Below are 62,544 nucleotides of genomic sequence, written 5' to 3' on the forward strand. Positions count from 1 at the left end.
AGGCGGCGCACACACACGGCATATAAGCGGCGCCAGGCGAAGGAAGGAAGCAGTCCAGCGGAGTGCACAGCACGGTCATAACTTCTCCGTTTTGACCCCCAGGAAACGAAGCTGGGATAATCTGCAACTACATCGTCATCGCAGCCAAAGCAAGGCAGTGCATGGGCCGACAACAGGCCACTATCAAGAACGACGTCACTTCGTCGCCGCCCAACAACATCTACCAGGCGGCGCACACACACGGCATATAAGCGGCGCCAGGCGAAGGAAGGAAGCAGTCCAGCGGAGTGCACAGCACGGTCATAACTTCTCCGTTTTGGCCCCCAGGAAACGAAGCTGGGATAATCTGCAACTACATCGTCATCGCAGCCAAAGCAAGGCAGTGCATGGGCCGACAACAGGCCACTATCAAGAACGACGTCACTTCGTCGCCGCCCAACAACATCTACCAGGCGGCGCACACACACGGCATATAAGCGGCGCCAGGCGAAGGAAGGAAGCAGTCCAGCGGAGTGCACAGCACGGTCATAACTTCTCCGTTTTGACCCCCAGGAAACGAAGCTGGGATAATCTGCAACTACATCGTCATCGCAGCCACAGCAAGGCAGTGCATGGGCCGACAACAGGCCACTATCAAGAACGACGTCACTTCGTCGCCGCCCAACAACATCTACCAGGCGGCGCACACACACGGCATATAAGCGGCGCCAGGCGAAGGAAGGAAGCAGTCCAGCGGAGTGCACAGCACGGTCATAACTTCTCCGTTTTGACCCCCAGGAAACGAAGCTGGGATAATCTGCAACTACATCGTCATCGCAGCCACAGCAAGGCAGTGCATGGGCCGACAACAGGCCACTATCAAGAACGACGTCACTTCGTCGCCGCCCAACAACATCTACCAGGCGGCGCACACACACGGCATATAAGCGGCGCCAGGCGAAGGAAGGAAGCAGTCCAGCGGAGTGCACAGCACGGTCATAACTTCTCCGTTTTGACCCCCAGGAAACGAAGCTGGGATAATCTGCAACTACATCGTCATCGCAGCCAAAGCAAGGCAGTGCATGGGCCGACAACAGGCCACTATCAAGAACGACGTCACTTCGTCGCCGCCCAACAACATCCACCAGGCGGCGCACACACACGGCATATAAGCGGCGCCAGGCGAAGGAAGGAAGCAGTCCAGCGGAGTGCACAGCACGGTCATAACTTCTCCGTTTTGACCCCCAGGAAACGAAGCTGGGATAATCTGCAACTACATCGTCATCGCAGCCAAAGCAAGGCAGTGCATGGGCCGACAACAGGCCACTATCAAGAACGACATCACTTCGTCGCCGCCCAACAACATCCACCAGGCGGCGCACACACACGGCATATAAGCGGCGCCAGGCGAAGGAAGGAAGCAGTCCAGCGGAGTGCACAGCACGGTCATAACTTCTCCGTTTTGACCCCCAGGAAACGAAGCTGGGATAATCTGCAACTACATCGTCATCGCAGCCAAAGCAAGGCAGTGCATGGGCCGACAACAGGCCACTATCAAGAACGACGTCACTTCGTCGCCGCCCAACAAAATCTACCAGGCGGCGCACACACACGGCATATAAGCGGCGCCAGGCGAAGGAAGGAAGCAGTCCAGCGGAGTGCACAGCACGGTCATAACTTCTCCGTTTTGACCCCCAGGAAACGAAGCTGGGATAATCTGCAACTACATCGTCATCGCAGCCAAAGCAAGGCAGTGCATGGGCCGACAACAGGCCACTATCAAGAACGACGTCAATTCGTCGCCGCCCTTCAACATCTACCAGGCGGCGCACACACACGGCATATAAGCGGCGCCAGGCGAAGGAAGGAAGCAGTCCAGCGGAGTGCACAGCACGGTCATAACTTCTCCGTTTTGACCCCCAGGAAACGAAGCTGGGATAATCTGCAACTACATCGTCATCGCAGCCACAGCAAGGCAGTGCATGGGCCGACAACAGGCCACTATCAAGAACGACGTCACTTCGTCGCCGCCCAACAACATCTACCAGGCGGCGCACACACACGGCATATAAGCGGCGCCAGGCGAAGGAAGGAAGCAGTCCAGCGGAGTGCACAGCACGGTCATAACTTCTCCGTTTTGACCCCAGGAAACGAAGCTGGGATAATCTGCAACTACATCGTCATCGCAGCCAAAGCAAGGCAGTGCATGGGCCGACAACAGGCCACTATCAAGAACGACGTCACTTCGTCGCCGCCCAACAACATCTACCAGGCGGCGCACACACACGGCATATAAGCGGCGCCAGGCGAAGGAAGGAAGCAGTCCAGCGGAGTGCACAGCACGGTCATAACTTCTCCGTTTGGACCCCCAGGAAACGAAGCTGGGATAATCTGCAACTACATCGTCATCGCAGCCAAAGCAAGGCAGTGCATGGGCCGACAACAGGCCACTATCAAGAACGACGTCACTTCGTCGCCGCCCAACAACATCTACCAGGCGGCGCACACACACGGCATATAAGCGGCGCCAGGCGAAGGAAGGAAGCAGTCCAGCGGAGTGCACAGCACGGTCATAACTTCTCCGTTTTGACCCCCAGGAAACGAAGCTGGGATAATCTGCAACTACATCGTCATCGCAGCCACAGCAAGGCAGTGCATGGGCCGACAACAGGCCACTATCAAGAACGACGTCACTTCGTCGCCGCCCAACAACATCTACCAGGCGGCGCACACACACGGCATATAAGCGGCGCCAGGCGAAGGAAGGAAGCAGTCCAGCGGAGTGCACAGCACGGTCATAACTTCTCCGTTTTGACCCCCAGGAAACGAAGCTGGGATAGTCTGCAACTACATCGTCATCGCAGCCACAGCAAGGCAGTGCATGGGCCGACAACAGGCCACTATCAAGAACGACGTCACTTCGTCGCCGCCCAACAACATCTACCAGGCGGCGCACACACACGGCATATAAGCGGCGCCAGGCGAAGGAAGGAAGCAGTCCAGCGGAGTGCACAGCACGGTCATAACTTCTCCGTTTTGACCCCCAGGAAACGAAGCTGGGATAATCTGCAACTACATCGTCATCGCAGCCAAAGCAAGGCAGTGCATGGGCCGACAACAGGCCACTATCAAGAACGACGTCACTTCGTCGCCGCCCAACAACATCTACCAGGCGGCGCACACACACGGCATATAAGCGGCGCCAGGCGAAGGAAGGAAGCAGTCCAGCGGAGTGCACAGCACGGTCATAACTTCTCCGTTTTGACCCCCAGGAAACGAAGCTGGGATAATCTGCAACTACATCGTCATCGCAGCCACAGCAAGGCAGTGCATGGGCCGACAACAGGCCACTATCAAGAACGACGTCACTTCGTCGCCGCCCAACAACATCCACCAGGCGGCGCACACACACGGCATATAAGCGGCGCCAGGCGAAGGAAGGAAGCAGTCCAGCGGAGTGCACAGCACGGTCATAACTTCTCCGTTTTGACCCCCAGGAAACGAAGCTGGGATAATCTGCAACTACATCGACATCGCAGCCACAGCAAGGCAGTGCATGGGCCGACAACAGGCCACTATCAAGAACGACGTCACTTCGTCGCCGCCCAACAACATCTACCAGGCGGCGCACACACACGGCATATAAGCGGCGCCAGGCGAAGGAAGGAAGCAGTCCAGCGGAGTGCACAGCACGGTCATAACTTCTCCGTTTTGACCCCCAGGAAACGAAGCTGGGATAATCTGCAACTACATCGTCATCGCAGCCAAAGCAAGGCAGTGCATGGGCCGACAACAGGCCACTATCAAGAACGACGTCACTTCGTCGCCGCCCAACAACATCCACCAGGCGGCGCACACACACGGCATATAAGCGGCGCCAGGCGAAGGAAGGAAGCAGTCCAGCGGAGTGCACAGCACGGTCATAACTTCTCCGTTTTGACCCCCAGGAAACGAAGCTGGGATAATCTGCAACTACATCGTCATCGCAGCCACAGCAAGGCAGTGCATGGGCCGACAACAGGTTACTATCAAGAACGACGTCACTTCGTCGCCGCCCAACAACATCTACCAGGCGGCGCACACACACGGCATATAAGCGGCGCCAGGCGAAGGAAGGAAGCAGTCCAGCGGAGTGCACAGCACGGTCATAACTTCTCCGTTTTGACCCCCAGGAAACGAAGCTGGGATAATCTGCAACTACATCGTCATCGCAGCCACAGCAAGGCAGTGCATGGGCCGACAACAGGCCACTATCAAGAACGACGTCACTTCGTCGCCGCCCAACAACATCTACCAGGCGGCGCACACACACGGCATATAAGCGGCGCCAGGCGAAGGAAGGAAGCAGTCCAGCGGAGTGCACAGCACGGTCATAACTTCTCCGTTTTGACCCCCAGGAAACGAAGCTGCAACTACATCGTCATCGCAGCCAAAGCAAGGCAGTGCATGGGCCGACAACAGGCCACTATCAAGAACGACGTCACTTCGTCGCCGCCCAACAACATCTACCAGGCGGCGCACACACACGGCATATAAGCGGCGCCAGGCGAAGGAAGGACGCAGTCCAGCGGAGTGCACAGCACGGTCATAACTTCTCCGTTTTGACCCCCAGGTGGGTGCAGGCATTTGCCTAGCAGTTTGTTGTACTTGTTACTCCGCTGGACTGCCTTCCCTTTGCACTGTCGTTATGTACAACGCGGGAGAGTCAAACGAATGTTTGGCATGCTTAAAATCAATCGCAGCAGACAGCCAAGCGCTAAAATGCTCAGAGTGTGGGAACACCTACCACATCGGGAAGTGCGCAGGCATCACAAAAGCAAAGTTAAAAGCCATGGAACCAGAGGGACTCCCGTCTTGGAACTGTGCCACCTGTAGAGTGCATTCTCAACGGCAAGCTCCCCAAAAAGATAGCCAGGAAACAGCAATGGCAAGCAAAACTGACGAACAAAAACACACAGCTATGATGGAGCAGATATTGAAAACAAACCAGAAGCTAGGGGAAGTCCTATCTAGAATCGAGAAAATCGAACAGAACCTAAACATCCAGTCTCTTAAGCATGACACCACGATTGAAAAGCTTGATAAACAAGAAAAAACTACTCAAGCGATAGAAACCTCGATGACCATGCTTTCCAAGCAATATGATGACCTTATAAAAAAAGTAGACTCATTAACACGTGTCACGACCCAACTAAAAAAAAGGACGAATGAGATCGAACAGCTCGGGTATGAAAGGGATGCAAGGATTAAAGATCTTGAACGGGCAGTGGAAAACGCGGAACAATACTCCAGAAGAAAGAACATAGAAATTCATGGAATTACAGAGCACGATCGCGAAGACCTGACAGCAGTCATGAAGAACCTGGCAACAAAACTGAACTTATCAGTGCCTCAGCCCGATAAGATTGAGTCTATGCACAGACTTAAAGCGAAGGATGGTAAGATACCTCCTATCATTGTACGCTTCAAGGACAGATCGGAACGAGACAAATGGGCCTCCAAACGTACAGCCTTGAAGGACGAACAGGTGTACATCAACGAGAACTTGACCAGGCTACAGCGGTGGTTGTTTTGGAATACAAAGGATTGTGCGAGGGAGATGAGTTATAAATACGTCTAGATGAAGAACGGAAAAATTTTTGTGAGAAAGAGGGACGGAGCGGCTGCAATTCGAATTGATGACGAAAGTGACCTGAACAAAATTCAATAATGTCTTTCGATACATTTGAAGAATGGGATAATCATATCAAAGAAGTTCTAACTGAAGAGGGAAAAAGGAAAGAAGACCAGATCCTACATATCGTTCAAATAAATGTTAGAAGCCTTAAGAAGCACAGCGATGAATTGAATGTTTACATAGCACATGCACTGGTTGATATCGATGTGCTTATACTTACCGAAATAAATGTTGAGATAAACGAACCGCTACACTTCCCCATACATGGGTACCATGAAATGTCTGTACGGCGCGAAGGGAGGAAAGGAGGGGGGATACTGATATACGTTAAAAATGGCTGGCTTTTCGACCGTATTGAGGTATCTTTGCAGCATGCCGAATCTCTTGTGATGAATATACATAAAGCCGCTATATCGTTCACTATATGTGCCATCTATAGACCACCCAGTGGAAATCTACATTTATTCTATGAAGAATTTGATAAACTGATAAACAGATTTAACAACAACGATTATATAGTTATAGCAGGCGACTTAAACATTGACGTTTCGAGTCAAGATAAATACGGAGTCTCGGATTACCTGAACATATTGTCCAGTTACGGGCTAGAAAATGTGATCAATGGTTACACTAGAGAAGAGCACCTCGCAGATAAAATCACAAGAAGCAGCATTGATCATATAATAGCCCGAACAAGCAATTTATTCTTTATAGGTGGCATAATTAAACAGAAAGTAGCAGATCATTACTTCGTTGCTCTACGGATATTTGAGGAAAACTCTACACAACAGATGCAAGAAATTCAATACAAACAAATTATTGACAACAGAAAAGTAGATTACAGTATAAAGAAGTACAACTGGAACTCTCTTTTACATCTTGAACATATAGCCCTTTATGAAGCGGTGGTCGAGAAACTTGGGAGCATATACGAAAGTTCAAAAAAGACGATCAAATTAAGAAAAAGAAATTGTAGCAACCGGTGGATTGATAATGAAATAGTTGAGTTAACTTTTGAGAAAAATAAATTATGGAACAGATGTAGGCAAAATCCGCAAGATAAATCACTTAAGGAAGAGTATAGGCGAATAAGGAACAGGGTAACAGCAAAAATAAGGTTATCCAAAAAGAAATTCCGTACAGCACAGCTCAAACAGTGCGGGAAGAACATCAGGGAAACGTGGAATACTGTTAATCAAATCATAGGCAAACCCCCCAAAGATAACGCGGACGAATCTCTAAAGAAAAATTTTGCAACAACCAATTTCGATACACTAAGTGATAACTTCAATCGCGCTTTTGTTAAGCAGGTGCAATACCTACGTAAGCACGCAAACAAATCTACCACAAAACCCTAATTTACGGAGCCGTACACAAAACTCCGCGTACATGCCGCAAATAACAGAAGTAGATCTACAACATATAGTTAGCAATATAGTAACGTCAAAACCGCCCGGATACGACCAAATAAGGCCCAGAGATCTGCGCGTTCATTTTAACAGTCTACAAAATGTTCATTTGGCGATATTAAACGGAATTTTTGAAACAGGAGATATACCTAATAAGATGAAGGTGTCGATAGTGCGGCCAATTTATAAAAAAGGGAACAAAAAAGATGTTTCCAATTACAGGCCCATAGCTTTATTGTCAGTCATTCATCAGATAATGGAAAGATTTATTTTAAAAACTATGACCTCGTTCTGCGACAAATTCTCGATAATAAGTAACTGTCAGTATGGGTTCCGGAAAAATAAAAATACGTCACTTCTACTCGAAGACGTAGCGGATTTTATTAATGAGAAGATAGACAATAATAAAATTGTACTTGCCTTATTTTTAGACTTAACTAAAGCGTTCGATACAATAGATCATGATATTCTACTAGATAAACTAGAAAGTCTGGGATTCTGACGACCGTTCCTTAGATTTTTCAAAAATTACTTTACCAGCCGAACACAGAAAGTAAGAATTAGCAATAGTATAAGTGACACCATCAACCTCACCTGCGGTGTACCCCAGGGATTGGTATTAGGCCCAATGCTACTTAATATATACATGAATGACTTTGCTTCTTTGCCTTTAATATCAAATATATATCAATATGCAGACGATACCGCTTTAGTTCTAGCAAACGAAAATTATAGTTCTCCGGCGTGCGCTTTACAAGAAGACATCAAACAAATAATGAACTGGTTTGTAGAAAACTACATTTTTGTAAATGAAAACAAGACAACTTTAATGTGCTTCAGAACCCATCAAAAGCGTATTCACCTCACCAAACCTATATTTTTACATTCTGCGGAATGCACGAATTGTTGCTGTCCACCACTACCATACGCAACAGCAACTAAATACCTAGGAATTTACTTTGACGAACATTTATCCTGGAATTTGCATACAGATAACCTAATAAAGCAGTTGAGGATGATTTCATCTTACTTATACAGACTTCGTAGTCACGCGGACGTCACATTAAGGAAAACAGTTTACCAAATGTTAGGTGAATCAAAATTGAGGTATGGAATAACAATCTACGCATTCTGTTCGAACACCAAAAAGCAAAAAATTGATAACATGATAAAGAGAATGGTAAAGAACGTCACTTATGGAACCCGGCTCGAGCACATCCCATTCGAAGAACAGCTTATCGAACTTAATCTTCTGGCGATGGGTAATCTGAGGAACTATACAATCATCACGTCAAACTAAAGTCAACCAGACAAAAACAGCTTAGGAGGACCGAGAAATATGATATTCCTAGAGTATATACGAATTATGGAACACGATCAAGAAATTATTATGTCCCGAATCTCTTTAACCAACTTCCTGGCAATTTGCAGGAAATGCAATCGTTACGTACTGTGAAAAAAGAAATATTGAAATGGTGTCAAAGCAGTTCGATTTGATTTTGGAAGTGGGCCCTTGGATTTTATTCATAATCTCGCCTTGTCACTCATGTCAAACAATTTTGTCGCTTCTTTTTTTTTTATCTTTTTTTTACTGATTCATGGCCGCTGCTTGTGTTGGTTTTTGTAAAGTGACTTTGCTGTTGAACATTTAGTTTAGAATATTTTCTTGTTGCTTTTGCGTTTCATTATCGGAATTCACGAGCAACGTCCACGGTATCTTTTTTACATGTGTATATATTTTTCATTATTTTTTGTTTTTCGCTCGGATAGACATTTTCCGTGTTCAGCGTTACTTGTCGTTTTTGGTTACTGCTGCATGCGGTGTTTCTTCTTTTTACGCGGGATGAATGTAACGGATATGATTGCACGACGCAAAGTTCAATCCGCGAAGTGTTCTTGATTATTGAGCCACAGTACGACACCCCACGGGTTCTTAAAATTTAGTTTTTGTTTTATTCTTGTTGTTTCTTTTTTTTTTCGTTTGGGGGGGGGGGGGAAGGAGACTTGTAGAGTTGGACTGCCCGTTCTCACACACAAGCACACATGTGCTTAAGTGAGACGATTCTGGAAACTGTATTTTTGAAAGAAACCTGGAATAAACTATTCTATTCTATTCTATTCAACACTGGTGAAATGAACTCGGCATTTCTGTGCAACCCAGCAACAGAACTGTGCCTTCAAGGAGACTGTGATCACTGCCCAAAAGGCCAGTTTCTTACACTCCAGGAACTTGATATCCCGGAGAATGAAGAGATTGTGCTTGCAACATGGGAGTCTGGCGACCTTGTGAAAAAAACTTTGGAACCTGAGACTTTCCTAAAAGTCATCCAAGTGACGGTTGGAAGTTGGGTACTTCACAACCATATCCGGCAAACGCAAGGTAAAGCGATCTACGATGAAAAACAGTGCATGCAACGCGGGAGCATTGTCTTTCATTTTGACTTTGCTGAAAACTGGACCATCGTGCTTCCTGACGAAGTGCAAGCATATCACTGGAAAAAAAAAAACAAGTTTCGATATTTACATGTGTAGTGACGACAAGAAAATCTAGAAGCAGCTTTGCCATCATCAGTGAGGACCTGTGTCACGACGCCGTTCACGCTTGCTTGGCTCTAGAAAAAGTGAAGGAGTGGGTTGAAGACAACGTTGCGGTATTCTCGTACGTGCCAAACGTAAGTGACGGCGCCGCCAGTCATTTCAAGAATCGTTACCAGCTTCACCAATTTGCAAAGGACGATTGCCCACAAGCCCAGTGGTTATTTTCTGCATCTGCACATGGGAAAAATGCATGTGACGGAGTTGGCGGACTCGTGAAGCACCAGGCCACGCTGAACAACCTGAGAGAACGTTCAGTAAGCGCAATTCAGACGGCCAGGACAATGGTGAGCGTTCTATCAAAGAAACTGAAAGGCGTGCATCTTGTATATCTGGACGAAAATGAGGTTGTTCGGTATCGTGAACAAAAAAAAGAAGAGTGGCTGACGGTGCGCGCCTTCCCTGGCATTCAGTCTTGGCACGCGTGGCGGCTCAGCAAGTCATCAACAGAAGGGACCTGTGACGTATATGTAGCACGGACAGTCGGATCTGCTTGGAAGCAACTTTATTAAATGGGTACAGCGAGGAAAACCTTAGCGTAAAGTGCCGAATTTGATTTCCCAAGGACTGCTCATTTTGAATGCAGGGACATCTTATTTATCACATTTTTCTTCACGGGGTATTTAACCTACTGTTTTTGTTGGTGGTTACTAATAATTTTTATCTGATCACTATAAAAAAAATCCCAAAATGTTATCCTCGAGCAGGATAAAATATATCGGCTTGCCACGATTCATTCATACACCGAGAGCATCGAAGCTGCTCCAGTTAGGCACTATGGCATCCGTCACCTGAAATTGTTTGTAATCGTAAATACACAGCCAACCTAAATATCTTACTATTATATCTTTGTTTTTGTGTGTGGAAGTAAAGTTATTTATTTTACTCTAGATGTAAAATATACCGGAAGGTACAACTTCACACTGCATCATCTTTTCTCAAATCATTAGTCTCTAATATGATACCACTTTGTACGCTTATGTAAAATGCTGTATATAGTTTCTCCTCCTTTTTACTGTGTGACCGATCGCTCTTTTTATCAATGACCTCATCTGAATAAATGTATATAAAAGATTTGTGCAAGTTTCATGAAACTGGAACTCAGAGTCACTTCTTGTATAGGACACTGCTAAGTGTAGGCTTTGAAAAAGGACCCTACTTTGGGGAGTTGTTTCTTCTTTCACAGTGCAATGATGCAACATGTTTTTAATAGAAATGAATGCCGAAATAGAGTATAACAGGGTACCCAAATTTTAAAAAAATCGAAGGTGGTGTTTTCTTTTTTTATTCGCATTGGAATTTTTCTTTGATTTTTTCCCATGTTTGCCTAAATATATTGTAACTATTGTGTCACTCAGATACCTTATTTATTTTTTCAATAATAGCCATATATTAGTAAAATAATGTCTGCAAGTTATGTAATAATGATTAAATTATTTCATGAGATACAGATTTCCAAAGTTTGCCATTTGTCGTTCGAGCAGGCATGTTTGGCAATTTTTAGAAAACTAAATAAATTTTTAATAAATATTATTACTTTATATTACAAGCAAGTTGTACCCATAGTTTTTTTGTAAAAAGTTTTAAAATTCTCCTAATTTTATTGTTTTAATTATTCACTTTCAAACTTGCCCCCTCCATCAGCGCGCGTTATTGCAACTGTCCACCTCTCCCTGCCTTACGATTTTTCTTGTCTCCAAATTTTTTTTCTGGTCAAAACTAAGTGTGGATTCGTTTATACCAGGCACTAGACAATGTCATATAAAAACATCAGTTGATTTAAAATGTCGACCAGCCACCCTTTGATCGATCTTATCTGAAATCACCCAGCTACAAAATATGCGGTTGTCGATGCTTGCTAGTTCCGGCAATAATGAATTGCATAGAGCCCTTCGCCATAGCCGTTATTTAACGAATATTAAAACAAATATTCTCTGGTGTGCTGAAAGGGAGGGGAACTGGCGCGTGCTGAATAATACCTCTGGAGCAAGCCGCCAAGTTCCGCGTTAAAGTGAGAAATATTTTGTCCGTAAAGGTGTATTCAAACGAGGGAGAAATCCCGGGGATTTCTCCCCGGCACGCGCGCATCACGAGAAGAAAACGCGAGGCCTTTGCACATCGCAAAGCCTGACGTTTTCGTCGTGGTATGCGCTTGCCGTGGAGAAATCCCTGGGATTTCTCCGTCGTGTGAATACTCCTTAAAGTACAAAACATTTTTTCTTATTAGTATGTGAGTCGAATTCAGGGCTTTATTTGAAGCGTTACCATTGGCATCATTTTCTTTGTTTGACTACTGACTTTATCATTTAAACCCTTTGTCGGACAGTGGTAAAGCAAGTACCTTGTTTTTCGGTTAATAAGTCGCACCCATGTATAAGTCGAACCTATACAGGTTGTTTGATGTCAATTCATACGGATCCACAAAAAAAGAATGCGAAAGGGTCACTCAGGCGGTCAGTGCATATGAGTTATACGGTCAGGGTTGCGTAATATAGTCGGCTAATCGTCATCATAGGCCAGATATTTAAGTAAAATTGGTTAATTATGTTTGAATTTATCGAATATAAATATATAGCTCGAATTAGAAACTTGCTGAGCATCATCAAAACCACAATAAATTTATAAATGTAAAGATTTACTGCGAGAAGGAGAACCACAGGGGTGCTCTAAAGTTACCACCCGTGCTACAGGCGCAAGGCTGGCGGAGCGAAAAGCAAATGATGTATGACCCACGCTTAGTTAATGATATTTAACTGTCTTTGATGAATCTCGGAAACAAGTAATTCTGACCTTAGTTCCAAATTTAGTGAACAAAAAGTGAATTACTAAAGATTCATAAAAACCAGCTTGCATCGAACATGAATACTTTTACTAAATTAGCCATTTACAGATGACGCCATATTGTCTTCCTTGCGATTCGCATTTTTGCCGGAACAATTTGGTTACCGACCCGTGAACGGTGAAACCACCTGTGAAATGCTATTTTAGCAATTTTGACTCTGGTGGATGTTTTAAATTTCGCAATTACATAAAAATACATACTTGTGATAGTCTTCTTTTCTAGGCAGTGATGAGCGTAAGATAACGCTTTCTCTTAGGGTTCATTGCTCGAAGTCGAAAACAAAGCTGGAGAAACACAGGAAACAGTTGCAGCCTTCCGCATTACACTCTTATAAAAACAATTAACATACGTGGAGTTCAAACACCTTTTACATTTTTGTTTTGTTCTAAGACTTTAAAAATTAGGAATTTTATTCGAGTCCCAGCTTTTTTTAATCTGTAATTAAAAGTAGTTTTTTATTTACACCTTACTGCACAGGATGCAAATGTTTCATCCACGCTACTGATGGCGAAGCCTTATTCTTTTTGTCTATTTTACTCAGACTATTGCTAATGATATCATAGTAATATTCTATCAGGAATCAGCTGCAAATAATGTAAGATAAAGAGAATGAGCACAGCCTTACAGCCTCGTACAATATTTTCCAGAAGTAACTATTTCCCTTTTTAGAAACTTCAACTGACATTTTGTGGGTCTCCGACATGTTTTAGAAGTATAATTTCTGATATTACCTCTTTAAAAAGTAAAAACAAATTGCATATTGTTTAATCAGCACACGCGTCACGCGTCTAGAACCATAGAAGGGAATCACTTGGTATTACACAAATACAAAGACATCACTATCTACTGGTGATTTATATATCAAGAGCTGCTAATGTGGAAATAAGAGGGGAGCTGAAAGTCGCGATGTTGAGGGGAGCGTGTGATTAAAAATTAAGTCCTTTTTATAGCGTTTAGCTCATATATTACCGACGATGGTGAAAAAAAAAAGCCCAGCGTGCTCAAGCTAATGGTCCTGTTGAGGCGCCCCGTTATTTCTTAAACACGCAATCTTTGCGTTGGTAATAGCCGCACAGTTTGTCATAGCTTGTAAAAAAGTATATATAGGGGGTTTTGCTGCATGAACAGTAAACGGCAGAACCAGTTTATCAAGGTGCGCTATAATCCGGGTGCGGTACGGGGCTCGGGGACTCCGAAGCGCGTTATTATTGCTTAGCAGCAAGTGAGACAGCTGTATTAGCAGATAGAAACATGGAAGAACAATATTGCGAAGCAAGTAATGTGAAGATGATAATTCACGCCCTGACTTTCTTAAGCTGTCGACGACTATAGAATAAAGCATCCGATTGTAAGAACTGTACGCAACCTGGGGATTTCAAACGTTTCGCCGAGGTTGCCCTTCCGACAATCATCAGTGGCCATCTTCACCACCAGGAGGCCAAGGGCGACTGGCGACGCGAGCGGCGCTTCGCCACTGATAAAGGGTCGCCGCAGCGTGTGCGCAGGGGCTGTTGGGATCGCGGCGCAGGCGATAGCGGTCATTAAATGTTTACGTGTTGTTGAACCGGTGTGCTGTGTCATTCCCCGAGACGGCTTGCAGCAAGGGAAATCCCACAGAACAGATAGGTTATATTCCAGTGTCACACTCACCGATGCACTCACTTGTGGATTGTCATGGTTCCATGGGTGTTCGACTGGGTGATTTATAGTTAAACAGAAATTATTTTACATGCCACAAATTTTAATAACCGTATCCAGATTTGTAAAAATCCCTGCAATTAATCACGTGCGATTGGCCAACGCATGCTTGTTGTCATTCGATATTAAAGTAGCCCCTTTTAAATGCATTGGTACAAATGAAAGTTTCAACAATATAAATATAACACCATTTGAGCCTCGTTTTGTGATATTTCAATTAAAGAGAGGGAATTAGAAATATTTCTTATAAATAGGAGATGGCCGCTTAATAAAGATTAATAAACGTCTTTGAAGTATATTTATTTAAGAGAGGACTCCTGAAGGCGCATTTAGAAAATACATACCGAACTTTTTTAGATACGATGTCTTTCAAGTTGTGCATAAGTGCAGATTGGGGCTGCAGACAAATCACAATACATTTACAACCGCTGGATTATCAACTATAGTAAAGCCGTCTTCTTCCTTATTTACAACCTGCATTAAAGCTTTCCTCTTCTTCTTCTATACTTATTTACAGAGCGTGGAGCTGCTTCGAGCCCTTCAGGAACCCGCAGAAACAGTTTTTCTCGCTTGTGCAGAGCCAATGAAGGCGCACTGACACATTTTTCCTTTTTTAATCGATGGTCAATGCTTCAAGGACTTCACACGCAAGTTTTTCTGTTTTTATCCTAGAACCTTGATGTTTTTCAAACATTGAGTGCACAGGCATTCTCGACAATCTAACGGTAGATGTCCCCCTGCTGACTGCACAAACGAGAAAAAACTGTTTCTGCGGTGGTCGATTGAAGGGCTCGAAGCAGCTCCACGTTTGTAAATAGGTATGGAAGAAGAGGAGGAAAGCTTCATAGCAGGTAGTAAATAAGAAAGAAGAGGGCTTCAATCTAGGTTTTAAATACTGAAAGTAGTAAAGAAAGAAGAAGGCTTTAATATAGTTAACTGATAGTACAGCGGTTGTTAAATTTCTGTGTTTATTACTGTTCAGCTGGCACCACCCAAGAATATGATCCAACTAGCTCCGCTCACACCAGTAGCAGAAAAATCCCATTTCTTGAATACAAAATATTCAATAAACTAGCCCAACTGAATACTTTGATGAACAAATTCTAGCCCAACTGAACATCTTGGCGCCCTTTGTTTGAGGCATTTTATAGAAACAAATATAAAATATGGATGCAAACTAGTTATAAAATAGAAATATTATTTGTACGCCTTATGAGTGTCCTAACGAGTTACAAATGTGACCGAAGCAAATATCTGCTCAATTTTATTAATCTGCCGTTTTCCAACTTACAAGCAAAAATTATAGGTGCAAACGCGCTGCAATTGCGTACATTTTGGAAGGGAACGAATTTCACAACGGAGATGCAAGTCTGATATCTGGAGTCGGAAAGTCGCTGCAGAAGGTCCAAAAAAGGGTGTTTAGCCTCAGAATGTTCATGATAAAGTTTATAACGAAGTAAGTATAAATTAATTTCCACAGAGCGACAAATTCTCATTCAAGATTTTATTTATACCTTTAAATATATTTCAGAACTAATAACTTTATTTCAGGCGTTCTTATGTTCTGCACAATTTCCTGATATATAGGGTTACATTAGCATGGAAGATTAAGAACTCGAATGTTGACCTTCCGTGTTGGTATATAGCATGTAAAAATACAATTGTCGAATACGTTATTTCTAATTCGGTGAATCGGTATACAAAATCCCCTTTGCCTAGAACCGTAAAATTCATAATATTTTTCTACACTAGTACAAGCATCGTTTTTCGAGTTTATTTTATAACGAAACACTAAATCACTAAATATTCCGTAAGTAAGGTCGTCAATATAAAGGAAACATTCCTCACTCAAAGCAAAAAGTTTCGCTTACAGCTCGAAAACCTTTCTAGTATCGTATTAGTCGTAGTCTTCGTGTCAATTTGTTTACCTAAATCGTGTTGTCTTCTTGGGAGTTCCGCAATCGTAGGCATACCCCTACACCGGTATGAATTGTTCTCCCTAAAACCGACTTCAAAACATTTTAGAATATAAAATAACATACAAACGCCAACGTTTTTAACGATTCATTATGCTGACTAGAGAAACTAAACAGCGTAATACTTCAGATTCCAGTAAAACAAATAGTAACCATTCAAGTAATACAAAAAAGCTAAAAGAAATTTTCCCAGGCATTGAATGACAAAAAAAAACGACTTAAATCAGGAATACAATGGCAGTTACGAGTACCACGCGGACCGATTATATATGCATACTATTGCCGGAGATATATATTTGTAGAAAAATATAAAATTATCCCCAATTTTTATCTTAAATGAGTGCATTAATTTCGAAATTAAGATTTGCTTCAAGGCCCTTCTCCTTACTCAATTCTTAATTTTCCGAATATCAGAACAAAACGTTTATTCCAGCTATGAAAAGCACCAGATAAAAATTTATTTCGATTTTCTCTTCAATTTGTTGTACATAGTGGCACATTAGGGTTACTTCATTGAAATATATCAATTGTTTCTCTACAAAACACTGAAACAGCCGACGTGTGTTTTCAATATGCAGCCCGCGTACTCTTTTACCAAATAGGATAAAAACGGAAAATATATATCTTCTTATTGTCAAGTGAAATTTGTTTTAGAAACAACGAATCTGATTAATTTAATAACAAACAATCGCAGTTAAGGCAAAGGAAACCACTGATGTCCCAATACTATAATGTTTTGGTTGGTTTTGTAGTGAGTGACTTGTTTTATCGAGACATCAGGCAATACAAACTCTACATTTTATTTGCATTTCTAAAAAAATGTGTCTACTCATATTATGTGTGCAAATAAATAGTAACTACAGCTCGTAGTATTAAGAAGCTGATCTCGGTAGTCCCCGAACTCTATACTCCCAGAGTATACAGCCCATTTATCAGCAATTGTGAATTTTTAAAACGATACACATAAAGTTATCGTGTACCTCCATACTGGATTAAGCAGTAGTTCAAATAAAATATTTTAAATATATATTTAAGAATACCCTAAAAACGCGTGTCTTAAATTTTGTCAGATGTGAGGGAATCTTTTTGGTGGTTCAACATATAGATATTAAAATCGGTTATTTCAACTGTAATGCTAATTAGATAAATCGTGGTCGTTTTTGTACTCAACATTTCTGCGTTTTGAGTACTGTAACTATAAAACAAAAAAAAAACATACAAACGAAAACGCGCCGGAGAGGTAAAATTATAAAATGTTTGGTTCAGGTGCGGCATCACGTTGAAGACATATTGTTTTAAAATTCTTTGTTAATAAGTACTGCTACAGGTTGCACACAAACTTTGCGAGTGAACTCGCACTGAACAGATGTACTGAAATCACACCGTTGTTTTTGTACTCTGCATGCCTATCTTACACAAGATCATTTTTTTTCTTCATCTATTATATTTTAAGCACTTGATTATCGTAGTATACAGCGTGTTTCTTAAGCTTTGCACATTTGTTTAAAAAATGAAAGCCGTTTTCAACTCCCTATAACGCCGGATCAAAGCGCAGCTCTTGAGGAGGAGGATGGAAGGGTACTGAGGGATAGGTGACTCCCTGAGGTCACATGACTTCGGGGGGGGGGGGGGGGGTCACGTTATCTAAGGAAGTGGTCACGTGACCTCAGGGAGGGGTCACGTGACCTCAGGGGGGTGACGGGAATGTAACTCTCATAACCCTTGTGACCCTCATGAGGGTAACCCTCGTGACCCTCATGAGAGTAATCCTCGTGACCCTAGTGGGAGTAACCCTTTTGAGGCTAACTAACCCTCGCAACCCTTGTGAGGGTAACCCTCGTAATCCTCGTGAGGGTAACCCTCGTGATCCTTGTGAGGGTAACCCTCGTGATCCTCGTGAGGGTAACCCTCATAACCCTCGTGAGAGTAACGCTTGAAACCCTCACAAGGGTAAACCTCGTGACGTCATTACGGGAAACTTCCCATAATGCAACGCGCGGTTACTCCGACGCCGACGGCAACGCCGCTCAAGCTGGAAGCGGACCCCTAAGAGCTGCGCTCTAAAAGGGGTGAAAGTTACTGATGCGGTTTTGCGGATGAGTTATACGTCCAGGGGGATATTATGTGGGTAACTATTCTTTGCGATAAGTCGGCTAATTAATTAAAGTTCGTTAATTAACGTCTTAATTAGTGAAAATATACATGTAGTTCCGATTAGAAACTTACTGAGCGTCATTAAAAACCACTAAATTAACTTTTTTTAGAACTACTTGAAGCTCGTAGGAAACTCGGGGCGCGCGTCGAATTTATCACTCCTCCAGCAGGCTCAAAGGTAACAGTGGCGGAACGCGGATGATAAGATTATCATCGCGTCCCGCCACTGCTAGCTTTGCGCCTGCTTCACGAGTGGCTACTTAACATAGTTATTTGATGTCCGATGCCTACGGCTTTGCTATAGTTCTCATATTTTTAGCTGAAGAAATTCGTTACTGCATGCTTTTTCAGTTATTGTCAAGCTTTTGAGAGCAGCAAGGGAATCGGTGAAAATTACCCACTTCTGTATATTTCTAGGTTCTGAGATATATCTAATTGCTAATAGAATGCCATATAGTTCTGCTGTTGTAGATGCTGTTCAATGGGAAAGGCGTGCGGTCTCAAGTGTATTATTCAGGGGAATTCTGAAGGCAGAAGCCGATGACGTTTTCGTAGTCGATCCATCCGTGCAGACAAAGACGTTATCGTGGTATACGCTAAATATATGATGCATAGTATGTTGAAATCGAACAGGTAGCCCTGTGCTTTTGAAGAATTCCATGCCAGGTATTTCCGTATTTAGTTGCATGGATGGCATAAGCCATTAAGGAGGGGGCGTCTCTTCACCGTGATTGGTCATACAACTTGTGGAATATTTTAATTTCTGTGCCTAGTCTTGAATTTGGTGTTTTTCTTGTAATGTACCGCATAGAATATTTCTTATGCTGTGTGACGTGGCGTAGATGTACTCGCAAAGATTCCTGTCATAATGTCAAGAGATATAATGCCCGTTTCAGCCAGCGTGCCACAGGTAGATGCTTTTCTTGGAAGCCCGAGACATACTTTAAGAAAATTCGTCTGGGCTCTTTGTAGTTCTTTTTATGGCTGTGACACTAGCACCAAGAGCCATCGGTGCGCTGTATCTTAGAATACCGTCTACAAGGGAGCGCTGTAGGGAAAGCATAGCGGAGCAGGAACCTCGCCAAGCAGTGCCAGCTAGGCAACGTAACGCACAAATGACAGCTTCAATTTTTTTTGTGATTCGATTTACTACGGGTGTTCAAGTGCGGTTTTGATCTGTTGTGACCTTTAAATATTTTCAGGACTTTATATATGGTAGAGGATGTCTGCAGCTAAGAGGATAGTGTAGCGGCGCATTGATTTTCTCGGGAAGACAGGGCTGTTGTTTTCTCTGCTGACAAAGTGAGCTCTAGTTTTGAAAATTTTTGGCTAACCAAGTGCATAGCTTTCTAAAGTCCACGTGGTGGTACGTCAAGCACAGCGTTGCTAGACCACAAGCAAATATCGTCTGCGTAAATTGTAGCCATGACGTTTGCAGGAACAACGCCTGCTACCGAAATTGATGCGATCGAAGAGTTGAACGAAGTACATTACCTTGAGGAACGCCTTTTGATTTGTATTTCTTCATGAACGTCTTATTTGTTTCAATGAATATTGACCTATCTCTTAGGTGGTTTGTTCTCCAACGAAGAGCTTTGCTTTCAATGCCTTCTTTTTTTTTTTAAAGGCAAGGATATCTTTATATGTTCAATACAATCAAAAGCTTGATTGATGTCTAGGAGGACCGCGACTGTGATTTTATTTTCTGCGTGGCCCTCTTCGACTGAACTGACAAGGTCAAGTGCGCTATCACTAGCAGATCTGACCGAGCGTAAACCTGTCATTTTTCTGCAAAGATACCGTTTGTTTCAAGGTACCAAATGAGCCTACCCTGTAATATTTTTTCTAAAGTTTTTCCTATGCAGCTTGTAAGCGCGATTGGGCAGAAAGAAGTATAAGCGGTTGGTGGTTTTCCTGGTTTTAAGATAGGTATAATTTGTGCTTCTTTCCACGCTTCTGGCACGTTGCCTGTTTCCCATGACCTATTTAGAACCTCTACAAGTCTCAATAGAGAGTTCTTTTTTAGTTTGCCCAGTGCCATATTCGTTACACCATCCGCGCCAGGTGATGACATTTGCAGCAGCTATAGCTATTTTAAGTTCCTGAAGTGTTAAATCCGTATCAAGTCTTGAATCTTGTGACGTTCTTAATATATTATTTTGGGTGTCTTCACTGACGTGTAAAAAGCATTGTTATTTTTATGCCAGCATCATACGAAACTCCTCGGCTACTTGTAATTCCGAGCATTCCTCCGTTAGAGACAAAGCGCTAAAAGGATGTAACTGCGGCGGTGTTTCCTTTAGTCCGTGTACATACAACTCTATATAGTTGCGGTACGGGACTGCGAAGACCCAATGCTCCGCGGTATCTTATCCAGCTCCGTTTAGCTAACCAGTTTAAGTGACGCCTTACATGACGCTGTGTCTTACGTGCTTCACAGAGGTCGACAGCTTTGTGTGTTCGTCTTTGTCTTCGTTCCGCTCTTCTTCTTATAGCACGTAACCTTTCATAATGTACATCAGTCTCTGCTTTTTTTTTGTCGGCATATGAAAAGTGCGAGCTAATTTTTTTAAAGCTGAAGCAATAGTCGGGGCAATAGATCCATCCACTGTTGTAGCTATTAGGGCATTTTTTTCTAACTATAAATAATTGAAATACTTCCCAAATTTGTTTTACTTATGTTACGCTGTGGTTTGGGAGCTTCGAAGCCAGTTATAGATATTGTAGTGGGCAAATGATCACTTCGCCACATATTTTCAGCTGGCTGCCAAGTGCACTGGTCTATTAGATTCTTTGATACAAATGTCAAGTTCAAGCAACTGCTTACGCTTCTTCCCCTGAAAAATGTAGGTGTGCCGTCAGTAATGTTGACAAGATCGGCGTTAATGGTCACGTCAATGTGTTCATGCGCTCTACGAGTGTTTCTCAAGCTACCCTAAAGCTCGTGATGAGCATTGACATTTCCTAATAGAACGCATGGTGGTTTCGGCACTGCTAGTAGGTTATTTTCTATCCGCTGAACATCGAATGTCACATTGGGAGGTATGTATGCAAATATAAACGTTACTGAATGGGTACCAACTTTAATGGTGGCAGATTTATATTCATTGTCAATATCTAAACCAGAGTCTTGTTCAACGTAAATCAAATCATTTTTGATTGCTAATAATGTTCTGCTGCTCCCTGAATGTTTTCTTGAATAAAAAATCTATATCCTGATATTCAAAACTCTCCCGAACTTCGTGTTCGGATATCGCTATAATAGGACAAGGATTATTTATAAGAGAGTGGCGGAGATCAGGCGCTTTTGAATGAAGGCCTCGTGCGTTCCATTGCAAAACAGAAACGGTTGTTGCTTACAAGAAATCCAGCATGAGAAAGTCAAGAATTTGGTTGAGGCCCTGTAATAATGGCGAGGAGAACTGACTGAGAAAGTTGGTGGCTGTGGTGATTACCGTTTTAAGGGTTATTTTTCAGTGAGACTGGTCAGGTTTATTTGGCTTAGAAGTCTCTTTCTGTTCTTGGTTTCTGGGAGTTGTCTTGTGCTGGGTAGGGGCAGACTCCTTATCTGAATGCGTGATCGTAGTGTTGTACTTTGACCTCAAAACGTCAGCATTTTCTTTTTATTCGGAGGAATCAATCACATTAGGTGCTTGATTTGGTGGCTTAGAATTAATTTTTGATGCAATACGAAGAGGAGGAAATACTAGGGGATACCTCCAAGATACCTGCTCTTCGCGATTTTTATCTTGTGTATGTTTCGATTGCTCGAGCCCTTTCTTGTGGTAGCTAACTACCGCGCATTACTCTAGTTTCTTGCGTTCTTGTATCGTCTTGTCTGGGACCCTCTGGGGCGCTGGCTTACCATGGCTTGCAGACGTGACTTGTACAGTAACAGAGTTGATGCGCATTGCGTGAGAATCCTGGGGCTTTCGTTTCGAGCACTAAGGAAAGAAAGCCTCGTGTTCTCCACCGCAGTTGATGCAGTGATTGGTACTTGCGTCACAAGCTCCTAACAGGTGAATTTTTCAACATCGCGTAAAAGCCTCGGAGCGCTTGCAAGCAGTTAGGACATCCGAAACCAGCACCGTCTGCTGGCTCAGCAGCGAGTGCCGCTTTGTTGAATAATGCCATGTTCCCGTCGAATTCGTAGTTCTCGCAACGTTTCTAGTTGTAATCAGAAAAAAAAAATTGCACCCGGTAACGGTGTTTTGTCGCGATGAAGATATATATATATATATAAAAACATTATACCTCTCACACAAAATTATACAAAAGCACCCGATAAGGTGTACTCAGACTTCAAATTTTATTGTTGGGAAAGTCGCATAGAAACGAGAGTCAACTCAATACCAATGATTAAAGTACCTTAATAGATTGTTTCCGCCACCCCGTAACGCTCCCCGCAACTGGATCCGAAACTCTGCAGGCCACTCTAGCGCGCGTTCATTGTGGGCAATAATCCGTAATGTAACAAAAGGAAAAAGAGAAGGTGCGAAAAGTCCTTTACTTGTGGCAAAGATTGATAATGCAATGTTCCCCTTCTCCAGGGATTAATTTCGTCACCAGTTCCGAATTCCATTGGTCATTCTGGAGCAATGGCGAGATAGAGGTGGGTCATCTCATGCGTCTTCCGAGATGGAGAACGCAATGCGCGCGGAGTTGCTCCACGAATACACCAGTCACCAGTGAAAAGCAACCTGTCCTCTGAGGAGGTCGAGCGATTCGCCGGCGGACATGGGGGTCGGCCACCTCACCCACCGTCTACCGTGCCTTCAAAAACACGGGGCGCGATGTGTTTCTGCAGCATAACAAAAAATTGAACAAACAAGGCGCAAACTTTTATGTTAATTCTTCCTAGGTGTGGTTCGCAGGGCTGAGCAGAATACAAAAACGACACGCCGTGCTGGGATGACGTCGACTACAATGGTACATGATCATAACAGAGCACAAATCCTGTCACATTCTTTTGCTACAGTGATAAAAGCATATATTTTTTTGTCCGCAATGTAGAAACAGAGACATTATTTCCAAATTAGAGTTCGAAATAACCAACTCACTTCACTCACAGGATGAAAACGTGAAACTTCGTATCATTCGGACAGATATCGAAAAACAGTACACGCACCGCTTGATCCTGGGCACACAAAATAAAGAGTTTTAGTGGATCGTACGCAAAAACTTCGCTTACGCAATAAAATTGCCGGTCAAAAGTACGCATCCGCAACCGAAGTCAGCTATGACTCATCAAATGACGAAGAAAAAGCAGGTGTCAACGTGCCAAAAATATTCGACATTTAGTGTTGTCAATATTTGTTTTCTATCCACGTGCTTATGTCGCAGTGGAAAGCCGTGAAACTCCACATAAAATTATTCTGAGCAGTGTTTCCGACGGTAGTGCTCGCTCGATCGTAAAATGCCGCTTTGTTGTCACTCTGGCCAATCAAACCAAGAAACCACTTTCACCAAAAAAGTCCCGTTCACAAGAAGGGAGATCGGAATTTGCGCTACACACTGTAAGCGCCGTCACATCCCATGGGGCTCCGGTGAACAACATGCCACGCGCGGTTTCTGAGAAATGGTGAAACGTCATAAAGGCGAAATAAAATTTTATTCGCACGACCATACTCTTTATGAAAAAAAAAAAAAAATGCTGCAACAGACCGACGCGGATGCCTCGGTTTTTATGAGCAATGCCCATGTCTTTGTGCGAGGTTATCAGTCGAATAATAAAAAGCGAGGAATTGCTTGCTGACGCTTTCTTTGGTAACCACCGATATGCCAGGAGTATCGATTCCGGAGCTGAATGAATTCACCACCCTTTCTGAGCAGGGCCTATCGCAAAGAGCTATATCCAGGTTAAGCGACCGCCCGGTGTGAACCGGGCGACAGTGCGGCGACAGAAAAGCACCCCGAGTGACGGCGCTTACAGCGCGCTGCCGGCGAAACGCGAAAGTCCCATACGCCCCGCGCGAGGGTTGAGGGCATCTTAGTTGGACCCGCACCCTCGCACCCAGGTACATTTTCAATAGTTCTCAGAGGCCCTCCAGGTGGAGCAGCCTGTATTGATGGCCACGCGTTCCGGCGTTCGGGTTTCATTCCGTGCTGGCTGTACATGTGCGTTTCCAGACCAAGCAAATGATGGTTCCAGAGTCATGTTCTGCGGTGGAGGGGGCGGTATCTTAGTTCCGCGAGGATGTCAGCCAGGGCGGTGATCGCCTCCCGTGCCTACTCGTCTAAATTCTTAAATGTGCGTCCCCTGATATGGGGTTGGAAGCGCGGGTGGCTTTGGCGAATGGCGCGGTGTACTTTGTCCGCGTCTGGTGCCGCGGCGTCGGCGATATCGTACAGGCCTTGGAGAGCCCTTACAGACTCAATGACTGACTTTTCCGGGTGCTGTGTGCGCGCGCGCAGCTCGTCTCTAATCCGCATGCTGTAATCCGGAGGCAGGAACTCCGTCCTAAATCGCTCCTCGAAATCTGACATACTTATGAATTTAGTTTGTCTCTTTCCACAGTGCTGCACTGTCTGTCAGTGCAACCGGCAAAAGGCGGGTGAGGATGGTTTCGTCGTCAATTCCTGACGCAGCTTTGTAGTCCCGCAGTTGCGAGACAAACATCGCGACTGACTTTCTATCTGCGTACCTCGAAAAAAACGGAACGCTAAGCGAGATCCTTAGGTAGTCCCTTGGCTTCCAGCAGGAGTGGGGCTTGAGCGCATCATCTTTTCTCGTTGTATGTGAAGAAGCATGGTCATGGCCACTCTTAGTTCTGCTAGACCACCCTCTGATGATGCGCCTGCCGGGACGAGACTGCAGGCTTAACGTCTGGTTTTATGTCGCTGGCGGCGTTATCCGCGAGTGCACCGAGCGTCAAATGGTCGTCCTCACTCACGTTTCTGTCGGCGTCCTCTGTAGACGGCATCGTGTTGTAGTGGAGGTGTCCGCCGGTCAATGAACTTAGGCTTGCGAAGAAACGCCCCCTCAAATGTGGGCGAACTCAGGAACGCAAAATTGACTATGTAAAACGTAAAAACGGACCCAGTTTGCTGCCATGCTCCTAGACGAGCAGCATATCACGTCTGGGTGCCTGTGTGAATTTCCCTTGCTGCTACCCGTCTCGGAGAATGACACAGCACACCGGTTCAACAACACGTAAACATTTAATGACCACTATCGCCTGCTCCGCGGTCCCAACCGAAATTTGGTAACAAAGTATTATTAAATTTGACGTTAAATTGCCAAGAAAGGTTAGGTTCTTCCCATTTCTTCACATGATAGTGTTGAAGCTTGGGGCCCGAATGCCCATCAACCGACTGCTCTCGAACTGATTGCACATGTAAGCTTCACTTTCCGTCCATTTGTGTGTTCGACCAAAATCATATAGTAACTATACTCAGGACCTGACTACCACGCATCTCTATATACGCCTTGGACGGGACGTCATACGGTACCGTACCACCCCAGTCGCTCCGTAACATGCAGCCCGTACTTTCTGCATGTATGTGCATGTATGGGCCTATATGTGTATGTATGTGCCCGTACTTTCTGCAGCATACATTGCGCCCCATTGATTTTGTCTCCTCGGCAAGGCTTGCCGGGGCACAAATTATATGCTGCAGCTGGTGCGGGCACAGGAGCATAGTACGGAGGAATGGCGGCTGATAAAACGCCAATGCAAGCCATGTATAGCTGCAATCCTTTGCCGACTCCAAACCTCGTGAGCACCGTCGAGCTTGGCTCTACAGATCAAAATGGTATGGAACTTCAAAAGAACCTCCATACCATATGCGCCCAACAGTGGTTAAAGGCGGACCGTGATTCACGACGATGCGCTACGGAGGACAATTCTTTAATCCCTGCCTGGGCAGATTCTCTGCGCTAATAAATGCTTCGCAGACCATCAAAACCTGAGGACCTCGGCAAGAAGGTAATAACCTCAACTAACGACGACGACTTAAACGAAGAATCACAATCGACCTTTGAATTTACAAGGAAGCTGAGCTTCCCCGATCACGCACACCCGCCTTTACTCGACGTCAGCTACGAGGCAGTGTCAAAAAGTAACCGCCATTCATTTTTTTATTTGCGTGGTAGTATAGATATTATGAAAAGCCCTTTATTGCTTTTCAACATAGTCGCCTCCTCGCTTGACACATCTGCGCCAACGCTTCACCAATGCACATAGATGCCGCGGGAAAAAAAAAATCTTGTGGCGGACTCCGGAGCCAGGAATGCACCACCGCTTTCAGGTCATTATCTGTATAAAACTTACTTCCCCCGAAAGCCCCTTTGAGGGGTCCAAATAGGTAAAAATCACTCGGTGCGAGGCCTGGCGAGTATGGCGGGTGCAGACTACACTGGAACCACTGTCCATTTTTGTTTCCCCTGTCGTACATGCCGTATGAGGGCGCGCATTGTCGTGCTGCAGCAAAACCCCTGAGCTAAGCAATCCACGACGTTTTGACCTGACTGCAGGCTTCAAGTGGTTCTAAAGCAAGTTGCAGCATGATTCACTGTTCACAGTGAGTCCCTTGGGCGTGTATTGTTCAACTATTGGGCCTGTAGTGGCCACAAATGCGGAGCGTGACATGCGCTGAATACTCAGCATAAAACAAATAAAAGAGGACGTTCTCGGGCGCTAAACACCCGCGCGCCTGGCATACTTGGGTAGTAATTCAATTACAGTAATTTAATTACTTTTCCTGGTAATTTGTAATTTTAATTAATTACTTTCGGCCAAAAGGAATTGTAACTGTAATTAAATTACTTTATAGCGGCAGTAATTGCTAAATATCCGGCACAATTACAATTACTTTTGCAAAACTTTGCGGCACCGACAGGACCCCTCTGGAAGCCTCAACACTCGCACAAGCGGCCCCCCAGCTCTCGGTGAAACACTCGTACAAAGACACGCACTCGCACACACGCACAAAGTAAATAGCGTCGCATTGTTTGTCGTTTTGTTGCTTACCCTGCGGGCTGAGAGACAATCCTTTTTGGAGCCTACCTCAACGGTGCCGTGTTGCGCCGTCTGCTGTGCAAGCAGAAAATAGCGCGAACGTGCCAAAATATTGAGAAAAAAAATGGAGCTCCAGCTTTTAGTTGAGCTAGGGCAACATTAATTGTCTATGAAGTTGTTGTTTTTTTTTTGTTTTTATTTGCCAGCTTTTTACGTTTTTCTTTCAGTACTGTCGCATATTTGTCTTTGTATTACTTTCAAGTTTATTTCCTGTTGGTTTTACTTCGTATATTTTTTTCGTAAGCATTTTGGAGACTGACCTCGCACCTGTGAATATTCTTACCAATGATTCACGATCCCCGATTTGGTTCTTATATATTCCTGAGCCATTATAATTTCAACGCAATGTAAATAATTTACAATATCATGATGTTTGTATCCGAATGCGGTTTTACATTAACACTTGTAAAATATTCATATATGACTATTGTCACATTTCTATTCCCAGGCTAACAAAACTCTGTCAACCCAATATTTTCTTTAGCGATCTGGCGTCTTCCAGGATATGAACTAATTTAGATTTATTTATAAAAAAATGTAGGAACTAACTGCGTACTTCATTGACTCAAACTGTCAAGTTTCATCTTGAATTTAACAAAATCCATGAAAGTAATGCACAATACGTGACATTTATGCAGCGATGCTTGAGCCTCCTCAAACATTGGGGCAAGGGATGAACAAATACTTTGCATTCTATACAACTTGTTTAAAGCTAAATGGCCCAAGTCGGGTCGTTCTAAGAAATAAGTAATCGTAAAGTAATTGCATTACTTTTTAAAAGTAATTTGTAATTATAATTAATTACTTCTCACATAGTAGTAATTTTAATTGCAGTTAAACTACTTTTTAAGCAAAGTAATTGTAATTCTAATGAAATTACATTTTGAAAGTAATTTACCCATGTACGGCGCCTGGAGACAGAGGCACGCCAGTAGAACGCTCGAACCAGTCGTTTTTCCTTGTCTCGGCTCATTTCTTCGGAGCACACGCTTATTATTCCTGCCCCACGGGCCTTTATGGTCCCAAGAGACCGTGAGCATTAGCTTGCCCACCGTTGGCGCTGCCTTGAACTTTTATGGCATTGATAAAGTTGTGTGTCGCCACTCATTGCTTGCTCGCTTTGTCCCTGGCTGAGCGAGTGTACCCAGAGTTCATCACCGGTGACAGTGCGTCGAAGATTATCATCTCCACGGGTTTCGCAGTGTCTCAGTAACGTCTCACAAGCATGCCCGCTCCGCTCCTTAAAGGGACCATGAAATGACCATTTGCCTTTTGCCAGATAACGTTTACATTAAACCTTCAACGTTCACTGAATGCCGAGCAGGCATCAGTTTTCGTCTCGGTTCATTAACTTGTACACACAAAAAAATGAAATATTAACTTTTTCTTTCTCTCCAACTGACAGCGAAACAAGTTGCGGCGTAATTTTGACTGTCGTGACTTACGGTGGGACAGGTACCGGAAGTTCTCTCGGCTGTAGGAAAATGGGAGCGTTAGCGAAGGCGAGTTGGGTGTGCGCCGGTAGGTTTTACTGCGCTGATGTCAACGACGTATTTTCTGAATTGGCGCCTCTCATCGCCGCGATAGCCATGGACAGATCGCAGCTGAGCGAAATTCAATGAGATATGTTGTGCTACAGCGACAGCATGAGACTAGTCTCACACGCCGGTATGCCTGTCGGGAAGTGCGGCGAGCCTTCCGGCGAAGACTCCAGAAGTCAACCCAGCTGTCATTGTCGGTAAAAGGCGGCCCGTGTCAGTCGTTTGTAAAGCGACGCAGATGGAAACAAATCGCCGCGGCGTTTTTCGCGGCCTCGGAGATGCAGGAGCGAGCCGACGTTAAAAAAGATATGTTTGAACTACGACAGTGTCAGCAAGAGCCACGTAAATACCTGTTCACACTGAGCGGACGTGTGCGTTCGATGGTAGTGCTGTATTCGCGCTGTTGGTGAGCACTTCGGGACCGATCTTTTATGATTTCAACTCGATACTGACGTGGCACTCGGCAAAGGAAGGTTGGCCCGGCATCGCACATAGCTCCCACGAACTTTTATAGCTCGAGAGTGACGTGCAGTCGTGTCAGAATAAAAATGGTATACTATAATAACAAAGTGTACATACCGTGTTACGAAGGTAACCCATACGGCGCTTATTCGAGCTCTATATCGCACAAAACAAGAAGATAGAATCCACGAGTGTCCCTTTTCGACGACAGTGTTCGTCAACACTGCCTCGGAAAACAAGGAGATGACAAGGGGAAGAGATTGACCTCACCTGTTAATCTAAAATTGGGGTCAGCGATCAAACTATAATACGGTAAGGGTCCACAAGGGTCACGCAGGAATATTCCATTCAGCACGCCAGCCGCTCGTGGGCAGACTGTCCTGGCCAAATACTGTCGAAGCAACACTGCCCCGAGTCGGAGTGCCTACTAGGCCTATATTCTGCGCAGTTCGTTTGGTTAGAGTCGGTGGATTCGTGACCGTCGTAGCTTTTCTTGGGTGGTGGCCCCAGCGTTCTTGTTCGTCGTGGTCTGTTTCAAGTACTCTTTTCTTGCTGCTTGAAGTCGGGACGCGCGAGAAGAACAGGTAAAAAAATAAACGTTCGTTGGTCGTCGCGATCAAGCGACGCTGTTGGCCATGCTGATTTGATCGTAAAAAGTGCGGAAGACAGCAGACAGCTCCGGCGCTGGCTCTCAGCTTCGTTTACCACACGATACGTGGCGCTCGGCTCTCAGCATCATCAGATTTGGCAATTTTCGCCACACATCTCTAATTATGCTACAAAATGCGGATCTGAATATAATTTAACAAAACATTTAGGAAACATTTGCCGGCTATTTATTGTTTATGATCGCGGTGCTGGTGAGGTAGGCGCTTACCCAATAGGCGACGTGGATTCGGCTGACGTGCTGCAGTTCCACGGATAAAATTCGATTTCAGAATCGTTTCATGGTCCCTTTAAGGTCCAGTGTAAGTCATTTTGGTACCCACCTGGAGGACACTTTGTGGTATTGCGGACTATCATGAATAATATGGTGTGTCGAGCCGTGACTAATATTCAATTCTTCAGCCACTTCAACGGTGGTAACACGCCGGTTCCCGTATATGAGCCGTTCCACAGTAGAGATTGCATCCGGCGTCGTTGAAGTGTGAGCCCGGCCGGAGAGAGGTGCGTCCGGTAAACTGCACGCTCCATTTAGAACCGTTTTGTGCCACTCGCACACCCGCCGAAGCGGTACGCAGGCGTCTCCAGACTGGTTTAGCATCCTCCGATGACTATCCGCAGGTTTTTCGCCCTCCGGGCCCAAAACATCAGATAACCGAACGCTACTCTTCCTTGGTGCAAGGGCGGCCATTTTGAAAGTTCTGTGGTCACGTGACATTTCCAGTTAAGTCGCCAGGACGGCGTGCATAGCTCCCGCTTGTGGCAGGTAAAAACATCCTTGAAGCGCAGCAGTATATCACTAAATTTGATTTTCTCACGGCTAAAGTGCGGTTACTTTTTGACTCTGCCTCGCATTTTGTGCTACGTTGTCAAGGCCATCGTAGCTTACTCAGTGCTCCAACTCTATCAGCTAGTTGCCCGAGCGACTGCCCGAATGAGATGCAAGGCGAAGCCACATGCTCTCGCAGCAGCGTTTGGGTGGAGAATATTCTCTTTTTGTGTGCAATTTTTCATCATGTTCAACGTTTACCAACTTGCCCAGCCTACCACCCTATTCCCAAGTAAACCTAACACTCTTACGCCCTTGCAATGCAAGATGAAAACGTCATTTGAGTTTTGTCAGCTTTGTGCCAAAATAGAAATGGACAAGGTTCTTGCGTTACGAACGGGGACTCCAAATCAAAAAAACATGGTAAGCAATCGCCTTATGAGTGAAAACCTCTGTGGTCAGCAACAAAAAAGAAATATTTTAGAGCGCAGCTCTTATGCACCCCTTTTCATGTTTCGCGGCGCCGGCGCCGCCATCGGCTTCGGCGTAAGCGTGCTAAATTTAGCGAGACAGTTGACTTCACGTGACACCAACACGAATTCAATTCCCCGCTAAATTTAGCTGTGGATTGAATTAGTGTTGAGGTCATGTCTGGGGATCTTTAAGGTAAACCGCGTCCAATGGTCTGATGTGCATGTTGTCAGGATAGGGTGGGAAGAAACGTCTTCCGACTTTTCTCATGTACAGGGCACTCCCAGAGTTCACGAGCCTCGTCCTCTCTAACCGCACACCATTTCAGAGAGGAGTGTCTCTAAGCCCAAACCGGTGGAGGAGCCTCCCTCCTCTGTGTGCGCTTCCTCTCCTGAGGCGGAAGAGCAGCGTCGCGTCAAACCTTCTTAATCCTTGAATCAGACAAGGTGGCCCCTTTGAGCCGCTCCAGGGAGAGAAGTCAGAGAAGAAGGACCGTACGGTTTGCTGATAGCGGCTCGGATCAAAAGGCGCTGCGAGCGTAGGAGTGAGCTTGTGAGCACGTGAGATTATGCGGTCCACGATCTCGTTACCGCGGAGTCCAACATTAGAGGGACAGACAGGAGCGAGATGGAGTATCCATGTTTTTCGGGCTGGCGGGCTACCCGTCTCACCACGTTTCTTGTGTGGCGTGGGCAAGGCTCGGGTATACGCTGTATGCCTCCGCGGGAGTCCGTGATGAAAACGATTGCTTTTGTAGTCAAGGGCTTCGACGCAGCCAGGGCTTTCGTGATCACCGGAAGTTCGGCGGTCGTGGACGACACCATGTGGGTAGTGCGGGCGCCCCAAAGCGATCGCTGGAAGCACGACTGTCTTTTATAGAAGCTGCGTCCAAGAAGAAAACAAAACTAAAAAACAAGAGTGCAGTGCCGAAGATATCTCTTCCAGGCGTGACGGCGATTATCAGATATGGGCCTCCGTCACCTCCGTGCGATGATGCGTGACAGCGCAAATACGGCCACGCACCCAAAAATCTAATTAAATTAGCAGCCATCAGAAAAAATATCCCGACCTTGCCGCACGCAGCACAGTCAGGCTCCTGTAACGCTTTTATTTGCTGCTGCTCTCGTCCCGTACACGAGACGTAGCGTACTCGTTAAGCCTTATTGAGCTCGATTCGCTCGATTCAGGGCCGCCATCATGAGATGCAGGTGACGGAGGAACTTTGCTCCCCTGCTTCAGGGACGAACGTTTCTCTCTTTCTAAAGGAACATAGGTTACAAGACCGTTCCTCCCTTAAGGGAGGACTATCCATATCCTTTTTTCTAAGAGTGCACCGCAACGATATGCAAGCTTCCAGCGCTAATTCTATTTTTGTTCTGGAGAAAATGGATGTATCAGCCAGCGACATATGGCCTTCACTGGAGGAATACAAGGAAAAGGGGAGCACGCGGGAATAAATTATTTCATTCCGAATAATCGCAATGCTGGCTGAGTTTCTGCGTACAATTTCCTCTGTAAACAGTCCTTAATAGTAATACTTTGGTAAGACCGTACGACATTCTTATTTCTCTTTAACGTTTTCTGTTTTGTTTTAGAGCGGGCGCCCGTTTCCGCCTTGAACGGCGTCGGCGTCGGCGTAACCGCGCGTTGCATTATTGGACGTTTCCCATAATGAAACCACACGTGACGTCACGTGTGACGTCACGAGGGTAAAATTTTCCCGCTAAATTTGGCGGCAAAGGTTATCGCTAAATTTTGCGGGGACATTTTCCCGCTAAATTGAGAGAAAAAATGTTCCCACTAAATTTAGCGTAAAAGGTTTCCGGCTATATTGAGTGGGGAAATTGACGTCACGTGACTTCAACATTAACTCAATTTCTCCGCTAAATTTAGCGGGAACATTTTTGCTAAATTATTTCGCTAAATTTAGTGGGAAAATTTACGCTAAATTTCCCACTAAACTCAGAGGGGTCCCCGCTAAATTTAGCGGGCCAATTTTCGCTTTATAGACCCTTTCCGATATTCAGTGCCATCTGGTGGTCCGTAAAGCAGTTTAGCTTTTGCTATATCAATGGCGGAAATGAACTTGTATCGGCACCGTCACTTTCGCAAGTCAACGGCACGCAAGGAATTGTTCAGTGTGAGTTCTTTCTCGATCACTTTCAGTTCGATGGTGACCAAGAACCTGCATGTAGAACGAAGCTCGAACCCACTCGGATGCCCCGAGAAAATTCCATACACCAAAGTGCTTCAAAGCCGATTGTGTGCCGCCCACAGATTGACTGAATCTCAGTTATAAGAAATAAACGCTTACGTTGCTCTTGTGTTCCATTCTTACGTCGCGTCGTACTGACCCCCGAATGTACAAGCCTCGCGTCATCCGCTAAGGAGAATCTTCAACGTCTTCCTTTATCAGTCGCTAGAAGGCCGCCATTGGTATGGCACACATGCCGTTCCACATATGATGATAGTGATCAAAGTGGCGAGACTGAATTTGGGAAAGGGTATATTTCGCGGAAAATTTAGCGAAAATTTCCCGCTAAATGGGAGGGGAGTGGGAGAGGAGGAGGGGAGGGTACAGAGGGGGAGCAAGAGCATATCCTCCTTTCCTCCTCCTCAAAAGATGCACTCTAATTCGGCATTACAGAGAATTGTAAACGTCTTTCATTTTTTTTTAAATTAAAATACAAGCTTTGTATAGAAAATAAAATGATTGTTATAGAATGTGTCGTATTTCTTTAGTACTGTGTATGATTTTGTGGGGAGTTCTATTTTTTTTAGATATAAAACGTTCTATGAGAGAACATTGGTTTTCAGGTATAATTTACACTTCGACGTGAGCGTGGAATTCTTAAATGTGTTTTTTTTTTTTTGTAGTTGATACAACTGCAGTGCGTGGGGGTATTAATCTTATGTCGATAACAATATTATTTTAGAATTAGAGCTGCCAGAGGTAAAAGTGCTCAATTCTAATATAATAACAGTATATATAACCAGGAAAATACTGGACCGCGATATAACAAGAACAACACTGGACCACTTAAGATATGACCATCAAATTTGTAAATACCAGTTTATTTCGTCTCATTCGGTTGAAATGAACCTAGAAAACAGCGCATTTTAATTAAAATGCTGAAAAGTTTGAGATACTTGAATGATATCTGTTTCAATATCTAGTAACAGCATCTGAAAGATCCTTACACTCGTATTGTGCGTCAACGGGTTGGTGTATAGGTGGAGAGTGATATCCACAGTTGGGCTTCTATATAAGAACATCTCAACCACAAACAGAAAAAACAACTATTTTATTATTTTTACAAGCGCACATCTGGACAAATACGCATTCACGGCAATTTGCTACCTCAGACAATTATACGTATACCATGACGCTTCCTGATTGTGGTCATTGCTCGAATTCGGAAGCACATCTGGAGAATGCCAGGTGATGTTTACTGGAAACCGCTGTGGTCTTTCGGAATTCACTTATATAAAAACGGCTCACGCGACGTTTATAACTACTGAGTATTTCCGTATTTAATTCATGGACTTAAAATGACGGTATTGGCCAGAACGCTGACACTTGCATTATGTGTCTTTTGTTTTGCAGCTGAACCGAGGACTCGAAGCGGCAGCAGAAGAGGAGGTTCAGGTAAGTACTTTTATACTTTCGAGGTTGAAAATAACCTCGCTTATTTATACCGAATTTAAGCGCGATAACAAAAACACACACGTCTTTATTGCCAACATTCCTTCCTAAGTTTCGTTCCGTGTGGTCCTATTTATATCAAATCACGAAAGTAGCAGTATTTGAGCAGAAAAAAAATTAAAAAAACGACCACCTCAAAACGACGGTTGACCTGTACGCTGAAGCAGCTAATTGCTCGTAACAAAAAGTCGACCGCTCTTTTCAGGCTATTTTTGTAATTTTTGAGTGGAATATTTAAATATACAGCTTAAAACATTCAAAATTCACTTCAGCTAAATTCTTTGTGCTTATAAAAAAAAAAAAAAAAAAGCTTGTTAGAATGTTACGTATACAGAAACTAAGGGTAGTGGTAATATTTTTTTTGTTATTGTGCCTTAACCAGTATTTCTGTTTGACTAAAAAATAGTGCTGCGCCATGAAGCACAAACAGAATCACATAGTATACGTGATTAAAAAAGCGCAGAAAAACCAAGCCACAAAGAGGACACATACGACAGACAAACGGTTGTCTTTTGTACCTGTCCTCTTTTTTGTCCTGCTTTTTTCTGCCTTTTTTCTTATCATGAATCACAACCAACTAGCTCAGCTTTCAACCCTGCCACATAGTATATTCGCACCAGAACTCCTCTCGGTGATGTTGCACAGCGGGTACGTGATACTCGAACTGCTGCCGCTTTAGTAATGTACCCCCCTGCAATATAAGCTGAAACACCCGATCTAAAGTTTTCCAGCGTATGCGGACTCCACACGCCATATTACGCTCTAATAAGTTAAAAGGTTTAAAGTATGGGACCCTCACTTTCCATCAAATTTCTAATTTGAACCACAACTTTCCCAAAAACTGGCCGGTACGCCAAAAATGCGTGAAGGACTGTTTCAGCTAATATTCTTCACAATAGTGCATCGCACTTTACAAGGGGGGGGGGGGGGGAGAGGATTATAAAAAGAAGAAGTCAAGTTTGTGCTGTTGTCAAGGCGCCATGTTATTTCTAGTTTTAGTTACAGAATACTACAATCCACTTGTGTAGCCCAAGAAAGAGTGGATTGAATGTTTACACCGTACACAAATACCACGCAGCGAGTGTAGAATGCTACATAACAGCGAAAAGGAGTGGGGTAAACTATTCAAATCTGTATATAGGAGACTAACATAAAGTCAGAGGACCATTATAAAATACCAGATACTATACATTGCAAGAACGAAAGGGAGGAGCAAGCGACAAGATAATTGAGATACAGAAGAAATGTGACACATAAAAAAGACCTTCAATTGTTTCGAGTACTTTTTCTGATGTAAATTTATGAGGAAGCATCTTGTTTCATTCTGTTATTTGTTGTTATTTGTTCTCGGAAAAAAGAGTGTTTAAAAATATTTATGCGAGCGAATAAAGGAGTTATTTTGGGGGAATGGTAATAGCGCCACTCTTGTCACCGCTCCAGAGTATTTTTTTAATATCTTAAAAAGAGAACCAAAAAAAGCATTGATTTAGAAGCTATAATGTCAATTCATTTTTCTCTATAGAGTGACGAAATAGAATTATATGAAAAGACAATACCTAGCAAGCAATCTCTTATCACAGCGGCATGAAAATGTAGAAACTTCAGCCGCCAAAGTGTCCGGTGCCTCTGTGCCATATTTAATTACAGCTAAAAAATTAAATGGGTTCCTAATCCTGGGCGTTTTTTGATTGCTTCGAAACCGGTCGGCCTTACGCATAAGTAAATATCAATGTGGGTAAACAAATCATGATGCAAGTAGTTTAAATATAATAAGCCAGGCCCTGAGGTTTCTTAGGTTGTTAGTGACTACAGAATAAGAGATCCTACAGTCAGAAACGCGATTGGCTATATTTCAGCGGCATAATATTAGAGTAATATGCCTGCAATTGCTGATTCATCGCTCCTTTCAGAGCAAAATTACAAGTTTATGAAAGCCCCCTCCAGCTCCTCCGACGGTGAAACACTAGCTCAAGCAGTGGTGTGCGGATTTATAGCATTATCAGAGCTCTACTGGGTGCTTTATAATCAAATAATAATAATAAAAATAATAATTATAATCATCATCACCATCATCATCATCATCGTCGTCGTCGTCGTCGTTGTCGTCGTCATGATAATCAATATCATCTTTATATAAATGCCCAAATATCCCCACAATAGTATTTAAATTGGTGTACTTCAACCAAAAAGAAAAAAAAACAAGCGCATACATGATCACATTTAAGACATGCTAATACCTATATATTACAAAACGTAATATATCACGACTCCGAAGTAGCAATAATCGGTCGCCAAACTGTTGGATGACAGCTCCATGGTGTGGAAATACAACAAGAAGCACACCGTTACAACTGAAGCTACCTTCATCTTTTCGAGCACCAACCTGGGGTACGAAGAAGCTGTATAGAGTAACTTTGTGACAGTAGTGCCCCTTTCTCCACTGTCAATATTTTGTTCGGAAACTGCATTTGCACGCCTCGTTGTCATTTATGCCTTTGACTATGGCGCTGGAATGTTGAAAGTTACATAACCTGAGGTCGCTTGAGCAAAGGTGGTTGTAGACTCCGTGGCAGTGCTGCAATTCGGCTAAACCGCAGGAACATGAAGAACCTTGAAGTTGATGCTGTTGCTGTCTTGTAATCTTTACATTGGCTCCAGCTTGGCCCGCGGGAACAAAAGTTCCATTGCATAGAAGAAGCTTTAGAGTGATTTTACAGGCGAAGCGTTCTTATGCCCACGGTCAATATGTCGGCCAGCAGAAGCTCCTGCTCGGCACGTTGGTGCCAACGACGTTAATGCTGTTGATGGAAGTTTGAAAGCGTCACGCTGCATGGCTACGTTAGTGAAGATTCCCGCAGCAATCGGGCCTGCGTTATTTGTGGGCTCGAACATGAGGGATATGCAACCTTGAATTAAGGGCTCCAGACGGCACTGAATTCTCTAAGAAGCAGAACGACGAGGTATGCGAGCTCGATTCTATAAGGCTGCATAAACAAGGACATAATCAAGTGGTTGGCCGAGCCTTGCAAGGTAGCTCGAAATATTTTGAGAGGAGCAGCAAATCGGGCGTACTGTTCCAGGCAGATTGTCTTTTTTGCATGGGGATGTCAAGTTATTTTGGCTTAAAATGAAATTAGCAACGGTGCGAACCTGATAATAGCGTAAAACGCGCTTTGAAGTATAGTTTTATCGCTAAAAGAAATATTATAATCTTTATGCGAAACACCTGACTTGAGAATCTTCAAAACATATTAAGGTGCATTCTTCAGAAAAAAAAAATAAAACTCTAATGATTCTGTAAGAAATACTCAACTATTAATAGGCATGTTTTTTTTCTAGTTGGTGCCATAAATTCTGCTTAGAGAAAATCTTGGTCAGTGACATCGAGTGATTAAATGTAAAGATTAATTTATTTGACACGCAATATATGTAAAAAGGAGAAGTTATCTTATTTGCGTCACTTGTACGCTAGAAAACTAATACTATTTGTGCGTCACATGACTGTCCTATGTCCTATTACACGTTGTGGAGGTAAGCAAGGGAAATATAATATACATCTTATTTAAATGGCGTAATGCATCATTTCAAAACAAACTTATAGGTGCAAAGACCATTACGATTGCTTACCTATTGGACGGGAACGATTTTGAAAACGAAGATGCAAGACCGGACTCAAAAGTTGGAAAGTGGCTGGAGGAAGTCCAAGAAAAGGTATAATAATAAAATGCTACATAAAAATAAAAATTCATAATTTTCGACGAAGTGCAAAAACCTCTTTAAGCGGAGATGTCTGTGCATGAGTTAGTTTCAACACTTTCTGTTCGATTCAATTACCGGCCTTACATGGTTAACTCATTTAGAATTTCAAAATGTTTGTCTTGCTTTCAAATATTTTGTTATTTTATGTTCCTTCTCAGAATATAGGTCAATATTAAAATGGTACACGAAAAGCTCGCAAGTTGAGCTCTCATGTCCGTTTGCAGACTGTAAAACGCAAAAGGTCGCGCAATATGCATCTCTAATATTGCTCTATAATACTCGATGTACAAGCCCTATATAACACATTTATTAAAACGTATGACATTCAATGCTTCAATATTTGTAGAGTACATTGCCAACTTGAGTGAACAGTTTACTCCCGAGGCAAACAGATTCGATGCAGCCGCACAGCTCCAAGCTTATTATTACATTAAACCTATTTCTCGGACCACTCTATTAGCCTAATACATTTGCCTTTCCTGCAGTGCCAAACGTCTACGCCATTCATCTGAATATATATATGGCTTCAGAAATTGAAAATTATTTCCAGCTTTTGTTGTCACGAACTAATATATAGATATAAAAAGTTATTTTATTATTTGTCAGTTTTATTGTTGTACAAAAACAAAATTGAGGCATCGTTTCAATAGACAATATTTTATGCTATAAAAACTTTACTTTTCTTATACTCGTTTATATTTAAACATATTGCTCAAGATTTACGCTACATAAAGAATTGATGGCGAAGAGAGAACAACCATAAGGCATGGGATAAATAAAACGATTTGGGTTGACCGCTAAGCTGAAAAACCCAAAATAATTGAGTTTTTAGTATTTCGATCAATCCATTTAGGAGAACCTCTTATTTTCGTATAAGCAGACAGCACCCCCAGAATTTTGTGGTGCAGTTACCCAGCTTAAGATCGCTCCAATGCATTGGAAGTGGGCAACAAGAATACCGCCTGAGCGGTTTGTTTACACTCAATTCTTTGCGAGCGCCTCGTGCGGCCAACGTGGCATTGAGAGCGCCGTTAGCTTCACGTCCCACTGTGAAGTATGTTCAAGGTCTCTATCAGCAACAGCGTTGACACGCCCATTAGGTCGCTCTGATATAAACAGTTCAAAAGCGTCTGCTATGGCGGAGTTATACCGGCTCGCTTGATTGGTGTACAACCAAGAAGCAAACATAACCAACATAACGCTGCGATTATGTGAATCAAAATTTTATTCTACACACAACGTAGCCGATGCCACAAGCCGATAGGAAAAACAAGAAGCTCAAGCTATGGCATGCCCTTTGTTGAATCTTCGTTCCTGTGCTATCAACGGCTGAAGGAATCGAGTAAAGACGTAGGCTATGACCTTACAACTTTAGTCTGTGTTCGTGTTTTTATGTCTAATTGCCTTTAGGTGCGCTCAAACGTTTGCTGAGACGTCCGCAGAATAGGGGTAGAGCACAGTAGAGGCCTAATCATCATCACAATTAGGCATAAATGCACGGAGAGCTACCGGTGCTCTAGTGCATCGCTAGCCACGCTAGGCACTCGAGTCGATCTGAGGGTTTACCCCGTAGAAATTTTCAGTACTTCCTGCAGAGCCAGAGCTCCGAAACTGACCCTCGAAGCGCGTCTAATGTCATTGGCACGAGGCACGAAAAGCTATAAAAAGTATATTTCAATGGTTCAAGTTGTAGGAAACTTGGGGATCCAAAGGCGTTGGTCCAAGTTGCCCCTCTGCCATATCGTCAGTGGTCATTTGCAGCGCGAGGTGGCAAAGAGACACTGGCCACGCGAGCGGCGCTCCGCCGCTGATAGTGCCGTCGCAGCGTATGCACGGGGGCTGTTGAGATCGCGGCGTGGTTGACAACGGTGATTAAATAACTCCGTGTTGTTGATCCCGTGTGTTGTCTCATTCTCTGAGACGGGTAGCAGCAAGGAAAATCATACAAAGTGTTTGATAGCCTAAGAATCTAAGGTCATTGTCTTTGCCGAGGTGTACACGTAACAGTAAGAAGTACTCTCAAATCCTTGCAAAGTAAAACGATATCACGATAAGTTTCTAGGAGCCGGGGTTTCACAAATCGAACCCTATTTAGAAAGTGCCAGCTGCAATCACAAATCTTATGTTTATTTAATATATTCATAGCTTACTAAAATATCGCGCACTTTGATTTTGACGCGGCACTTTGTTTTAGTTTGTTAATGATGTGTCCCGAGAGGTTGTCACAGGCGGAAACACAAGAAAAAGCATGAAAACATTGCCCGTTAAATTTTTTTATATATACTTTATAATGATGTAGCAAAAGTGGTTAAAGCAAAGCCACAGAAAGGAATCTTTTTATGCCTGAAGGATCTTCAATAATGATATCAAACTATCTTGTCTCAACGTCTAAGCTGATGATCAATCTCAAGCACTGCGTGACATATTCTAAAGCGATTTTCTCTGTCCCGCGCCCTCCGCCTCAGTTCCTCTAGGGCGGTGTGTCCTGAAGGCTCTAAGGGTATCACAGTGTTGTTGGTGTCTACTTTTTCACTTAGAACATATAGTGTTTATGTAATTCACAGGAGCTCGAGCCACAGGTACTTGAAGCAAAGTCCAGAAAATACTCGGGGCTGACTAGATATCCAGACACCAGAACGCGACTTGCGTATCGTATACCTTAGTTAAATCCCTCATAGGCTGTTTAAAAGTGCACAGTTTAATTATTGGTTTAATAAATGCGCAAATATTTAGCAATATATCAATCTAAAATTGACTTTTACACAAAAGCGCTCCAAAGTAGTTTCCGCCTTTGCGTCAAACTCAATGACAAAAGTAAATAAACCTGAAAAGTAACTTGTTTAAGTCGCGGCACACTAACCAGTATATAAAACATATTTTGTATAGCACAGCTCAACAGAAAATACAGCCAGCCTAATTTACACAATTTTTTTTCATTCATTCATTTGTCCTATTTCATACCTCCTTGTAGGCTGAAATGAAATTACGGCGAGACCCCGGAGTGGAAATTAAGTTTAACACGACGAACCGGAATATCGTAAGTTCATTGGCTTGACGCGAAGTCACTCTTTTATCTTTAACACTTATTATATTCTCTTTTGTTTTCCAAATTCAATTAACCTAAGAAAGTTTTTCTCACAGACAAATCCGGAACTTACGAAAAATCTACTCAGCTGGACCAGTAAAGCTAGTTGCGGTAGTGAGAGTCTAATGAACGCTGGTGTGGTCCTGGCTGAAATAAAAGACGAATCGACGACTTTATCGCCCCGGCCACATATTATATGTGTCCTTACAAAGTAAGTGTCATATTTATAAACTGTCCCTTAGAGCTGAATAAAACAATACCACGTGGATGAAAAACTTAAGACCTTAGATAAAATTAAACTGAAAATTTTTCACAAAGGTTGTAAGTACCTGTGTACTAACGTTACAGGAATTTATGCTTTTTTGTGTTCAAGGGTTATTTTTGGGAATATTTCCTGGAAGAATAATTGTCAGCCCTTGAATTCATTCTCTTCATATTGTAAACTGAGGTAACAAATTTGTGATTGTCATCAGGTGCCAATTGCAAACAAGCGGTGATTAGACAATTAACAAACCGAAAATTGAAAGTGCGGCAAAATATTAGAAAATAGTTAAGGAACCGAGGAAAATACTACGTATCATAAAATTACAGGCAAAGGGTCAGCAAGACTTATTATTTGTTTTTCCTTTGGCCTTCTGCTTTATCTTGTACTTTGAAGAAACAAAATAGTCTTGGTCGTAACGTTCATCAAAAAGACTACGAGTTCGTTAACGTACTTAATCTGTCATGGCTATGCAAAGTTGTTTCATGTCCAAAGTGTACAGTTCCCCCATCCCCTCCCCAGCGCCCCCATCCCCCCACCCCCAACTCCTCGCTTTTTATCAGAGCGGAGTTTTCGTCGATGTTGTCACGTGTTTGAATCCCCAGAACCCCTCAACTTTTGTTTTGCCATTTATGTTTTCAGGAGGCATGCCATGTCTCGCCTCTTTAAATAACTATAAGAATATATAATAAGAATACCTCAAAATCTTTTTAGTAAAGGCTCCTAAATCTTAAATTAGTACATTTATTACACTAGGTAGTTTATTGCCTTAAACATTTTCAAAGTGTCACAATTGCAACTCTAATTCCAACGACACCAGGGAAACTCTGAGGAAGGGTTGCCTGTATTGCCAAGGTAACAAGGATGTGCGAGGGCCGATGGCGTTGGGGAGGGAGTGATAGCGGGTCTTACGTTGCGCTAACATCAGCACGGTGTCAGGTTTGCCCGAAAAAATGTACTAACAAATATCGCTGTAAAAAAAACAAAAAAAAACTGGCATTACAGCAAAATTGTTTGCTTTACAAAATGCAGCACAAAACTATATTCACCACTACGCTGACAAGACAGCGGGAGCTAAGTACTCTTTGCATCCTTAATTTACTTGCTTTTCATAGCCTGTCCTAGCTACTTGCGGGAGAATGTGTACGTTTAACGCGATAACTCGATGGACGATCTACGGTTCACTTGACCCGCGAGCATATAACTCCCAACGCCTTGTCGGTGTAGCAGTGAACGGACCATAGCGAAGTCTGGATTTGGACTTACCAATTTTCGCGAAGGCTTTCACCGAGCTACTATCGGGCCTTTATTAAATTCGAAAGGCTGAGCGCGTGTCTTTTTACATATATTAAACAAACTGGGGGCTCCCCTGTCCCCCGTACTATCCAGGGGTTCCTGGGATGCATACGCCACTTGGAGAGCCCCCGCATTAGCCAGGAACACTGCAGGGGGTGCGATATTTATCCAAAGCGATGTCAGTTGCATTTTACGCTTTATCGGGCCCGATACTACTGATGCCTACTTTTTAAGACGAATAAGAACAAGGGAAAGTTGTGTACTAGAATTTTTCAGGGTGTATTCCAGGATAGACTGATATCGCGTAAATGGAAACACTAAAAGCACCAGAAAGCGGAATATTAAAAAGACAAGGAATTTTCTTGCTCCCAATAAACTTCCAGTTTTCAGTCATCGATTAATCTGTTCAAGTGTCTTACACATTCCTTGCCTTCGGCAACTTTGGTCGTTTCCACATATGTTAGAACAAAAGATCTGTCCTTGTAAGGGTAAAGAGGGTCTTGACGTAGCTGATGGTGTGCTCCGAACGCCCTTTTAATCTGTGATTAATCTGTGACTTAATAATAAGCTCAGCCACCTCAACTCGGCGGCAGCGTGCAAGCGTTTATACCAAGGTATATATAAAAAAAAAGCAAAATGTCTTTTTTAGCGATTAAAATCATTTTTTAAATTGTGATTTAAATCACACCTATTTTATTATGATGATTTATATCAAAATCTTTTCAGCAAAAGAAAATCTACAAATGTTTTTTTTTTCACTTGTACTATTTGAGGTGCACGTTGGTGCTTTTTAAACAATTAGAAAGTGGAGACACATAAAGGAAGGTACACGACAATCTTTGTCCTGTCTGTATCTTTCCTTATGTGTCTCCACTTTCTAAATGTGAGTTTTTTTGTTTTTTATTTCCTGCTTTTTTATTTTTAGGGTGCGAATATCATGTGTTATGTATTAAATAAAGAGATCATTAGCAACAAAGATTTTATGGCAGGCTGAACACGAACAAAAAGTGACGCTTTTCGATCTGATCAAATCAGAGCGAGCTTTTTTTTTTTTTCTCCCTTGAATTTCTGAGGTCAGGCGCCTAATGTTCTATTACAAAAAATCAGGATGACCAAAGAAATGAAACAAAAATGTAAGGTCCTATAGCTAGCAGATGAGACTAGGGAAAAGCAAACAAGCTGATGTCCAGCTTATTTTGTATCACGGGATTATATTAACTAATTTTGTAAGTGAAAATATATATAAAAGTTTAATTAGAAATCATTTTTGTTCCCCGTTGTGCTCAGTGATCAGACCAATTAATGGATCCTTCTTCCATGTCTAAAAATACATGTAGTGATAAATATTAACTTCTTAGCTGCAGTGACTTATATAATATTAATACAATTTAAATCAAATAAATACATTTTTGATCATGTGTTTTTTTTTGTAATTTTGGCTTGTTTTAGTCGTGCATCTCGCGGTATGAGCCGATGTCCTGCACCGATCCCAGACGGCCGGTCAAACTTTAGCAGTCAATTAAATTGTCGCTCGTATTTTTATAAAAACAGCACGATAACTACGAGGAAGAATGAAAAGTAGACACGAAACGAAGCGCTTGGCATTTTGTCGTTCTTTTCGTTCTTTTGTTTTACGATGGCTTCTCGATGAGGAGGTACCAACCTTTTCCTTCACTCGAGCGTGCGCATATTTTTATGAATTCTTCCTCTGCGATTTTCATTTTGTTAATGATCATTTTCAGCCTCTGCACAACAGTAATGCGCGAAGAGACGCAAACAAGGCGACTCCTGACAAAATAATTGTTGGCGTAGAATAGAACCGATAGCGCTTGAGGCATCCCGGAAGTAATGAAACCGAGTTTGCCAACTGTACTAACTATCTCGGTTTAGGCTGCTGTCTTAGCATCTTAAAAGTATTGGTATAGATAGGTTTTTGCCCGGTTGGAGAGCCCCAGTACGATGGTAAATTCGTGTTTTAGAAAAAGGCATCTAGTGCTTCATGCCCAAGCGCGCTCCTCGCGCGTCATTGTGACCGTGTTTTTGTCGTTCGCGTTACGTTATTATAGAAATCGGGTTAAAAACAAAATATGTTAAAATAATTACTTAATACCACGTCGAATGTAATCCACGCATTAAAACTCAAGGCAGTATAATATCTACTTTCAAATATGTTTAACATTCTTAACACAATGTTAGCGATTTAAGCGCATATGTCTTTCACCAATGCACAGATCTAAATGTTTGTTGTTTGAATATACATAACAAGCCTAGAATAAAATGCTCTTTGAAAAATGTATAAAAATACTGAACCAATAATATATTTGATAGATTTGTTTTATTTAAATACCTTACAGGTCCTTTTTTTAAAGGACATTTCCCAAGGGCGAGAAGAAATACAACATTTCGAGATGTTTCAGAAAAGAACTCCATATAATGTATACGAAACAAAATCAAAATGCTTAATCAGGAGAAACACGACATTTAAAGAAAATTTTGCAAGTGATAGCAACAACTCCACATTAGAGCAAAGGACACAGAAAACCCCAAAGCATAAGCAGAAGCAGTTCCATATTTTGAGATTTTATAAATGAGAACAACTGCACATGAAGTATAACCCACTTCGAAAGGAGATGCATAATCAGAAGAACTACAACGTTCTGAAGAGGATATCGCAGTTAGGTACAAAAACTGCATATTATAGTATAAAAACTACAAAAAAGCGTAATCATGTATTTCCTAAATGGTTGGCAACGACAGCACGAAAACGTTCAGGATTGGTCTCGGTGACAATTCCTGTAAGAAGCGCGTTCCATCAGACTACTGTTCCGGAGAGAAAGGAATACAAATATGATGAAGAGTGACAGGTGTAGCGCTTAATTTTGCAACAGGGATTTACAGGAGGGGTAACCAATGATGTCCGGGTTAGGAGACCTAGGCGGAGGTGAGGTGAGTAATCAAATCGATGAAGAATGCACATGAAAGAAAGTTTGCGTCATAAGGTCAATTCTGCAAGGTCGGCTTTTTGTTTTAAATTTTGTGATGTTAGAATAACGAGAATAATAAAAAATAAAGAAAACGAGCCACACCGTTTCGGAAAGCTTAAAGTTATTTATTAAGATAATCTTGATAAGGATCCTAGATGCTTTATGCGTACTCAAATTTTGGTCGAAATATTGAAAGATATGCCGTCTTTTTTTAATTTAGGAGAAGCAAGACGAAGGTTATAGTGTAGCTAGCCAAGAGAGCGATTGCATCATGACAACAGATCCGAATATAATATTTTCATGATAGATGCATATTGGTATGAAGACCAAAGTATTTATAGAGTATGATCGATTTGACCTGGTTCGATTAAATAAAGTAGGAATGTGTTTAAAGAGGTTTTTGTTTAACGAATGAAATGGGTTTGCATTTAGTGAGGTTAAGTTTCATCATCCATTCCGAACACCACTCAGATAAGTTACTGCAATGTCATCTTTCAGCGTGATGGTGTGAGTGTTAGTATGAACTTCTTTATATATTAACCAGTCATCAGCAAATATACGATTGTGGAATGATGATAAATCATTTATAATATAGTAAAAATAGTAATCATTATTTTCTCAGGAGAGCCGCAGCACCATAGAAAGGCAACAGCCCGTACCATGGAGGTCCGTGGTGTCGCGTCTAGTGATGGCAATCATGTGATGATGTAAATATAAGATGCAAGTTTGGTAAAAGGAGTTTTTACCAGATTCAACTTCTTATTTTTTTTTGTTTCGCATTCATAATACGCCTGCCAGTCTAATGGGCTGTCTCTGTGTCTCGCACGCCTGAAGAAACATTTTTTCTTACTGCGAAGGCGTTTCAGGCCGACGGTAAACCAGGGAAAAGTATTAGATATTTCGATAAAAATGAAAGGAGTGTACAGTCGGCATCAAGATCAGCTGGCTCGTCGTGACGCCGGCCAGAGAGGCAAAACAATCGCGTGTGGCGCCACGGTCGCGGTAAGCCACTGAGAGCGAGGCTGGAACAGATTGCCGCGATTTAATGCATAGAGGAGTTTGGTAGAAATTATAAGTCGCACATCTAGTGTTAACTCGACGCATCTCGTTGCGTGGCCGGCTCTTGGTTTTGATCCATCACCACGCCATTCAGATGTTTTTTTTTCTTTTCTTGTCTACAATTGGTTGTCATTGGCGAAGTGCACGGCTTATTTCCCGTGTATTAAATCGCAGCGGTCCGTTCCAGCCTCGCTCTCAACGGCTCATCACGGTAGGATCTCCCCATGCGAGGTGCTTGGAAATTTAGCTATCGTTCCGTCGAGTCAGCTCGTTTTGAGGCCGACTGATTATGTCCCATAAGGGACATAATCATGGAAACAAACTTCACTAATTAATAAAATATGTATATTTTAAGTTGTTATACCAGCCAGGGAGAGGGTGACAATAAAGGTCAACCAACAAGCAAAAAAGAAAGGAAACTCTCCCCCGATTCCTCCTTTTACCATTCAAGAAAAGCGACCCTCCTTCCGGCGGAGGGTACATCGGAAACGGGAAAGGGAACAAATGATCCCGGAACAAATGGTCCCGGAACAATTGGCCCCGGAACAAATGGTCCCGGAACTAATGATCCCAAATACAAACTTGGAAAAAATGGTCCTAGAAAAATATTGCCCATGTGGCTTCTGCGTTTTCGGATAACTTCCATAAAATCCAATAATACTCGCCAAATTTCGAGGCTGCCGGTTGCACGAACTCGACCGGTTTTCATATTTTTCTGGGAAGCTCAGATATGTATTGTGCTGTTGAAACCTAATGCACCTATAAAGGCATCGAGCCCTGCTCCTTATGTGCGCTACCACCACGGGTCACGACGAGATGGGAGTAATTCGAGTTTCGAAACAGTATGCCCAGGGGGAGGTACTCATTTGATCGAATAACGTTTTAGCGAACGCCCACGTTTCACCGAATGACCCTTTAGCAAATAGTCGGCCGCCGCAAAACGGTGTTTACGGGTGAGTGAAGAGGGTTCACAATTTTGTAATGAGCCGCCGCAGACTGTCGCTGTGAAGCGTCGTAAGCGCAGCGCGAAGGGGTGGGTTACCACGCGCCCGCGTTGTTCGCTAAAGCGTCGCGATTCGCTCAAATGGCGCTGTTCGCTAAAATTTCATTCGCTCTTGTGATATAGAGTAGGGGTACTCATTTTTCGTTCCAAAAGAGCCTACTGATATAATCAATATTGTAAAACCCCTTATGTGAAAATAGTGATAACTCCTATAATATCGTATAAGGTCACCAAATTAACAGTTAGGAGATAACTGTTTGACAGTATTCAATTCAAAAATATTTTGACGATTTTGAATAAAGTTAAGTTCAATACCCGACCACTTTCTTCGAAGTAACCGGCCTCAAAATATAGACCGGATCCTTCACTCCACCAGGAAATCACTTATCGCATAACAGATGAAGTATACTGCATGCAATATCTTAGTTTTAAGACCATCTTCTTACGGGACCAATTTTTCCTACCTTGGACTTGGGACCATTATTTCCGGGACCATTTGTTGAGGGACCATTAGTTCCGGAACATTTATTTCCGGGACCATTTGTTCCTACACCACTCAGAAACCCGCTCCTCTGGGAAAACGAGGAAAGAAGAGTGCGAAAGAGCATGGAGGCAGGCAGCTGGGAACCGGTTTTCTTGTTGGCAGTAGACGATTCTGTAGGTCACTCGTTAAGTTACGGCGGGAGCTTCCAATACTATTCTACTATAAACCTCGGTGTACAAGAACTTCCAATGCCACGCTGAACGATTTTTTTTGCAGTAAATTCTTCATGACAGAGCCCACAGACGAGCATTCATTTTACATCGGTGCGTCAAGGAACGTGCCATGCTGAACTGCTTTAGAAATATTTGACCACTGGTATTGTGAGAATAAAAGGACGAATGCACAATATCATTTCCTAGTAACTTATCCATACTACAGGAACATTTACTTTACTGACAATAATGAGCCAATAAGATATAAAACGAATAAATTCTCAATTTTCTTGCATCTATAATAGGTATATTATTTTATGTCAAAGACGTTCTTTAATTATGTTTATGTTTGCCACACCTGCGACTCCTTTACAAATTATTTAAACTCCTACATCAAAGAAGCGCAGAAGGTTGGGCCTATTTAAGGTTCAAATAAAACGCACAAATAAATTTAGTGAAATGAGTAATTGTTTATACATGTCATAAAATAAAATTTATATAATTACTCTACGGGACAATTATTAATATATATATACATATATATATATATATATATATATATATATATATATATATATATATATATATATATATATATATATATATATATACGTTTTTCAAAGAAATTAATGTAGCCGAAACTGGGTGCCCTGCAATTTTACTAACCCAGAAGTTAGTAGAAGTCAGAAGTTAGAAGTTGAAGGACACAATTCTGTCTCGAATAAAAAAAATGATTATTTCACAAGAGGTAAACATCATTTTTGCTATAATGGAGGTATATGTATACGCTTCCTTCATTAGTGAAAAAAGCGTAAGCCCTGGCAACACAGCAAACATAACCGACGTTCCGATGAAACTGTTTCCGCTATTCAATCTATGTTTACTATATTATTCTTTTTTTTCTTTCTAACTTGTTTTGAAACCAAGGTTAAATCCTCACTTTCTGTTCCTTGTTCGCGGAAGTAAGCTTTTTTAACATTTATAAAAATCTTCCTGCACTATGTCGCGAATCAACAAAATATGCACTTGACAAAGTCTGCAAAGCCTAGAAAATTTATCTAAACTTCGTATGCGCATGTGACCTCTATAGAACGTACAACCCCATACTTCTCCCCAACCACCTCCACCTGCTTGTTTTCGCTCATTCTGGTTGAATTAAGAATTAAGGCTTGCTGACACACTTGCATTTCACTGGGACCCACAGAGACAAGACCGGTTTCTGAGCCTCTTGTGGCGGCTGAAGATCGACTCCGCAGCAGCGCTGCCGGTCGTAAGCCGTCGCAAGAGGCTTAGAAACCGGTCTGGTCCCTGTCGGTCCCAGTGAAATGCAAGTGTGTCAACGGGCCTTAAAGGAGTACTCCGGCGTTTCCTTCATAATCTCCGATTTGCCTGAAAATGTGCCAAACATACTAAAAGAAAATCGCAAAAATATTAACCAAAATATTGGGTCAATCGTTTTCTTTTTTTTTTAAGATATTGAATTTACAAATTTTGACTTCATGGTGCTTTTCAAACTGAATGTCTCTGTTGGCATCGTTGAAGAAGTAACGTCAGCGGCACGAAGCAGTTCGACCTTTGGACTGTATACTTTGTTCCCAACCGGTTAAAGGCAGGTTTATGGTGTCAAATGAATTCTTTGGTAGTTTGTCCAGCACACGAGCAGCAAGACGACACAATTGCTTCGGCATACTTCATTTTAATACTTCCCTCTCGTTCTCCAAGCCTCCCTTCTCCTTAACGTGATGTCACTGAAAAGCGCGGGTAAATTTGGATGTCGGTTTCGGCATTATTTTCACTTGCCTATTATACAATACATTTTTTTTTATTTAGAGGATACTACAAGCCATCGAAGGCCCAAGTAGGTGTGGGATACAACATATACATTCACACATAAAACGAAAGCAAATAACACGACATTAAAAGGTTTAGAACTAACTAGCAAATATACAGGATATATTATTTTAAAGAAAGGGGAGGGGGGGAAAGCAAGCATCAAGCAGTATGTAATTCCATCATGCACTAATACAAAATGACCTATCCAGATGTAGTATGAAGGTTTATACAATCCTAATGTCCATGCGAAAAAGATGAAGGTGCAGCAATGTACAAAGCAAAACATGTTAGTTATCAAGATCAATATTTTCATTTCCGCGATACTAAATTTCATATTGGAAAGGGTAAAGACGGGTCATTCCGAAAACATAGCGTAAGTATCAGTATGGGCACGTCCTTAAGGGCAGGCTGCAGTCACAAATAGTTTTGATGTACGTGCCTGTGATCATATATATATATATATATATATATATATATATATATATATATAAATACACTTGTGAGATGAGCCGAAGTAGCGCAACTCGCCTGATTCCAAGGAGTAAAGGCTTTAAAACTGACAGCGACCGCTAGGTTTCGTGTGAATATGTTATAAAACCATACGACAACTAAACACGGAACTTGCTTTTGGCCATTTCAAGATTACAGGGAAGAGGCACTATTAAATGGACTCAGCTGGTTGTACTTTTCCAAATAAGAGTCGTTATGTGATTGAACCACTGAAATGGCTGTTGGTCCCCAGAGTCAAATTAATCAATATATTATATTAAACTGGTATAGTAGCAAACGAGCCACATAAACAGATACAGGTATGAACAATCGAACCCTCCAAATGTCTCCCTGGCAAACTGATATTTGAGTAGAGGTTAAGCAAACTAAGTAGTCAAGAAAAAGAAATATCTATGTACATTCACGGTGCCATAAAGCCTTTCACAGAAGCCTTTTGAAAATACCAAATTGTTATTTTCCAGACAAAGGCTCTATCAAGGCGATTTAATAAATTTGATGGGTAAGCTTGCTCTCATTATGGTTCTTTAAAGTTTTGGCAGATATATCTTTCGGACATTCTGAATTCATACATGTCCACGCAAATATGTGACAACCTTGCTTGCGTAGAGTATACCTGTGAGACAGTGCAAGTAAGCTCAATACGCTGAGCTTATGAACCACAATAACAAAAAAGAAGAATCTCACTCCTCTACATTCATATTCTTGATATTTATATTCAAGGGCTAGCACTGCACAAGTCATTGTGCTATACAACGGTGCCAATGATTTTAACGTATGACCAAAGTTCAGACAACATTGTGAATACCGGAAATCTTATGTCTGAACTAGTTGTAAACAGGTGAGCCCCGCCTATTTATCCCTACAAGCTTCAGTGGTCACAATAATCAAATCAACTCTTTTGCGTTTATTGAAAGCTTTTGCCATGACGATCATATTTTATAGTAAAGTGTTTTTAATGCCGAGCGTAATACGGCTGCCTTCCGTTAGGGGAGCGGGAAGTTGCAAAAGAGTGTCGCAAAAGGCTGCCGCGCTAACTTTTACATTGCTAGCGGTCTGCTAAATTTAGCAAACTTACGCCCTACTCTATTAGGTATACGTCATTTACATTAAATTTAGCTAAACTTAGAAAGTCCCAATAGCTAATTACACAGGGTTATTAAGAATAAATATTATAATATAGGTACGAAATATACGCGTCCTCCCGCTGCTCTTTTTTTCTTATTCCTACAATTAATGTACATTTAAAATTATACAGATAGTTAAACCGATGAACTATCGCTGAGCGATATAAATATCACTCTTATGGAGCGATTTGTTGGTGTATAAGTTAATCTACCGATATAGGTTAAATTCCAGAGTATTCTAAGCGTTTGATTACTAAACGACGGTAACGGACATTTCGTGAAATCCCTTTGCTCGGCGGAACAACCTGAAATGATTTTAACATAAATATTCAGTTATAGTTTTATTCAAATTATGCTATGTTATATATGCCTTCTTCAAATGGTACACGCTAAAATCAAACAATTTACAACAGCGTTTATCACCCAGCTCATACTTTCTTTTAAAAATTAACACTTAGTGCACATATTCCTTCAGAATGATGTAGCTGCATGGCAAGAACATGGAAATAGTTTTTTTTTTTGTCAAAGTCTGTACTTCCAGGGGGTATTAGCTAACATCTATATAATGATACAATGAGGTAGCGTGTGTGTTAATTTGGTACTTTTAGCACTTTTTTGTTGTCCGTGTTTTTGCGCACTGATCATTCATGAGTGCGCCACTTGGTACCTTAGACGCGTCCACTTGTTGCGCTTAAAATTGTGGGTGCTGAGCTGCTTATTTGTTTTATAGCTTGCAAATCCTAGTGAAAGGATAGCAAAACTAAGTTCATATCATGCACTTTATATCTCGTTGCAGGTAAGACTGCTGCCCCAGACGTTAAAGCACGTGTAGAATGAGTATTAAGGTGGCTGCGGCAGGCGTGTAACAGTTTGCACTTGCTCACACGAACGGAAACGCTTAGGAGCGGCTTGATAGCGGAGTGGTACAACTTATTAAAATAGCTGATGTTCGTGTTACTGACTACAAAAAGAAAAGCAATCGGGGATTTTTTTGCTCTACTATAAAGCCTCAGTGTTTTGTCTGTAGTATTTGGTACCTATACATTAGCTCTTAAGTAAGTTATATCGTATCATTATCAAGCCCTCACAAAAGTTAGGGCTGTCAGATTGACGTCAGTGCGCTGTACGTCCAACTGAAGTTTCGGGGCGCATTATATGGGACAAAAGGGTGCAAGACGACACCCTTTATATACAGCACTAAGTAAGCAATTCAAAATATACAGATTGATAAATCGTACTTTATCGAATAAAATAAATTTAAGGAATCCGCCGCAAGAAAAAACTCTTTGCTGGAGCCGAGATTTGAACTACGGGTCTCTAAATATTCCCCTGAATTTGTTAAGCACTATACCCCTCCGCCTTGTGTTTCTGTCGTTTCCTGTCGGGCCTATTAATGCACCAAAACATAATGTATCCAATCAGATCTGTTCTGAAAGCACACACCACCGCGGGGAACGCGGTACGTTGCTTTCCGGCATGTTGCACTTGCTCGCTGTGCTCGACAATTTCTCTCACTGTTTGTCTCGTCAAATTTACACCAACCATTTTTTGTTTTGAGGACCCGTGTATTAATTCTTGCTTTCAGCTGGGGTCACACCGGTTATGTATAACACAAAAGACAGTCTGCATACAGATTGACGCGCGAGTCACCGCGAAATCCGTGCTTCGACTGCTCCATGGCAGTGCGTTCAAGGAGAAAACTTGAAACGCCACATTCGAAACACGGATATTGCGGAACCTCCAATTTGTAGACTGTATTTTGTATAATGGTATGCAGGGTCTGGTAGGGTCACTCAATTTCCTCCTGTTTTTGATGATGCCATCATTTGTAGTGCCCAATGGCGACAGCATGCTACGCATGTAAAATACAAGAAAATCACCGAACAAATGTCGCCATAGCACAGTCAGCGCCACGAACGCGTGCTGCGACGCGCTCTTTCACGCGCATCAGAACAAGGAAGAAAAATAAGCGTTCGGAACAAAGTGACCAGAGGTTATCCCCCTAATCAAAGCGCATACGAAGGCACCCTAGATGTATGTGCAGTGCGACCCCGGCTTCAGAGACACGGTGTCATTACCTGCGAGAATCAAGATCCGCGTATTTGAATATATCATGAGCACTTTAATCATCGCACGTGGTCTTCAGAGAGAAAATAATCAAAAACATGGATGTGAATAAACCGTACTTGATGGATTAACACACATTCTACGAAGCCACCGAAAGACAAAATATTTAGGGAATATTGGGACGAGACTAACATGAAAGGTATTCGGAGCACAACGAGAGCGTGCAAGGCGCCAGCAAACGTCATTCTGCGTTCCACGCGGCATCGTGTGCCTTCGGAACTTATCTGATCGAGCATATTTCGTTTCGGTGCATTAGTAAGACAAGAAGGAAACGACAGAAAGGCAAAGCAGACTGGCGTAGTGGTGAGCATACCCGACCGTATATTGGGAAGCCCAGAGTTCAAATCCCGGCTCCGCCAAAGACTGTGCATTTCGGCGGCTTCGTCGAATGTGTTTCAATCGATCAAGTACCGTTCTTTTAGCGGTGTATTTTCAAATATTTCCTCTTTGGAGATCACGTATGTTGATGAAAGTGCCTGTGACATAAGGCTAAGCAAGCGAGCCCAGGCCACTTCAACGGAGACAATCTCCCTGTATCCAATGCTCCAGTGGAATAATGTAGAGTACGAAACGTTTTGCCTAAAATAATATTTATATATTATACCACACACTTGTGCTATGTCGCCACATTTGAATTGGAAATAAAAAGTATTGTATGGGGTATAATTTTTCACTGTGAATCATGTGTGTAAGGAACAAGCATAGACATTATTTTTCCCATGGAAAAGCTATCTGGCTAATATCCGCAGCAACCTGGGAGGCAGGAAGGCAAAATGCTGACAGGTGATTCTCTGATTGTGAGTTTTATCACGGGCTGCCATAACCCACGATTCAGAAAGACTATAGCCGTGAATTAACCGCATAATGAATATTTTGACCTTAGGTCATAATATAAGTTGGTGGTATAAAATTGTGTTCTGTCCCTCTATGAGGCCTACCGGAGGCCTTTCTTTATTATTAGCGCGTAAAATTTCAAATATTCTAAGATTCTTTGTCTAAATGCTCCTCTGCGTGCCTTCAATCTTACTCCGAGTCTCTAAACTTTCACAGATTCAACTAGAAAGCCGAAGATTATCTTTATTGCATTTGTATGTTTTTTTTTATAATTTATTAGAAATCGAACACTACGTTATTTTACAGCACTGCCCGTTCCAGCAGTGAAACTTGGGATGACTACTTCAAGTAAGCGAATGATGTTTTTTGCTTCATGAAAATACTTTATAATCTTTAAGGAAAAAAAATAGCCGAAACCAAATTCACAGCATGTATTCCTCGGAGGCTTCTTTCCTTTCATCCAAAAGAACATAATTTGGAAGACTGCCCTTAAAACAAATTTTAAACAAGAAGTTAAAGGCACAAAATATTATTCCGCCGCGATGTATTGCTTCTGAAAGTTGCACATAAAATCTCTAAGTTTTACTTGAATACTTGCTGAGGTTAAAATATTGGATTTAATGTTTGGCTTACTTTGAATCATTTTTTGATCAGGACTCGGGCAGCACACCAAAAAAAAAAAAAATTTAACTTGGCACATACTTGAAACTTCTAGGGGCCAAACTCAGCCGTAGTACGGTTTTGCTCTAACGCGTTAGTTGGTTCATGGTAATAAAAGCCCGAGACCCAGGAACACAGAAGGGGACACACACAAGACAACCTCTCAAAAGACGTTGTGTTGTGTTCGTTCCCTTCTGTTGCTGAGCCTCGGCTTTTTATTACCATGAATCACCACCAGCTAGCTTGTTTTTTTGAGTATTGTTGCGCTAGTCGGTGTCAGAATATTTCTTTTTGACATTATTATGGCTTTTCTCTGGCTCACCATATAATCTCCCAAGTGGGAGACTTGAGTTAAAGAAGCCACGTACGGACCTAATTAGTATCAGCAGTAAAGCCTAAGTATGGTACTTACTTAGGAATTTAGGCCCCAAGTTGGCCTGATGAAAACCGAACAATTAAAGTTGAAACCTAATTTAGTAACGTGTTTTGCTACTTAGGAACAAAGATGCCAGGTGAAAGTCGAACTACCAGCGTTGAAGCCTAACTTAGGCATTTGTTTCACGAATTAAGGCCGAGATACTCAGAGTCTGGCCAGAGAACGTCAAGTTTGACTGTACCTTTGTTGCTTCGGGCGTTTTAAGTCCCTAAATTCAAACACAAAAGTAAATGTTAGCCCAAAACATTGTGCTACATGGGGAGGTACCAGTTTCCATGTCAATGCAACGCTACCTCTAAAACTACAGTATACATTTACGATTACAATTCATTTTTTTACTGCAGATATCGCTTACTTGATGGTTTGTACATATATCCATTTTCTCGACGGACTTTCTTTGTAAACGAATGTCCTTGCACCACCCCTGTGATAAGCTCCCCGTGCCCTGCTGGAAACAGTTTTTGTAAGTGCCTTACATACACGCATGAACAGGTGCTTTTAGCTTATTAATTATCGCGAAATGACCACCGCGCAGGTTTTGTTTTTATTGCACCCAGCATGTGATAGTAACAGGGGACTTTGGCAGGCTACGCCCATGCGCAGCCAAACGTCTGGCAGGTCGTACGACGTGCCAAAATGACGCCCGAACCCGATCAGACACCGGCCATTCACGAAGTCACGTGAATGTAGACGACGCAGTGATTGTGCGACGCCTGATCGGGTTTTTCTGACACATCGTGTAACCAGCTAAACTTTTGGTCGCGCGTTGGTATGGCCTGACCGGGCCATACCCATGGTGGTTATCGCCTTTTGGGTGGCATAAAAAATTATTTTGGGAGGAAGCCATTTCGCGGACATTAATAATCTGAAATGAGCTGCCCCGGCGTAGGAGAGAGACGCTTCTCAAACGTTGTTCCACCGGATTATTGAGAAGCTGCCACACAGGTGGTGTCAGGGCATTCGGCTCCAGAGATAAGCTGTAAAAAAATGGATATAAGTACAACCTCCAAGCGGCTGGTATCTGCGGCAAAAATTTAGATTTTAAATAAATACGTTACGTCCCTCGTTTAATATTTAAAATAAGCAAGCCTTGTGAAAGCTACGTAAAATAGACCTCATATGACTTGTGTAAATACTTCTACATTGAAACGCGAGGTTGTCTGAGAAGGACTTTTTGTGTAAGTGTTGAAGAGCTATGATTTCCTAAACACAATACAACTAGCCTGATCTCTTTAACGCGCACTTTGCTGTTGTGGTGACACAGATCATTACAGCAGGATTCATGTCGAAATCATATGTAGCTAAAATTTAACTTAGAATATTTAAACCTACTGCATAAGCTACCACTTCACGAGGTATCAAGCAGTAGTGTGTTAACGAATGGGCTCATCACATATATCAAAGTTAGGAATTGTTTTTATAATATTCTATTAGGCTGCTTGCTTTCTGATTATGAAATGCTATCTCGCTCGCCCAGATTCACTCTAGTTAATTTTAGAAAGTCATAATTTGTCCACTACTGAAACATGAACTTCACTCTCCCTAGTTTTTCACCAATTTTTCCCGAGATCAAAACTTGACGTTCACTGCGGCAAGCAAGGTGCGCGGGCCGCAAACAGGTTCACTTACGCCCACCTTGCTCGCATCCAACAGCGAGCGAACAGGAGCGTTCGTGTTATCTGCAGTTAATAAGATTGTATATTTGCACAAAGTATGTCTTTCGTCCGCGTGCGGAACTATTTGAGGAGAACAAAAGCAATTGCGAATTTGAGACAAGCGTTTTAGGAACTTGGTAAGCTCAGGCCGCAGCTTGCTAGTTTCGAGAAATTGCTGAAGTAAATCCGTTCTCCCTCTATCAGAAGCAAGTCACTACGGAGGCAAATAAAGGTCGAAGAGTCTCGCAATTCAATTTTGGAAAAATTAGCGAAGCACCACAGAGGAGGCTCGAAACGCGGGCACAGATGCCGCATTCGTTCGTCTTACCTGAATGAACAAGCCATGTGTTTTAGATCTGCTTTGGAAAAGTTACTGTAGCAGACGAGAGCGCGTGATCCTACACATGTAGCATGCGTACGCTCCCTGGGGCTTGGGGCTTGGGTAATTCAGCAAAAAGTCTAAGGCTTCGTTCACATGAATGCGATCGTAACGCTTCGAATCGAACAGAGCTTATTCGCACGCAGCCTGCCTTCCTACTTCTTCCTATTCTACCCATTTACTATCAAATAAAATAGTCCCATCTGTATTTGATGCGCGACGGTCGCACTCATATAGATGCAGCCTATATTCCATTCTACAAAAGGGCTTCTGGTTGGTTCAATTTTCAGCGTTCGTGCGCGTGGCGCGTGCAATGGTCTCTTTCCGAAACGAAAAACATACGAGTCCTGGGCTGTAAACCTAACAGATGTGAACCGTGGTGCTAATAAATATTGTCATCTTGTATAGCAACGAATAAATTGCATTTGTGTGCGCTAAGCGCCGGAAGGTTACTGTTACTAAACACCGTGCTAAAATTAAAATTAGAAAAAGACTCCGCAACCCCAAAGCCAAACGCTATCAAGGTACAATGACAGGCGTATAAAATACACAAATACACTATCCATACTCACACAATGGATTGCTGCGTGAAGGCGCAATAGCGCGAAAAGTGAAGGTTGCATCAAAAAACTGAAAATTTAATGTAGGGCAATAAAGAGTTACCCCTAGGAAAGTTCGTGCCTATATAAACTCTAAATGACTATTTTTTGCGGGCTCAATATTTTGCGATTTAGGTCAGAGCTAAAGTTTTGAAATAATTCGCGGGTTCTAATTTTCGTTACGCGGGGGGATCTCATTATAGATCCCAATGTGTTTACAATTTACCGGAATTATTCGTGGGACCTATTCTTCGCGAATCGTAGGCGATTCGCGAAATTCGGAAAATTATGTCCTTGCGAAAATTAAGTCGTTTACAGTATATTTGTCTTTATTTTCACTCTCCGAGTAGATATTAACGTGTCCAGCCACTCATTCCCAAGTGCAGATGAGGAAAGAGCAATTTTATATAAGACTTTTTTTAAATCCAGATTTGGTTTTGCGTAGCCTCCATCGGTGGTACATTCACGCAGCTACGCTCAACAACACTTATATACATATATATATATATTTTTACTAATTTTCAAGTTTGAGTATAAAATCAAGACGATATCAGCACCTCTTCTGCGAGGTCAAACTGCACACCAACCATTTGACAAGCGTACCTGGCAAAGGATCGATCCCATACCGGAGCTCACCACCTTCTCCCTAGAACACAGTAATACCACACGAGAAGCAGGAAGTCGAAAGGCAGGTCTAAAATTATACTTTAACTTTTTTTAGAGGATTCAATTCTCGCTTTCTGCAGTCCGGCAATGTGATAGGATTGCTGAGAGTAGCCAGAGCGAGCTGAGACGGCTTTGTCTGTTCGAAGCTGGATCTTTTTACCACCCTGCTAAAAGTGGTGCAGAAAAAATTTTTCACTGAAGTTATTGTGAACAAGTGTGACTGCGCCGAGTGTCGACTAGAGCTCGATTATGAACTATTTTTTACCGGTTTTATCAGAGATTCTTGATGTTTTTGTTGTTTTCATTTCAGTATGTGCAACAGAAACAAACTGTTTAAAACCAAGTATTTTCGACCATTAGTCCGTTCTTCAAACTCCCAAAGGTATGTTCAACAATATTTAGCCGCTCTCTTGAGCAGGTTTGAAATTATATTGCTAAATATTATATTCAGTCTCACAAAGAAACCTTTAAAAAGTAAGATAATTCAGTATAAAATAAGACACTATACTGCACTAATTTCAAGGGGTCATAAAACTTGCAAGCCGATTCTTAAATCCGTATAAAGTTAGAATGATAGACCCATTTCAATATTCCGTACCGGTGTTTTTAAAAATCTAGTCAGGCTAAATCGCAATAGCCAAAAGTTGAACAAAAATATATCACTGCATACATGCGAACGCATGCATCCCTGCATGTGTGTACGTGGCCATTTAATTTGAAGCCATAATATAGAACTTCAGTGAATTCTAAAAAAATATGCAATGATTGGAGAACAACAACAATGCTCTACCCAGGGATGATAAAAATATCAGTTTATTCCCGCACTATTTCTCGGCTTATAGACATTCCAATGTCTCCTATGGTGATAGTGCACTTCCGCAGCCGACGCTACCAGCTGATGGTGCGAATCAGACAGCTTCAAAAGCGCAACACTGTGTTCGTCATGTTTCTTTATGCGTTCTATCATTGCTGAACTAGTGATATTCAGAGAAGTCCCAGTGACTTGTGCTCTTGATACTGTTTGATTTGACTTATTACCTCGTATCGTCAGCTCTGTCTGGATTTAAGCTGAAACGAAGTTCGGATGCCTTGAGGTCTCCAAACTATTCTTTCAAATCAGCCAATAGGAGCTCGGCATTCTTACATCATTGCGATGCTTGTGCAAGAAGCAGACGAACTTGCGCTTCGCATTGAATCTGGCTTAGGCGTTCACTCAATTAACTTCCGTACTATATAATACAGTAGATCATGGACTAGCCGTGATGTTTTTTATGACGAAATTTTACAAGGTGTATTTATGACCATTTGAGAAAATTTATTCTTTGCGCTGAGCGATCTCTTCAACGCATTTTGTTTTCATATTTTCTTACACAACCGTAACAATTTGTTTTAGAGACTCCCAGCATCACGTTGATCCACAGTAGGCAATTCACTGTGTATTTAGTGATTTATTAGCTTATGCTCAAATTCATTTGCTATCTCTTTCAAAATGTGTTTTATGTACATTTTTTTCTATTCAGGATTCGCCGTGCACAGCAATTTCGAAAAAGATACTGACTTCTGTTCATGGTAATAATTAGTCCTTTATTTAAAGGGTGGCAGTTATGCAAAAACTAAATATGAACAGGTTATACCTACTGTTACGTACCTTCTTTTTCTAAGGAAAATAAACCATAACTTAGACTAAACGCTAAGCAGATTATTGTCACTTTTCTTCACATGGACAACTGGAAGTAAGAGTCCATTTTAAGATAAGAACCCTTAGTTGGAAAGGGACCTTCTAACATAATGCAAAGTCGCTCACTTTGAAAAATACAAATTTATTTTGATTTTAGAAATTTGTTTTATAGTAAAGATATGATAGGGGCCGTCAAATTTCTTGTCTTTTAGAGATATACACACTTGAAAAACACAACGCGCAAAAATTATTAAATCCTCTAATATATATTACAATATTGAGAAAACGTAATCCAAGAATGGAACACAGTCAGCTTATTAAAATTCCTAGTTAAGAGTGTGATGAATTTTTAAATATATTTTTATGTTTATTTTTCAGAGATCTTCAAACATTCATGAAAAACAGTTGAATGCCTATAACAATATAAATTCGCAATTCTAAGTGACCTTTGAATAAACAATATTCTTACATCATGTTATATATCTAAAACTAGTTTACTGTACTCGATTAAACCTCATTAAAATACAAACAAGTTTTCCGCCTTGTTCATACGCGGCGCGAACTAGTTCTTACAAGATTTCGTTGTCAGAGCAAGAAGCGTGCTTTCTTTCGCGTTTGAAACGTGTATGCCTTGATAAGATAAAATATATCAATTCTAAAATGCACCTTAATAGATCTTAATTATCTACATAAAGGTGGAAATTAGTAATTCCCTGTGAGAAGCGGCACTTTTTTTTCTATGGTTTCTGAGGTGAAAATGAGTCTAGCTACGGCTCGAAACAAATAACACACCTGATTACTGATCTGACTACGAGTCTCCGACCGACTGAGACAAGAGCCATTTTTGAAGCCCTCGTGTGACGCCTTACGACCGGAGGCGATGCTATACAGCCGGTCGAAAAGAGCCATCGCAAGGGGATTAAAACCGGCATTGTCT

The 62,544-nt window shown here is 42.3% G+C and overlaps 1 protein-coding gene across 1 annotated transcript; it reads left to right on the forward strand.

Moving 5' to 3' along the window:
- The first annotated feature begins 34,808 nt into the window (after positions 1 to 34,808).
- Positions 34,809 to 60,492, forward strand: LOC120845285. The gene is made up of 9 exons (XM_040217119.2): positions 34,809 to 34,905; positions 38,564 to 38,673; positions 41,693 to 41,758; positions 41,863 to 42,017; positions 51,911 to 51,948; positions 52,170 to 52,287; positions 55,841 to 55,882; positions 60,240 to 60,311; positions 60,453 to 60,492. Exons 1-9 carry the CDS (start codon positions 34,809 to 34,811, stop codon positions 60,490 to 60,492), a joined length of 738 nt encoding a protein of 245 aa, XP_040073053.2.
- Positions 60,493 to 62,544: the final 2,052 nt, after the last annotated feature.

Source organism: Ixodes scapularis, unplaced genomic scaffold (genome assembly GCF_016920785.2).
Source record: "Ixodes scapularis isolate PalLabHiFi unplaced genomic scaffold, ASM1692078v2 PGA_scaffold10__122_contigs__length_95168666, whole genome shotgun sequence".
NCBI lineage: Eukaryota > Metazoa > Arthropoda > Arachnida > Ixodida > Ixodidae > Ixodes > Ixodes scapularis.

Bases quoted from the DNA above. Each gene is read 5' to 3' on its own strand.
- LOC120845285 (XM_040217119.2), top strand. From the start codon at position 34,809: ATGACGGTATTGGCCAGAACGCTGACACTTGCATTATGTGTCTTTTGT. The intron at 51,949-52,169 runs GTAAGCTTGCTC...TTTATATTCAAG, and splicing joins CGATTTAATAAATTTGATGG to GGCTAGCACTGCACAAGTCA. The intron at 52,288-55,840 runs GTGAGCCCCGCC...GTTATTTTACAG, and splicing joins TCTGAACTAGTTGTAAACAG to CACTGCCCGTTCCAGCAGTG.